The sequence below is a fragment of the Primulina eburnea genome, chromosome 5 (genome assembly GCF_022965805.1).
Source record: "Primulina eburnea isolate SZY01 chromosome 5, ASM2296580v1, whole genome shotgun sequence".
Classification (NCBI taxonomy): domain Eukaryota; kingdom Viridiplantae; phylum Streptophyta; class Magnoliopsida; order Lamiales; family Gesneriaceae; genus Primulina; species Primulina eburnea.
Genome location: NC_133105.1, coordinates 26,465,256 through 26,537,344, shown reverse-complemented (window position 1 = coordinate 26,537,344; position 72,089 = coordinate 26,465,256). Strand labels below are relative to the sequence as shown.

Here is a 72,089-nt window from a genome sequence, read left to right as displayed (position 1 = left end):
CCCTGGCCACGAACCCACGTGCCTAACCCTTACATAGGACCCTGAGGACTCGCCTTGACACCGCCCAGCAAGCCTGGAACGAGCCCCTGCCCTAGTCCGAACGTGCGAAGCCTGCACCTCATGGTGCAGCTCCTCGGGTGGAGTCCTTGCTTGCAAGGACTCCTCCCTGCCCCATCCAGATCGAGTCCTAGCATGGCTAGGACTCTCCCTAGACCATGAACAACCCCTGGCCGAGCCCCGGCCCCAGCCCCGGCCAAGCCTCTACCTCTAACATAGAACCCGAAACCCAAACCCCCCTTGACAACACCACAGCCGATGGTTCCATTGGTTTTCTGTTTTCTGCTGGTTGTGGTGTGTTCGTGTGGCTGTGTCTTGCCAAAAAAACGTTATCTAGACAACATGTAACATCATGGCAGTCCCCTAAAACAAGCAAGACATGAATCGACACATGAACACGTTAGATCGCAACACGAATACGTAAAAACCGTACTAAAATTTCATAATCTTTACACATGCAATCAAACAATCGGTATATGATGTATTGGATGAGAAAAAGGAAGATATTGGCATGCCTTTGCGTAATAAACGCACGATATACCGACGACGACGAAGAACGGGAAGAACCGAGGCTAGAACCGCTAAAAACCTTGAAGAACAAAGTGATTTCCTCACGGCCGAGAGGTTAAGCTGGCCGAGGAAAGAGCTGCGCTTCTTTTTTTTTTTTAAATTCTGTGCGGCGTGTCTGATGTGTGAGGCGTGAGAGTGAGTGTTAGGTTTAGGTTAATCTCACTTTAATATGCTAACTAAATGATAAAAAGGCTTAAGGCTAGATAAATTTAATTAAGCCCACTAGTGCAAGCTAGACTTAAATAAAAGTTAAAAAGTTTTCATAAAAAAAATTAATTAGTGAATTAAATAGCCGGACTTCTAAAAGATCGAGTTTTTGTTAAAAAAATTCCAACACCGATAAAAATTAGTCCCGGCGTATAAAATCACTTTAAAAAAAATTCTTGATTTCAAAAGAATAAGAAAACAACTCCCCTAAATTAAATAATTAAAATTAATTATTTAATTAACACCTTTTTCACATTTTTCAGCCCCCGGTCTCCGTTCCTCGATCGTCACCTGAATAAACTTTTAAAAATGTATTTTCATGCAATAGTGACAATAAAAATCATAATAAGCATGTATGTCACATTATTTAATAGCAATTAGAATAAATTACTCATTTTTCATAATTTCTAGATTTGCATGCAGTTGGATTACGTCGCCTTAAATTTGGACCTTACAGTTAAGACCGTGATCAGTGGCTGAAAACGATATGGAAAATGGCAGAACTTCAGAAATGTCAGAAATTTTGTTTTATGAGTTTACTAAATCAGTGTAATGATTGGTGTTTTGAATCCGATCCGATATTGCTGTTATTCCGTATTTGTTACCGAGTATTATGAATCGTTGAGATTATATACAGTTCAAGCCGACTCAGAGATGATTTTGAAAATTTCAGTAGTTCAGAAGTTTGATCAGACTGTTAAGAACTTGATTTCGACAATCAGAATATTGTGTCAATCAGAATATCAGGTAGGTAATGTTTTATTTTATATAATTAGCTGATTTGTTTGTGCCCGATATTTCGATTTTGAAATGACATGTATTGTCAGATGCACACAGTGGTAGATTTAGTATTATTCTGGTAACAGGAAATGGGTGATAATTCGAACGGACAGTTTCGATGTAAGCAAATGAAATCGGTTGTGTCAGAAGTTGTATCGAAATGTCTAAATCGCTGACAGATGAAGACAGGAAGATAAAAACCAAAAGATTGGTTATACAGATTATCGATTCCTGAATAGGAATAGGAGTACAATTCTATGGATCTGGAGATAGATCTACCAAAATCTTGGCAAGAATGTACCAGGATGTGGTTATGATTGAACGATTGTTCAAATCTGCATAGGTTATATTGTACAGGATGACGTACATAGATGACTAGACGACTGAGAGGTATGTCAGAAAAGGGGTCAGATTACATTAAATAAAAAGGTTGATGATATCAGACTGTGATTTTCGTTTGACTTTGTACTTTTGGCGGTATGTATAGCCTGAATTTTATCTATGGTTTATAGAATGACGGATAGTCGGAGCGAACTATCTAGATACTGGAGGATATCCAGGAACTGTAGTGCTGGATTTTAGCACTAGTTGCTTGATGTTTTGTCACCTTATGTAGTATTGTACAATAATAGCTATTAGATGAGTATCGAGATAGCTCTAGTCGAGGTATTGTACAGTGAGAACTGCGGATTTCATTCGTATGGGGATGATACGACGGTGATGCCTGAGATTGGATTTGATAGGATCAAAGATATGATAAAGAAAATGAAACTGATTCAGAAGCAAATGAAGATAGCTCGGGAATTGATATTAAATATACCAACGTCGGGCCGTGACTGTTGGTATTTGAAGCCAAGATTGAGTTGTTAGGAGTTATTGATTGGCATATACAGATGTTGTATGCCCAGTATTTGCGATTGATTTTATCAGAATGATCTTAAGTAGTATGATGATATTATACGTCTTGAATTCTTCTTCAGATTGAAATCAGGGATGCCTGAAAGAATGAAAATTCAGAATGAAGACTATTCTGCTGTTGGAAATACAGTAAAGTGGGCAAGGCATTGAAAGAAGCTACCTAGGAAACAGAATCTGATTTGAGATTGAGATTTCAGAATGGTTTTATAGAATGAGTTTTCTGAATTAACCTCTATTATACATTTCTTCTTATCTGATTTGCTTACCTGTGATTTCGAGGACGAAATCGTATCTTAGAGGGGGAGAAATGTAATGTCCGAGATTTTATTACCGTAATCCGAGATTAATCTGAAATGATTTATTAATTAATTGATATGATTATAGACAAAAAAGATCGGACCGGAAAAGATAAGATAATACATGAATGTGTGCGAGGAACAGTAGCCCTCGCACATGTGCGCGTCACTGATGCGCGCACATGCGCGAAATGGGCAGAGGGCCTCGCGCATATGCGCAAGGTGTGTTGGGCGTGACCAGTAGGTCTCGCGCATATGCACGACTTGGGTTCGCGCATATGCGTGAGACCTCTTGTCTCGATGCTCGGCTTCGCAACAGCGGGCGCATATGCACGAGCAGTCCAGTAGCCAACGTTTTGGGACAGAAACTTTGGCGCATATGCGCCGGATTGAGGCGCGCATATGCGCCCGCTGTGCGAAGCCGAGCATCGAGACAAGATGTCTCGCGCATATACGCGACGCTGGAGCGCGCATATGCACGAGTCATGCAGAACGGAAAAGTGCCACTTGCCTTACATGCGACGTGTGTATATATATATACATATATATATATATATATACATATACATATATATATATATACTTCGTTGTTATAAATGTAACTAAAAACAAGAAATCGAGAAATTCTCTGAAGAAAATTCCCCAAACTTCTTCGACACTTATTTTGTGATTTGCGTGAAATCCGTCCATCTGAATTTGAATCCGAGTACAGTACCGAGTTCCTAGCGATGACAGTTACAACTGAACTTAAGTTTTGTTACGTTTAGACATGATTTGAAATTATGATATTGTCAGAATCGAATATGAATCATATATAGTGTTTCTGATACAGTAGACAGCGTGTATTTGAAGTCAGATCGAAGAACAGACTGATTAGGTAATTATTATGATTTTCGGAGTTGATTTGATTGAGATTTGATATCAGATTTGTATTATCGATATTGATTATGAGTTCTTGTATCATATCTATGATGTTGGAATTGACGGGGTTACGGAGACTGTACTGTTATGCCGTCGAAAAATCTGTGGGATGATATTGATCAGATTCTGTAGTGACTTCGATTATATCGTGATATCGTCGATATGGATTAGATTATGTCTTGATTCAATATTGATCAGATTATGTTTTGATTTGAGTATTGATCAAAACAGGTTTTGAACTGATATATATACTGATATTGTATCTACTCGATTGTCATTATCAGATTGGATATGGACAGAGTTGAATGTGAGACTTCATCTTCGTCAGATCGGGAAGAGAAAGGTATAAATTAATGTTGAGTTGTGATTGCACAACTCGAGTGAGGTTTGACTCGAGTTTCCCTAAATCACATACTTCTTATGATTATGATCATTGCTTTGACTTGATATGCTTGTTCTATGTATGTATAGAAAGCAGGTATTAGTCGAGTAATCTTGTGACAGAAGTGCCTGATAGTGGCGGGATCGCCACGGGCACATTGCACGATGTCACAAGATAGTATAGGAATCTTGGGACAGATGTGCCTGATAGTGGCGGGATCGCCACGGGCACATTGCACGATGTCACAAGATAGGATATTGGCGATAGGGCCACAGTCCATGACAGTTTGGTCAGGACACTGGATGTTTGGTTATATCGACGTGGATAGAACTGGAGTCTTTTCTATTACTGTTGGTCGATATAGGAATACCCACATCTGGAAACCGGGATCCCTAGACTAGGATTGAGTCTAGTCTGAGTCGTGGAGTCACGAGTACGATTGATAGTTTATATTGAATTATGTGGGTTATGTTCTTGAATATGGTACATGTTGATTTATGTTCCTGATGATGGTACATGTTTAGAATATGATTTATTCTTGATATGGATTTATAATCTGATTTGGATACATGTTATGAAGGTCTGTTATATGCGTTTATATTGATTATATTATTGCATGTATACATGATTTATACTGAGAATGTAATTCTCACCGGAGTTATCCGGCTGTTGTCCTGTTTGTATGTGTGCATGGCAAGATTTGTTGATAACACAAGATTTGTATGTTTATGTTTAATATGTAATTTGAAGTAAATTACATTACGTTTCCGCTTTGTATTTAGAAAAAAAAATTAGACCTTGTTTCTAATAATAGATCGATTAATTCCTAAGAATGATTAAAATTGGAATTAGCGTCCGGGTCCCCACACAACAATACTTCTAAAATTTGTTTTTTTGATGGCACTACAATATATCTATCTTAAGACCCATCATCTGTACCATGAATGTCATGCATAGCCAATTACTTTCCTTTCCAAACCTTTTGGTAACTGAGCTTGACTCCATAATCTATTTGTATGTCTTTCAACATCATACATGGTTGATACAACGGCTCTATCCTCCATCTCTCCACAACAACATTGGAAACCTAGGCAGCATCAGCTTTAGGATTTTCTCTACTATGTAGATTGTCATCTCCACACTTATGTATTAGATTACATTTTTCTAATAACAAAAATATTGTCAGACTTGTGTCTTGAAGCATAAATTCTCCAAGAACAGTTGTTTACACTATAGACAAGAGTAACCTTCTCCTTGTCATTCTTTCTGTATGAAAAAGAACTTATCATAGCAATTGCATAATTTTTAGCATAAACTCGAAATTCAGCAGCATCCTTGAATATTTGACCTCCGTCAAATGTCTACGGAATTTTTTACAAATCAACTTCAAGATTACCGCCATTACTATTCACTATATCATCTTCAGATTCACCCCCATTTTAAGTAATGTAAAGTTTTATACCTTTTACTAAATTATCAATATAAAACACGTGAAATAATACTCATGTTCTAGAAAATAATACAAATGATCAGTTAGTTGAAAAATAAAACTGAGAAATCATCTAGATTCACAAGAATCACACTCCCGATAGATCTCTCATCGGTAGTTTCACTCTAGAAATGCATTACCAAACAAAACAAAAAGAAAACATAAACAAAAACCCAATTCACGTGGAAAGTAAAAATTAAGACATAAGTTTTTTACCTCCAAATATTATGGCCTCCAATTTGGTTTTTTTCACTGCATTCATGTTGATTAATGTCAGTCTCATAGATATGAGAAGATGGGTCATGACATGGACGTCATCATTGAAACGACCTCGATTTTTTTTTCTAATCTTAAATCATAAATTCTAAATTACTAAATAAAATAATTTAACATAATCAACGAGTATAATAATTTAGCATATGAAATCTCAAGTGCATAAAATAAATCCTAAATCATCTCCTAACCAAAATTCCTAAATCGACCTTTGAAAAGATCACTAACAATAGATTAAAGCATAAAAATATCCCTAATAAAAATCAATAACATAAATCTATAAATCATAAATCTTTCTAGCTAGTGCGGAAAAATAAAGGCCATCGGGTGTGTACTGCTGCACTCGATCGACTCAATCGTCACCACCTCTAAAAATCATCAATCCTACATCATACAAACCTAATGAGTCTAAAGACTCAACACGTTCTAAACATGGATAACAAATAATACATATACATCCACAAGCATTTAAAAATCATATTTTTATTTAAAATAATCTTTTGGACCTAAATAAACCATTAAAAAATCATTTAAGCATAATTAAATCATAACTAGTAAAATCATTTTAAAATAACTTTAAGCATAAATAAATCTTTTAAAAATCATTTAAAATAAGCTTTAATCATCATCATGACTCATATATTATAAAATCATTAAAAACGTAAAGCTTTCAATCATATATCATTTTGGGTGAAATTTGATCCTTGAAAGTGACTAGCTTTTATCATTGGTCGACTACAGTCTTATCTCCACATGGCCCATAGGGGTGTGCACTAGGCTCCACCATGGAAATACGATGGTCGAGGTTCCCTCGGGGGCCTTCTCCCATAGACGTGCTCCCTCCGGGGCCTTCTTCCATAACTAGGCTCCCTCTGGGGCTTTTTCCCCTCACGACATCCCCACAAAATTGTAAGTTCACCGTCCTCAACATAAATGGATCCCCCACAAATCATATATCATTTATCATATCTTTTGTCACAGTCAATTCACATCCCTCAAAATATTTTTCCTTTTCTTTAAAAATCATAAAATACGACAACTTCCAAAAATAGCATTTTAGACAGTAAAAATTGCACAGCTTTACCATAAATCGTAAAATAGATATTATCATCAAAATAATCAAAATAAATCATAATATATCATTTTCCAAGCATCATGATCCTTCGAGACGCTGACAAGCGCTTTTCATATTTTCCTAAGTATAAAAAGACCGTTTTGCCTCTAGACGTAAAAATTCTCGATTTTATCTTTTTCTCACTTTTAATGACATGAGAATATTCTAAATAATTATTTAAGCTCACATAAATTTTCTCATATTTTTATTTTGCTTTAATCGATGACTTTTAAATCTATCCTTAAATACGATATATTAACGCGTTTTAATCCCGAATTAACACAAACCTTAATATAAAATTCCCAAGTTAAAGAATTAGATTTTTAATAATTATTTAAGCTTAAACCTAACTTTCCATGATTTTATAGAGCTTAAAACTAGACTTTTCAATTAATTCATTAATTAACGTTTTGCGCGACGATTAAATCCCGGAAAATTCCAAAACTCGTTATTTTGATCCCAAATTTTAAACATAACATTTTTATTATTTATTCTACCCTTCCAAGTCATGAGCCACACCCGTGGACCCATGGATTCAATTTTTGTTATTAAATTCGAAACATTGACACCTAATCGAAACCACCAAGCCATCTCCCAATTTACTCGAGCCGCGCCCAAGCCACCTTGAGCCAAACCCTAGCTAACTCGCCTAGAAACCCTCCTGACCAAGCCCGAGCCCCTGAACCTTGCCCTAGCTCGCTCAAACCACACTGCAACTTGACCCCATAATCTGCACGTGTGTGTGTGTGTATCATAGTGACATTAGGACTCCTAGTTGCTTTAGAGCTCTTCCAGCTGTTAACCCATCGACTCCTCTCGATCCTTACTGACCCTAGACCATGCCAGCCTCGTCCCAGACCAGCCCCAAGCCCTTAACCCATGCATCGAACCATCTGAAGTAGAAGACAGCAGCCTACGCGAGTGATATTTCGCGCATGACTCTCCTACTTCGGCTAGGACTACTTGCTCGAGCCACCACTGAACCCACACGACCCTAACCATCCCTGGACCACGACCAGCCCGTACCTGAAACAAAGACAGGCAGCGCGCTTGCTTCCCTCACAATCCATGTTTCCAAATTTTTTCTCGAGCCACGGCGAACCCAGCCTCTCCAGCCCCTAGCCCGACCCATTCCCATGACCCTAGGACCCTAATGGACCACCTTGGCTCGCCCCCAGGCCAGCCGCACTCCCCCTCTTCTCCCAAACTCCCCTGTCGCGCATGCTTGGAGATGAGTCCTAGTAAACTAGGACTCTTCCTTAGGCACCCTCACGCACCTATCCGCCCTAGGACCCGACCCAAGACCTAACCATGACCTCTAGGACCCAACCTCCAGACCTGGTCGAGCCCCAAGAGCTCATGCAAAGAAACAAGCCCCTTGAATCAATAACATGCACCCAAGACTCCAACAAACTCGCTTCCTATTTCTAAATTTTCCTACGGTTCCAGCGTAATTTTCTTGTTAAAATTGACATGTTTTGCTAATATTTTAATCATATTTTAACATGTTTTGGCAGCGTACTCGTTGGAATCAAAATCGTTTTTCAAATAATTGTAAAATCGTTAAAAGCATATTATGATTTGTATGATGTTAAAAAAGTTTAGAGAACGTGCCTTTGTGTTTATAACGCTCGATTATTCGATCTTCGGCGAGGGTACGACGTTGGACGACCGGACGACGAAGAACACAAGCTTTTCTCTCCTCCTAAATTTCGAAAATTTTGGTGTGTGTTTTACGGCTGATGGGTGAAGAATTGTGGTGTTTTCAAACCCTAGGTAGCTTATTTATAAATAAATTAACAAGTTAAATGGGCTTTGGTTTTGGGCTGGTAAGCTTAAGGATAATTGGGCCTACTTAATTATTTAATTAAATAATAAAAGTTTATAAAATTAGTTTCCATAAAATAATATTTTTGATCTTTTAAAACTCTTTGTTTGCTCAAAATCGTCTTCCCGGGAAAAATCGAGCTTGACTCGTAAAATAATTCGAACTCTAACCATTTTCGAAAAAATAAATCATATTAGGAAGCCTTGTCATTATTTAATAAAAGTACATGTTCTTGTCCTGGTCGTCCCCGGTCTCCCTTTCCCTGCCTATTATCGAATATTCGGATAAAAATCCTTAATTTCATGAAATCATGTCATATTATCATTTAATCATGAAATCATGCATTAATCATATAATAAATATCATGCTAGCATTAAAAGAATTTAAATAAAACAATTAAGTAATTAAAATAATTTTGCATGCATGTGGTTTACGTGGACTGATTTTTCGGACGTTACAATCATCTTTACTCAACATCACATACATTTTTTGATGGAGGGCTAGATATTGCAAGTAATAGTTTGTGGAGAAATCTCCGTACATTTTCTCTCAAAATTAAGAAACAACTCTGTTAGATTGAATCCATTGAATATTGAAATTATATAGAGCTCATTGTTATACTCTTAGCTACCCCAAAAATGAAAATTTTGATAATCCAGATCCAGATTCAATTTCTCCAAGAAATCAAACAAAAACCTCTCAACTAAGTGGTTAAAAATTTTATTTGGAAAATATTATACTAAAAACAGAATTATAAACAAAAATATTCACACTAAACTACAAAAAATTATCTATAAAGTCCAAAATATGATAATGTAATCCAACTGCATGAAAATCTAGGCAAAATGAAAATTGACTAATTAAATTATTTTAATTACATTAATTCAATGTATAGGCATGCTTACATGTTTAAAATATGATTTTCAATTAGAATGCATAAAACAACGTTTTAAAGGTTATTCAAGACGCGATCAAGAAATGGAGACCCGGGATTGTAAAGGGAAAATATTTTTATGAAATAATTATTTTTAATTATTAATATATGCAAATTTTATATGGTATTTTCGAAATTGGTAACTTTTGAGATGTTTTTATGTGTCAAGTCGTATTTTAAATCGATAATCTATTTTCGACGAAAATATACTTTTTGGAAATTCGGCTATTATTTTCGAAAATTTTTATAAACGAAATATTTTGCCTACATTATAATGGGCCTATTATACTTTGGTTATTGGGCATAAACTTGTACCAAATATTTTATATAAAACCAAGGCTCCAAAACTCTAACCTAAACCTCATAACTCACGCACACAAAGCAAATAGGACTCTCGTCTAAAACTCACGACCACACACACATTAGATTCAAAGGCAAATCACGTGAATATTGAAGGAAATTCAATAAGGTATTCTCCCCCGTCTCTCCGTTAACGTCCATCTTGTCAAAGATATTTTTTCGTGTGTTAAATACATAAAAGCACAAATTAATATTCCTTCACTCATTGTTCATATCATTATATTATGGGTGGTTAATTATGTTTGCATGAAAAATATGAAACCCTCCTTTTATTTTCATTTTTGATGTATGTACATGATAAAACTTTGATTTTTATGCTTCTAAATTCACGATTATGATGTACAAAGGGGATACCTTGATAGGACTATTAGGAGGGAAGTTTTTCAACATGTTTAATGGTCTATAGATGAATGTTTATGAGCTGGAAAGTAGGGATGCAAGAGCTGCACGTTTCTTTGAGTTTAAATGGATTATGTGGGGACCCGGACGCTAATCATATTCTTAATCATCATTGGGACTAATTAATCAATTATAAAACAGGGTCTAATTTTTTTTTTTAAATGCGGAACGTAGTGAAATAAAACATATATATACATCTCAGTATATAAAAGTACAAATCCTGTATCACATACATTTATTCAACTAAGGATTAACATCTAATGTCAAGTGTACAACCCTATCTCTAATCCAAGTCCGGAGCCTCCACTCTAACCACGATCTCTCTCTTCATCTTCGTGACCCTGAACATGTCCCATCTGTAGTCATGTACACATACAGACAAGACAACAGCCGGATAATTCCGGTGAGAATATAATCCCAGTATAAATCAACGAAACATGCAATCATATGATAAACATACAAGCATGAATAGATAACAGCAATATATATCAAAAGCTGAAACATAATCAATATCAAACTGTCGACAATGCTCGTGACTCCACGACTCAGACTAGACTCAATCCTAGCCTAGGGATCCCCGTTTCCAGACATTGGCATTCCATATCAACCAACAGTAATAGGAAAGACTCCAGTTCTATCCACGTCGATATGGCATCGATCACCAGTAATAGAAGAAGCTCTGTTTCTATCTACATCGGTATAGTATCGATCACCAGTAATAGAAGAAACTCCGATTCTATCCACATCGATATGACATCGATCAACAGTAATAGAAGAAGTTCTAATTTTATCCACATCGATACAGTACCGATCACCAGTAATAGAAGGAGCTATAATTCTATTCACATCGATAGCCAATTATCCGGTGACAGACTATGGCACTACCGCCCATACACTATCTCATGACATCGTGCAATGTGCCCGTGGCGATCCCACCACTATTAGGCACTTCTGTCATAAGATTACTCGACTAATACCTGCTGTCTATATATCAAGAGAACAAGTAATCGGGTATCTGTTATCTATATATCAAGAAAAACAAGTATATCAATCAAATACATGCAAATATCAATGCAATAAAATAAAGTAGGTGATTTAGAGAAACTAAAGTCTAAACCGACTCAATTCGATCTCCCAATACACATTGACTTATATCTTTATCTTCTCGCTCTGACGAAGACGAAGTCCTGAATTCAACTCTATCCATTCTCAATCTGGTAGTAACAATACCGAACAGACACAATATTAATATATTACTCAATTCAGAACATGTTCTTATCAATACTCAAACCAAAACATAATCTAATCAATACCAATCGACATATGGTACCACAATACAATCTCAACCAATACCGAATCTGATCAATATACATTTACGGATGTTTCGACGGCATAACAATACAGTTACGATAACCCCGTCAGTCCAAACATCACAAATATAATACCAGACTTCATAATCAGTATCAGTACAAGTCATAATCTCAATCACAATACAAATCTGATATCAATCCTAGTCAAATCGACTCCGAAAATCATAACAATTACATACACAGTCTGTTCTTCAATCTGACTTCAAATATACGATGTCTACGGTATCAGAAACACCATATATGATTTCTATTCAATTCTGACAATATCATATTTTAAACGATATCTAAACGTAACAAAACTTCCGTCCAGTTGTAGCTGTCGTCGCTAGGAACACGATACCGTACTCGGATTCAAAATCAGACGGACGGATTTCTCGTAAATCGAATTCTAAAATCAAGAAGTAAAACCTCCCCTCAATTCTCATTTTTCTGCTGATTAACGTTGCTTACATTGCGACGTGTGTATATATATATATATATATTTATAATTATATATATATATATATACACGTCGCCCGGTGAGGCCAAATTGCAACTTTACGTTTTGCATGACTCGCGCATATGCGCGCTCAAAGTCCGCGCATATGCGCCGGAAGCCTTATCCAGCTACTGGACTACTCGCGCATATGCGCGCACATAAGTCGCGCATATGCGCGAGACCTACTGTCTCGTGTCTTCTATCACTCGCGCATATGCACGCCTTCTGCCGCGCATGTGCGCCAACCTTTCTGCCCTGCTCGCGCATGTGCGCCGTTCCCATCGCGCATATACGCCGAGCACTTCCTAGGCTACTGGACATGCCGCGCATATGCGCGCACTCACGCCGCGCATATGCGCGGGGTCTTCTGTCCACTCCGCGCATGGCTCGCGCATCACGTCGCGCATGTGCGCGAGCACACCTCCTTGCACATATATTTTGCGTCTTTTCTCACCTTTCCTGGTCCACTCCGTTCCGTCTATAATTACCTTGATTAATAAATACATCATTTCAGATTAATCTCAGACTACGGTAATTACACTCAAATCATTTCAGATTACGATAATCAAATTCTCGGGCATTACAATTCTCCTCTCCTAAGATACGATTTTGTCCCGAAATCATAAACATTCCACTCGTGGAATACAGATAATCATATCAGATCTCAAATCAGATATAAGAAGGAGATATACAGAAACTATAATAACTCGTATTAAGTTCTGTCTTTCAGATAATATCTTTGATTTCAATCTGAAGAATTCAAGAAGTATAATATCCTCATATTGTTTAAGATCATTCTGATAACATCAATCGCAAATACTGGTTATACAACATCCGTATATACCAATCAACAGTTCATAACAACCAAAACCATCAGCTGTTATTAAATTTGTTTATCTCAGTCAAGAATATATGCATTCTTCAACCTTAAATACCAACAGTCATCGTCCGACGTTGGCTTGTTTAAAGTCAACTTTCAAGCTACCTTCATTTGTTTCTGATTCCGTCGCATTTTCGATATCAGATCTCTGATCCCATCATATTCGATTTCAAATATCATCGAGATATAAATCCTCATACAATGGGAATTGACAGTTTTCACTGTACAACATCTCAAATGATATCATCTCAATACCCATCTGATAGATCTCGTTGTACGATATTTCATAAATGACAATCAATCAAGTCAAATAGTGCTAAAATCCAGCACTACAGTTTCCTGGATATCCTCCAGTATCAGGATAGTTCACTCCGACTATCCGTCAATCTATAAATTATAGATGAAATATCACCCTATACACTCAGCCAAAAGTACAAAATCAAACGAAAATCACAGTCTGACATAATTAACTTAGGCATTCAATACAGTCTGACCCCCGTTTCTGACATACGTCTCAGTCATCTGGTCATATTTGTACGTCATCCTGTACACTATAACATAGGCAGATTTGAACAATCCTTCAATCATAACGACATACCGGTGCAATCTTGGCAAGATTTCAGTAATTCCATCACCAGATCCATAGAAATGTACTCCCATTTCTATTTAGGAATCAATAATTTGTATAACCAATCCCTTGGTTTTAATCTTTCTGTCTTCATCTGTCGGCGATTTAGACATTTCAATACAAATTCTGACATAACTGATTTCATCTGTTTACATCAAAACTGTCTATTCGAATTATCACACATTTCCTGTTACCAGAATAGTACTGAATCTACTACTGTGTGTATTTGACAATACCTGGTATTTTGATTGACACACTGTTCTGACTATCGAAATCAAGTTTTGGACAGTCGGATCAAACTTCTGAACTGCTTTAATCTTCAAAATCAGCTCTGAGTCGGCTTGAACTGTATATATCTCAACGGTTCATAACAATCGGTACCAAATACGGATTCAGAATAACAGCAATATTGAATCAGATTCAAAATATCAATACGCAATATAGATTTAATAAACTTATAAGACACAATTTCTGACATTTCTGAAGTTCTGCCATATTCAATGTCGTTTTCAGTCACTGATCACGGTCTCAACTGTGTTATACTCAATCAGTATATTATCTTCAGAGGTCACAGCTTCTGAATACAATCTGTTGCAATCAAGATTCATATCCGAACAATTCTGTATTTAACAATCTTCGTTCCCAGAATATTCAGTACAAAATTTCAATTGTTCGTTTCAATTCAATCATACGCTGCGAATATATCAAAATATCATAGATAAAACGAGCATAAAGTCATCAGAACACTTCTGAACACATGATTTATCAACCCATACCTAGAACTGAAGTTTTTCCCAGAGAAACACATAATCAGATGTAACTCTAACTCTCAGGCAGTAATTCTTCTAACTGACATTCAGTTCTGTTCAATTCAATCAGTGTCAATACAGAATTTTAAAATGAAACCAGTACCTGATGTTACCTGGTGTCAAATCAAGGCTGAAATCCTCCCTGATATAAGATAAGCCTGAAATATCATCTGAAAGATTATAGCAAACTTCCTGCTACTAATAAATCAATCTCTGATAGGCTCAACTTTAGTAATTAACTGAATACATAAGGAATTACTCCATTCCTTTCGATAAATCATCGATTCATAAATAATATAGATATCAAGGAATTCAAAATCGAGAATTCTTATTGTATATTATTCGTTCTCCAGCCATTTCAAATCTGAATCTTACCATCTCCTGCAAGAAATTATAATCTCTATGTACTTATTAGCATATCGGTAACAATAATGCGGTCAAAATCAGACAACACAAGTACAACATAATTTAATTCAATCTCATTCTCATCTTACTGTAGTATACAATATATCACAGAATTCACTGATATCAACTCCTTTCCCTCAAAGGATAAAGAGATCAATACTATAGTAATACAGACCCAACAGGTACAACGTATATCAATGCAACTCAGTCAAAGATAATCGTAGTGAATGCATTAGTATATATCAATACATATGCAATATAATCATAAAAGAGTAGTACCTGTCGCTATATCATCAAGTGTGTCCTGGGTCTGTTCCTCGATCACCACACCCAGATGATCCTGCTCCCTGAAATCTTCGGGAACCTCTCTGTGGACAAACTCTAGCAAAGTGTCCAGACTGTCGGTAGATGTTGCAACTACCAGTCACTCCCTGGCATTGCTCTGTGGGATGTCTCCCTCCGCAAGTCCTGCAATAAACTCCAGTATAACTCTGGTTGAACCACTGGAGCTAGATGAACCACTCGGTCCACTTTCTACTTTCTTAAACTGTTTCTTTCGAGCTTTCAGCAACTCCTGCTTCCCATTCGTACTGCCACTATCAAATCTGTGAGGGGATTGCTGTGTCTGGGGTTGCATCGCACACAACCTTTTTAGTTGTCTAATCAGACTCGCCTCCGCTCTCTTCGCTCTACTCAAAGCATCATCAAAATGGTACGGTCGCTGCATATTTATCAATGCAACTATCTCCGAATTCAATCCTCTGATGAACTGATTCGCTACAGCTTCATCATTCCCAGCTACATAAGGAGCAAAACGCAGTAGAGTAGAGAATTTAGCAACATACTCTTCAATATTCAGTTGACCTTGCCTCAAATTCTCAAATTTTGCTTTCTTGTCCTCTCGGTACGAAACTGAGAAAAATCTTCGATAAAATTCAGTTCTGAATATTTCCCACGAAATCACTGTACCTCTCTGTTCGAACATTCTTTTACTTGAAATCCACCAACTCCTGGCGGCTTCTCGTAACTAGTTAAGCACCATTTTAACTCTCTGTTCATCTGTACAATCAAGTAAATCGAACAGTATTTCTATATCATCAAACCAGTTCTCACAATCTTCAGACGTCTTGATACCACTCAGAATCGGCGGCTGTAGTAACTGAAACTCTTTCAACTTTATATCCATCTGAGTTTCTGATATATCTATCTGATAAGACGAAGTATTACCTCGTTCTGGAACTCTTCTAAGAGGAATATTTGATAATAACAGATGTTAGTAGTAACATGAGACAAATCTGTCTCAATCCCAATCCTGATCAGCTTACCTCTGATCAAGAATTGGTTCTGATCCAGTTTCAAATAATACATATTACCAAATCAACTCAGATAATTAGGTAACATGTAGCTTAAACAGTAAATCGTACTTAGCATGCTAGCATATACATGTAAAGCAACAATATAAGAAATCACATGCTATCAATCAAAAGCAGGTAAGAAAACTCAATCTACCCCGTTCACTCTCCTCTATCTCAGTCCGAGAACCTATAGTTCTAGAACCTACAGTTCAAGGACCTACAGCTCTGATACCACCTGTTGTGGGTACCCGGACGCTAATCATATTCTTAATCATCATTGGGACTAATTAATCAATTATAAAACAGGGTCTAAATTTTTATTTTTTTTAAATGCGGAACGTAGTGAAATAAAACATATATATACATCTCAGTATATAAAAGTACAAATCCTGTATCACATACATTTATTCAACTAAGGATTAACATCTAATGTCAAGTGTCCAACCCTATCTCTAATCCAAGTCTGGAGCCTCCACTCTAACCACGATCTCTCTCTTCATCTTCGTGACCCTGAACCTGTCCCACCTGTTGTCATGTACACATGCAGACAAGACAACAGCCGGATAATTCCGGTGAGAATATAATCCCAGTATAAATCAATGAAACATGCAATCATATGATAAACATACAAGCATGAATAGATAACAGCAATATATATCAAAAGCTGAAACATAATCAATATCAAACTGTCGACAATGCTCGTGACTCCACGACTCAGACTAGACTCAATCCTAGCCTAGGGATCCCCGTTTCCAGACATTGGCATTCCATATCAACCAACAGTAATAGGAAAGACTCCAGTTCTATCAACGTCGATATGGAATCGATCACCAGTAATAGAAGAAGCTTTGTTTCTATCCACATCGGTATAGTATCGATCACCAGTAATAGAAGAAACTCCGATTCTATCCACATCGATATGACATCGATCAACAGTAATAGAAGAAGTTCTAATTCTATCCACATCGATACAGTACCGATCACCAGTAATAGAAAGAGCTATAATTCTATTCACATCGATAGCCAATTATCCGGTGACAGACTATGGCACTACCGCCCATACACTATCTCATGACATCGTGCAACGTGCCCGTGGCGATCCCACCACTATTAGGCACTTCTGTCATAAGATTACTCGACTAATACCTGCTGTCTATATATCAAGAGAACAAGTAATCGGATACCTGTTATATATATATCAAGAAAAACAAGTATATCAATCGAATACATGCAAATATCAATGCAATAAAATAAAGTAGGTGATTTAGGGAAACTCCAGTCTAAACCGACTCAAGTCGATCTCCCAATACACATTGACTTATACCTTTATCTTCTCGCTCTGACGAAGACGAAGTCCTGAATTCAACTCTGTCCATTCTCAATCTGGTAATAACAATACTGAACAGACACAATATTAATATATTACTCAATTCAGAACATGTTCTTATCAATACTCAAACCAAAACATAATCTAATCAATACCAATCGACATATGGTACCACAATACAATCTCAACCAATACCGAATCTGATCAATATCCATTTACGGATGTTTCGACGGCATAACAATACAGTTACGATAACCCCGTCAGTCCAAACATCACAAATATAATACCAGAATTCATAATCAGTATCAGTACAAGTCATAATCTCAATCACAATACAAATCTGATATCAATCCCAGTCAAATCGACTCCGAAAATCATAACAATTACATACACAGTCTGTTCTTCAATCTGACTTCAAATATACGATGTCTACGGTATCAGAAACACCATATACTCGCGCATATGCGCGCTCAAAGTCTGCGCATATGCGCCGGAAGCCTTATCCAGCTACTGGACTACTCGCGCATATGAGCGCACATAAGTCGCGCATATGCGCGAGACCTACTGTCTCGTGTCTTCTATCACTCGCGCAGATGCGCGCCTTCTGCCACGCATGTGCGCCAACCTTTCTGCCCTGCTCGCGCATGTGCGCCGTTCCCATCGCACATATGCGCCGAGCACTTCCTAGGCTACTTGACATGCCGCGCATATGTGCGCACTCATGCCACGCATATACGCGGGGTCTTCTGTCCACTCCGCGCATGGCTCGCGCATCACGTCGCGCATGTGCGCGAGCACACCTCCTTGCACATATATTTTGCGTCTTTTCTCACCTTTCTCGGTCCACTCCGTTCCGTCTATAATTACCTTGATTAATCAATACATCATTTCATATTAATCTCAGATTACGGTAATTACACTGAAATCATTTCAGATTACGATAATCAAATTCTCGGGCATTACAGATTAGGGTTTTCATTTTTGGTCCTAGGAGGGAGCGGTTGCTAGCTGATGTTTGGGATGTGTTCAGAGGTCCATAGGGGGTCGATTCGTGGTCCTAGATTGGTCAAGGGAATGCCGATGCGAAGGCTAGGGCTGAAGCGTGAGAAGGAGAGTCGCGCAAGCCATGTAGGGCTTGGGTTTGGGGGTTGTGGGTGCTAGGCTCTCTAAGCTCGGTCTAGTAGCTTGTTAAGTGCTCGAGTGTGGTCCCAAGAAGGTTTCATAGGGCTGGTTGGGTCGGACAAGAGCTAGGAACGAAGGGGCATATGGTTTGTTCAAGCTAGGGTTTTCAAAAAAAAAGAGTGAAGAATTTTCAGTAGCTGTTTAAGCTTGTTCAAAGGTTTTAAATGGCTTGAATTGGGTTGCATAGGGTATGGTTGGGGTTAATAAGCTATGGTTCAAGTTTGGTTAAGTTTGGAGTCGATTTGAGTTAAAACCGAGACGTAGGTGCAAGTTTTAAAACGAATTGAAAAATTAGTCGAGAAGCTCAAGTTTTCATCTAAAAAATGTTTATGGGTGTATTCTAAGGTGTTAAGTTAATTTTGGATAGATTCGGGTAATCGTTTTACGGTCTAAGGGTAAATTGGGAAGTTAGAGTTTCATGGCCAAATATTTTACACCTGAAAAATGTTAGACGTCCTGGCAGTGCCCTGAATTCTATAATGAATGTTAAAATGTTTATTTTGAAAGATTATGAAATTTTATGATGGAAAATGATAAAATCTAAAATATGAGTTGTATGCTTGGTTTAAAAGAAATTGATATTATTGCATGTATTTTTATAAAGTGATGGAAACGAGGAAAAATGTTTAGAAGGAAGGGATTTAGTTGTGACGGTAAAGAAATGGGGATTCGTGAGGGACAAAGCTCCAGTGCAACTCGTTTATGGGACAAATCCCCGTGGAAACCCAACAACCGAATTTCCATCGAAAGGATATGATGATATGTAAGGCCAATGCTCATTTGACGGGTGAGAGTGTCGCTGATATCCCCGCTGACTATAAGCCAATGCACATAACGGAAAAGTGATTAATGTTGCCTCGCCACCTGGTACCATGGTTACAGCTGAGATTGTTTGGTACCATGGTTATATCTGAGATTGAACAATAGACCGAAAGATGAAAGGATGGTCACAATTAATGAACGGAATTCACCTTAAAGAAAATGTATATGTATATATTTATGATGAAAGAAAAAATGATATTGATGCGAACATGGACGTCCCAAGGAAAGCATGGGATCCTTTGCAGTTGCCGGAGGGACCAATCACGAGGGGTCGACTAAAGAGATTCAAGGAGGCACTACAAGGAGTCATGAGCAAGCCTGAAGGGGTCGTGATGCATGGGAGTACGTTTGGAGGCCAACGGAATATCATTCAAGCATTGATGGAGCAGACCGAGTCTGGACGGACCTGCACACGGACCTGCACACGGGGTCCGTGTCCTGTACTTCATGATATGAGTTATTCCAGTAGCTCCACGGACCTAAAGACGGACCCAGGCACGGGGTCCGTGCCCTATGTATTTGGCGAAGACAGTGCCTACACGGACCCGTACACGGAGGTGAGCACGGGGTCCGTGTCCCTTGTTTCCGATTGAAGATTATTTACAGTATGTACACGGACCCGGACACGGAGGTCTGCACGGGGTCCGTGTCTAGTGTTTGCTGCGCGATTTTATTTCCTTCTTTAGAGTTTTACTTTGTTAGGAAACTAGATTCTAGTAATCCTTTTTGATATGTAAACATCTTGGACGAAATTTCAACACACAATACACATATTATTTTGAGTTTATCAAACTTGTGAGAATTTTCTCTCAACTTTTCAAGGCGTTAGCTTTGTTAAAACAAATCAAACTTATCAAAGTTTATAACTTTGTGGCGTTTGTCGATCGTGCTTGTGCGGATTGTCGTAGGCGTCGTTCTTCGAAGGTTCGTATCAAATTTTCGATTGTTATCCTCGTGTTTATTTGTTGCTAAACTTTTATAGTTTAGAGGTGAATAACACACCAATTACTTGATTCAAAAGGTCGGGAAAACACACGAGTCTTATTATCGTAATTAAATAGATGGTTCGATTGCGTTTTAATCGTGTTTGCTATTTATTCGTACAAAGATTCACATCATTTGGTATCAGAGCTTTGGGTTTATTGAATTCAAGTAAGTATCTTATTATTAAATTTCAGATCTGTGATATTCTTTAATTCCGCTTTCAGATCTGTTTGTTCTATCGTCTTCGTAAAATTTTCGTGAATCTGTGATTCTCGAAATTTGTTGGTGTTTTTTTTTTGGGATTTTCGAGTAGTACTCAGGCAAAAAACAAAAAAAAAAGGAGTACAAAATAACTCAATGTCTCGTCAAAATAACTTTACCAGCGGAATATTCTTCGTTTTGAGTTGTTTTTCTTTTCGATCGAGAATCTGGATCGGCTTTTCAAAATAACTCAATGTCTCGTCAAGTTCGGCCTCGTCTGGCTGAATAATATGTGAAGCATCATGAAGATATTTCCGTAACAACGATACGTGAAAGACATCATGTATTCCAGATAAAGAAGGCGGTAAGGCGAGTCGAAGTCACGAACTCCTATCTTCTCGAGAATCTCGTATGGCCCAATATAACATGGAGACATTTTCCCTTTCTTGCCAAATCTGACAACTCCTCTGAAAGGTGAAATCTTCAAGAATACTCGGTCTCCTGCCTCAAATTCCAACGATCGACGACGAACATTGGCATATTTGGCATGTATATCTTGAGCTGCCTTCATTCTCTTCTGAATCAGCTTCACTTTTTCAGTCATATCTCTGATCATATCAGGTCCAATCTCAGGAACCTCAGAGATATCATCCCAATATAGAGGGGATCTGCATTTCTTACCGTACAACGCTTAAAACGGTGTCATCTCAATACTCGTCTGATAGCTGTTGTTGTACGAAAACTCATAAAGTGGCAAAGAATTTTGCCAACTAGTGCTAAAATCAAGCACTACTGCTCTCAGCATATCCTCCAGTGTCTGGATAGTCTGGTCTGACTGTCCGTCGGTCTGTGGATGATATGCGGTACTCAGATGTAACTTCGTACCTAGAGTCTGCTGTAAACTTTGCCAGAAGTACGAAGTAAACCGAGGATCACGGTCTGAAACAATCGACTTCGGCACTCCGTGCAATCTGACCACTTCTCTGACATAGATCTCTGCCGTCTGGTCATGTCTGTATGTCATCTTGTAAGGAATAAAGCATGCAGATTTGGTCAATCTGTCAATCACGACCAAAATCGCATCGCAACCTCGGGAGGAACGTGGTAGCTTCGTCACGAAGTCCATGGAAATGTGATCCCATTTCCATTCAGGAGAATGGACAAGCTCTATAACAAACCTTCTGGTTTCTTTCTTTCTGCTTTTACCTGTTGGCAATTCAGACATCTGGACACAAATTCAGCAATATCAACATTCATCTATTTCCACCAGAATTGTCTTTTCAAATCATTGTACATTTTCTGCCACCAGGATGAATACTAAATCAACTGTTATGCGCTTGTGACAATATCTGTCGTTTCAAATCCGAAAGATCTGGCACAACAAGACGATTATTCACGTACAGTACATGTCACGTACGTGATACTCAGATCGATGCCCTGCTCTGACCATCGATATCGAGTTCTGAATGTTCTGATCAACTTTCTAAGCCGTTTTAATTCTCAAAATCAGCTCTGGTTCGACTTGAACAGAATATAATCTCAACGGTCTACAATCTGTCCAAATACTAATCCAGACAAACAACAATCTTCTGTCAAATTTGAAACGCCAATAGTCGATAAGGATAAAGAACATACCTTAGTGCATCAGCTGCCGCATTGGATTTCCCCGGATAGTACTTGATTTCACAATCGAAGTCTTTCAATAAATCAAGCCATCTTCGATGCCTCATATTCAACTCTAACTGTGAAAACAGATATTTCAGGCTTTTATGATCAGAATAGATTTCAAACTTCTCACCGTAAAGGTAGTGTCGCCATATCTTCAATGCAAATATAATGGCTACCAATTCAAGATCATGAATTGGGTAGCGAGTCTCATGCGGCTTTAACTATCTTGAAGCATACGCAATAACATGTCCTCGCTGCATCAGAACACAACCTAATCCTCTGTGAGAAGCATCACAATAAACGACAAAATCACCAGCACCTGACGGAATCGTCAGTATCGGTGCACTGGTCAATCTCTTCTTCAGTTCAAGAAAACTAGACTTACATTCTTCAGACTAAACAAATGGTGTGTTCTTCTGAGTCAACTGCGTAATCTGTTTAGCAATACTCGAGAAATCTTTGATGAATCGTCTGTAATATCCTGCCAAACCCATAAAACTGCGAATCTCTGGCACTGATTTCGGTCTCGGCCAAGAAATCATGGCCTCAACCTTGCTGGGATCAACAGAAATACCATCTCCGGATATAATGTGACCCAGAAATACCACCTGTCTCAACCATAATTCACATTTCGACAGTTTTGCATATAATTTCTCAGCCCTCAGAGTTCTCAATACAGTTCTCAGATGCTCAGCATGCTCAATCATATTCTTCGAATAAATCAAAATATCATCAATGAATATAATCACAAAATCATCGAGATATCTCTGAAATACATGATTCATCAGACCCATAAACACAGCTGGAGCATTGGTCAAACCAAACAGCATGACAATAAACTCATAATGTCCATACCTGGTTCTGAACGCTGTCTTCGAGATATCAGAATCCCTGACTCTCAGCTGATGATATCCAGATCTCAGATTGATCTTGGAATAGACAGAAGAACCCTGCAACTGATTCAATAAATCATCAATACGAGGCAAATGATATTTATTCTTCACCGTTGCCTTGTTCAGTTGTCAGTAGTCAATGCAGAGTCTCATTGAACCGTCCTTCTTCCTCACAAATAATACTGGAGCACCCCAAGGAGAAACACTCGGTCTAATGTAACCTTTGGCCAGTAAATCTTCCAACTGATCTTTCAACTCTTTCAATTCAATTGGTGTCATTCTGTACGGAGCTCTAGAAATCAGAACTGTACCTGGTACCAATTCAATCTTGAAGTCTATCTCTCGAATCGGAGGCAATCCCGGAATCTCATCTGGGAATACGTCAGTAAACTCGCACACCACTGGCAAATCAGCCAATGATGGACTCGATTTCAGTACGTCAACTGAATATACAAGGAACCCCCTCTGCTCCTTTCTGGAATAATCGAGTCATAGATAGCGCAGATATCAAAGTAATTCTAGCTCTAGAACCCTTATTGTAAAATTTCCATTCATCAGCATATTAGGTCTCTCACAATCTTATGGAAACAATCAACGGTAGCTCTGTACTTGGTCAACATATCAATACCGATAATGCAGTCAAAATCAGACAGCCCAAGCACAACACAATCTAAATCACATGTCATACCGTAGCATACAATGTTTAACCGAATTCACGGATATCAAACATGTCCCCAATGGTGAAGAGACAGAAACTACAGCAGATAATGACTCAACAGGTAATGCATGACTCAATGCAAATCATTCAAAAATAAATGTATGAGAAGCACCCATATCAATCAATACATAAGTTGGGTAACCACATAAAGAATAGTTACCTGCCACAACATCATCTGGTACTTCCTGGCCTGCTCCTCTGTCAAAGCAAATACTCTGGCCTGCTGTCTAGGAGACTGCCTAACTGTCTGGATTCCTCCTGGCCTTTGCTGTGACGGAGTAGTAGTCAGTGGAGGCTGGAAATAATGAACAGCTGATGATCGTCTATCAGTCTGAGCCACTGATCCAGCTGATTCTGCTCCCTGGGATCCCTGAAAACTTCTCTGTAGACATACTCTCGCAAAATGTCCATACTGTCTGCAAATACGGCAACTACCAATCACTTCCTAGCATTGCTCAGTCGGATCTCCCTCCGCAAGTTCTGCAATAAGCCCCGGTATAACTCTGGCTCTGTCGGGAACCACTGGAGCTAGAAGAACTGCTGTCAGACTTTTTAAACTGTTTTCCTCTGGCTTTCAGAAAATCTTTCTTTCCACCACTGCTACTGCCACTCTAAAATCTGAGAGGTGGTTGTTGTGTTCTCGGTGCTGGGGCAACATACGAAGCTCTTCTCTGTCTAATCAGACCGGTTTCGGCTCCCTTTGCTCTATTCAAGGCATCAGTAAAGTTATTCGGTCGCCCTGTGTTTACCAATGTAAAGATCTCAGGATTCAGGCCATTGATAAATTGATCAGCAACAGCTTCGTCATTTTCAGTCATGCTTGGAGCAAAACGCAGCAAGGTAGAGAACCTGGCCACATATTCTTCAATGTCCAGCTGCCCCTGTCTTAAATTGGCAAACTCGGCACCCTTGTCCTTCCTGTACGACACTGGGAAAAATCTCTGATAGAATTCAGTCTTAAATACATTCCAAGTGATATTATACCTCGATGCTCCAATGCTCTCTTTGTCGTGATCCACCAGTTCTTTGCAACGTCATGCAACTGGAGTCCAATCAGTCTGGCTCGGTGCTCATCTGTGTATTCCAAGGAATCAAACAGCATCTCAATATCATCTAACCAACACTCGCAGTCAACATAAGTCTTTTTTCCTTTCAGGGTGGGCGGTTTGAACGACTGAAATCTCTTCAGTAGCATTTCCATGGGAGTTGCTGTCACATCCATCGGATTCGCAGAGGTACTACCCTGTTCCGGGACTCTTCGAGGAGGCATATCTGATTATCAAATGGATTAGTACCCAATACAACAAACATGTTTCATTCCTCCTCCGATCATCTTACTGCTGATTGAGAATCGGTTCCGATTCATTCTCAATAATACACATTACCAATCAAATCAGATAATTCAGGTAAACATATATTAAAGCAGTAAATCATGCTAGCATTAAAAAGCAAGGAAGAAAACTCATTCTACCCCGCTCACTTGCTTCTATCTCAGTCTTAAGAACCTACAGTTCTACAACCTACTACTCTTATACCACCTGCTGCGAACCTAATTCATTTCCTTAATCATTATTGAGATCCAATGTAACGAGTAAGTAATGTGGGACATAAATTATTATTTTTTATTACACGAGTGCGTAACAAATGAAATAAATCTTATTTCATTACAAGATCAATATCCAGATCTAAGGTACAAGTCTTGTACAAAAGTGATTCCTAATGAACTACTATTTATTCACTACATGTCAGATGATGAAACAGATGCACTTCTAAGTCTCGATCTCCACGCTAATCTTGATCCTCTCTCATCCTCTTCCTGACCTTAATCATGTCCCACCTGTTGCCATGCACACATACAAACAAGACAATAGCCGAATAACTCCGGTGAGAAATACATCCCAGTATAGACAACGTATACATGCAATCATATAAACAAATATAAAGCATGAAATGCATATCAATAACATGTATCAAAATCTGAAAACATGAAATGATATATAACTGTAAATCAACTCGTGACTCGTCATCTCAGACTCGACTCATCTCTAATCTAGGGATCTCGGTTCCTTGAAATTGGCACATATATCGAATCTCAGCGATAGAAGTCGATCCACTCCTAAGCAACATCGATATAATTCAATCATCCACTGTCTTGGCATATCCGCCAAAGACTTGGCATATTCGCCAATGACTAGGCATCTCCGCCCATGACTCAATACACGCTTTGCTATAAATCAGTAGACTAACCATATCAATCTCATTCAATTGCAAACATCAATGCAATAAAGTAAAGTATGTAGTTTTTGGGAAACTCAAGTCCAATCTGACTCAAGTCGATCTCCCGGTTAACATTGATTTATACCTTTCTTTCTGTCAATCTGACTCTGTCGAAATCTCGAACTCAAAGCCTGTCAATACTCAATCTGGAAATGAAAATATCCAGTAGTATAATATCAATACACCGCTCAAACCAATACTGGATATAATCAGAACTAAATCAAATTCTGTTTCAACGACATAACCGCACAATCTCAATATCCCCAACAATACAATATAAGTCAGATATCAATCCCAACATCTCATAATCAATGAAAACACAAATCAGATATCAAATCTCAATCAAATCTCTTCTGAAAATCATAACAATTTCATACAATAACCGTTCTTCAATCCGGTTTCGTTTATACAATGTGTACTATGTCAAGAACACCATATATGAATCATATCCGATTCTGGCAATATCATAATTTCAAAGCAATCAAAACATAGTAAAACTTACGTCTAATTGAAGCTCTTGTCGCTAGAAACACAGAATTGTAGTCAGATTCAAAATCTAACGGCCGGATTTCGCACAATCGCACAATTCAAGGAATAATTTTTCCGGAGCTTCCTTCGGTTTTCCTTTTGCTGTGCCTTTTTAAATGAAGTGTAACTTATATATATATATATATATATATATATATATATATATATATATATATATATATATATATATATCAAGGCATGGAAGAGACCATGTGGCTCAATATACATACTGCAGGTCTCGTGCATATGTGCGACCTCAACCGACGCATATGCGCGAGACCTATTGGTCTCCGCACATCTCTTCTCAGCAGCTCGCGCGCGCATATGCGCGAGGTTCTCTGGAATTGCATTTGGCTTTCCGAATGACTCGCGCATATGCGCGCACTCACATCGCGCATATGCGCGACGTCTTCTGCCCATTTCGCGCATGATGCGTGCACATGCGCGAGGGGTACTGTCCTTGCACCTCATATCTCACAAGCGACCTTAATTCAAGTCTCGGAGCGATCCTTCATAATCATATCAATTCATAAATCAATAATCGCAGATTAACAGATATAAAATATTGGGCATACATTTTCGCATTAAGATTACTTTAAAAATTTTATGAGTTTAATGCTTTTGAGTGGTTTTGAAAGGATTTAAAAGTGTTTGTTATTTTGAAAAATTCTAGTTTTAAGTTTGGTTTGACGGTTTACGATTTTACGTTATGCACTGCGTTTTTTTTTTGGATTTTCAAATATAGGTTGATTGGTTTATTTTAAATAGAAAATTATATATATGTAAGTATATTCGGCCGAAAGTATTTAAGAAAAAAAAATTTCTAATATATTTTAAAAAAATGAGTAGTAGACGCTTTATTATCTTCATAAAGTTATTCATAAAACATTCACAAAATCTAATAAAAGTATTTATAAATCCAATAATAATATAGAAATATAAACACAAGACTATATAAACAAAATACAATACCGGCAAAGTATATCAAATAGAAACTAGAGAAAATTGAGAAAAACACAAATCAATTATACAACAACATAATAATAATATATACAACAAAAATAAAGTGATAGATTAAAAATACATTAAAACAACAAACCAAAAACACAAATCACTCATAAGCTTGCACAAACGTGCAATAACTAATGAGTGAATCTCAGGTGAGACATTTTCACGTGAGACCGTCTTACGGATCTTAATCTGTGAGACGGGTCAACCCTACCCATATTCACAATAAAAATTAATACTCTTAGCATAAAAAGTAATATTTTTTCATGGATGACCCAAATAAGAGATCCGTCTCACAAATATGACCCGTGAGACCGTCTCACACAAGTTTTTGTCATAACTAATTACAATTACATTTTTTTTTGTTGAAATATATATTACGAAAAACTAATAACATTTTGATGAATTGAACTAACATAAGTTCTACCCTTAAACCAACACAAACTAAAGAAAATCTAAATATGTTGACTGTCAGTGTCTTCTGCATTGAGCTTTCAATTATGTATTTAAAGAAAACTAAAAATCTTATGAGAATCAACAAGTTTGTGTGTATGTCATATATATGTAAAAAAAGGTACATATTGAGAGAAAATATGTTTGTGGTTAACATAAAATTGAATTATCAGACAATCTCTTCAGAAAAATCAATAAGAAAGTTGGTGACAAATATAAAATTACTGGACAAATCGAACAAAGAAAAAAGAAGAAGAAAATCACTTACATTGCTTTAACATTTCTCCAAAAAAATCTACTGCTTAGGTCACTTGTTTGTTTTCCTTTGTTCTACTTTATGTAACCTGATTCGAAATCTTCGTCGTATCGCTCATGGGTTTTGCATGATATTAATGATTTTTTTAAATGATAGACTTTTATGGATTTGATAAATTTTTATTGACTTTTATGGAATCTCACAGATTTATAAACAGATTTATGTGGATTATGTAGATTTTTTTGCAAGATTTTTATAGACTTTTGTGGATTTTTTTATAGAATTTTATAAATTTTGTACTTAACTATAACATATGATTTTTTATTAATTTCTTTGAACCAATAATTAATTGACATATATAACATATTCAGTTTGAAATTATTTTCAATATTTATATTAATAAATAAATTTACTTATTTAAAAGTTAAATTAATCCTTACATGTGTATATATGTGGGTTTATATACATGTTTGTAAATTTTTTAAAATACATCAATTGATTAACATGTAATATTATTTTTAAATTGATAATATACATGTGAAAATAATATTATTTATTATTGTGTGAATATAATTTTGTATACTTACATATTAATTGAAAATACGAAAATGAATTTAAAAAATCATTGTTGTTACGAGACTATTCAATTATTAAGAATTAAAAAACATTTTTTTATCATCTTTTATTATTATTGAATATTACATTAATTTATATAAATTATAAATTAAAAATCACAAAATCAATTCTATAATTTAAAATTTCCCGTGTTATTAAAATAAAAAATTATTAAATGAACAATCAGCCAAAAAATGAAAATTTTGAAAAAAAAAAGATGAAAATATATATAGAGATACACTTCGAAAATTTGAGAGAGTAATAGAAATAGATGAGAGGAGAGAAGATAGGAAGAGATGTGATATGAAGCGACAGAGATAAAAATAAATAGCTTGTGTATGAGTTAGAAATTTTAAAAATCCATTCAAATCTTTGGGGTGAACCAAATATAATTTTTTACAATTTGTAGTTGTACCTTAGGTTTTAATGTTTGTATGTAATGAATTCCATGGAGTTATTGAAAGTCCAGTGAAAAATTTGAATATCTATAGACTTTTATAGAGTTTATAAAAGTCAATGTTGAATACCACTTGACTTTTTAAAACTCCATGAAAGTCTATTTCGAATACCACAAGACTTCTATAGAGTATGCAAAAGTCTTGATTGAATACCTCTAGATTTTTAAAATCTACAAAAGTCATTAAAAGTCAATAAATTTCCCACGTTGAATACACCCTCCGTAGTCTTGCAGGAGGTGATGGAAGGCTATGGTTGTTTTTGGTCTATCGAAAAGAAATCGGGAGAAGTGAGAATGAAGTGGGGTGAGGTGAGAGAAAGAGAAAAAAATTGAGATAATAAAATATTAATGAAGGAAAATGAATAAAAAATTGAGAAGGGAGTTAATTTTTTTTTTTCCCTTCTATCAAGTATTGCATGAAAATTTCAAAGGATATGGGACTAATCACAACGAACTTGCCTGTGATGTGGATTTTCCCTCAATTTAAATATATAATGATTTAAGATAATTTATTGAATATAAAAATTTTAAAAGAAGGGGCCTGACTTTTGTGACCTCGTTCGGCCGCTTTATGAAAAAAGAAAAATATTTAAAATATTAATTTAATTCAATTTAATTAAATTAAAGAAAACCAAGAAAAGAGTTTCGCGGTTGTTACCCCCTTACATTCCATTCCTTCTTCTGTTTATCTGTAATCATCTCCGGCTTCATCAAATCTGAGCTGAAGAGGTCTTTCCAGTGTTTTCAATTGAATTCGCATGAAAGGTAAATGTAAAAAAGAGGTGTTGTCGATTTTAGTTTTGTTTTTAAGCTTGTGGATTCGAGTTTTTACCAAGTTGTGATTTTCAAAGGTTTTCTTCGATCGAAGGCTTTTGGTTCAGGGCTTCTGATTTTTTTGTTTTTTTTCTGTTTTCAAATTCAAATTGCTTCACGTCTGAGTGAATTTGGTCAGTTCTGTGTGATTTCCTTTTTCCCACTTCTGCGTGTGTATGAATAGTCCTGTAAATTTTGGAGCGCTTAGCTTCCAATTGTGATTGATTTTGAGATGTTTTTAGTGGCGGGTTTTTGGATTAACGTGTGCTCCTGTGGATTGCACCCGCACGAACAATTATTGGCGTTGGTTGTAATTGGATCCAACTTCTATTTTTTCAAAATTTCAGTATTTAAATGTGTGGCGGTATTAGCTCAAAACCATTTTCTTATCCTTCTTTGGGCTAGTTATTGGTGTGTCTTTCTTCTCTTGTCTTGTGTTTCTGTGTGCATGCGTGTAAATTAAATGTTTTTTCTGGGGCGATTTTTATATATTTTTTCTATTGGTATTATGTCAGATATTTCTTTAATTTGCTTAATATACATTTTGTTAATCATGTTTCAGATTTATTCGAGAGTGGGAAATGAGTTGTGTTATATTTTTTTGGGTTTTGGTTATGCTATCAAGTGGGTGGAAGAAATGCTTTGTTTCTAATGGTTGCACCTTTATACATGTTCATTATGGGTAATACTTAAATGGTGTGGGCTCAAAGTTCTTTTTTGGTGTAAAAAGAGGATCTATGCTTCTCTTAGATTTTTTGTAGTTGTGTCAAATGAATATGTTTTCCCGCAGTCCATGATTATTTGTATTTTATATCCATTTTTCTAGTCTACTCACTCACTTGTCTATGTATTTTTAGCAGATAATGGGTCCACCAAGAAAATCAAGAAGCGTGAATAAAAATTATTCTTATATTAATGAAATATCACCGAGCAAAGATGGAGATAGTGCTAGAAGAAGCAATGATCGGGTGAGATTAGAGTGTGGTTTATATGTTTTCTGTTGAATTGTTGGAGTTTAAATTTCTTTCCAATGCCAACAATTTTCCTGTGTTTCTATTGTGTGGTAGCTCCGACCTAGGCTAGAAATCTATGCTTTAAAACCTAACGTTATTGGTCAATGCTTCTGCCTGGTTAATGCTGGTGCTGACATCTCTATTTTAATGTATAAAGTTTCATTTTTTGCTGACCTGATAGGGATCCGTGGACTAATTGTCCTCCTTTTACTGCTATCCATGCCAGGTAGACTTGCATTTTAGAGTAAAATATGAAATTCTAAATTAAGCAACCTTAAACCTTTTTAATGGTGATTGAGATTTGTCTTGTGAATGGGCTAGTCAGAAGAACCGCCACTGGTAAAGTTTATTTGTTCAATTATGTTTTCATTTGTGCCTCATAGAACACTGCAATAATATTCTCCGTGGAGCTTGTAAAGCTGAGAAGTTAAAAGGATGGTTGTTGAAATGCAAAATTTTTATTGATGATTGAGACTTTGAGTTGAGATCTCAAGGATAATGGTAGCATTATTTCTTACGACAAGTTCCCACATTATTCCTTGCTATAACCTTTTGTTGTCGCATCTGAATTTTTCCCCTGTAGGCTGTAATTGCTCTTGAGTTAATTTTAGTGCAGCATTTAAATATCTGAACTGTGTTTTTTTCTCTTCTAGTGATAAAATTTGTGGTTCTGCTTAAATGTATAAAGCATCAGACCCTTCCCCTTTTGTATCTTCTGCAGAAAAGGAAACTGTCTGGCATGCTTGGGTCTCAATGGAGCCAGGAAGAGCTCATCCGCTTTTATGAAGCTTATCGCAAGTATGGAAAAGATTGGAAAAAGGTAGGTTGCTCGTATACTTTTGCATTATTAGCATTAATTTGTTACCTCAGAATGCCTTTCTTAAAAAATGAGATCACAGTTATTAATAATTAATAAGTTCCATGATCGATTTTTGAGTTACTACAAAATCACTAGGAAATTTGCGCTGGCATGATCCTTGTGAATTAATTATTGCATGGCATACTGTTTTGGCCACTAATCTGTTCGTTGCTGACAGCTTGTTTTTTCTGTTTTGTGTGTTTATAGGTGTCTGCTGCTGTGCGAAACAGATCTTTTGAAATGGTGGAGGCTCTTTATACTATGAATAGGGTAAATTTTTTATTGCACAATAATTTTCCTAGTAAAAATCGGGGCAGTTTTGCCATCTCACTACTGTCTTTAAATATCCTGCTTCCAGCCTGTTGTCACCTCTCGATGTTCTCATAGCCTCACTGTTTAATCTATAAAAAACTCTTGCTCTTACCCTTCCTATTTATATAACATTTTGGGGCTCGAAAGTACATAATGAAACCGACTATTAGAAAAAAACCGTGAATTTTCTGAAAAACTTTAGCCTTTAAATGCATGTTGTAGCTAAAAGAACTTGAAGGTTTTTATGTCATAATATATCTTATTGTACATGCTTGTGGAATCTTAATTGCACAAACTGAAGCAGTGCCATCTATCTGATGTAATTTAAATTGTGATGGTTTGTAGAGCAGTGAATGGGAAGACAGGATGATATGTCATACAATAGTAGTCAGCGAAAAAAACTGATGGGGTGAAGTAGATTTTTTTTTAATTTTCTTCTGTGATTAGGCAGAGCATCACATATTTATGGAGATTAACATTGCTGGCATGAAAGCTACTGGTCCTTACATGTTCTTTTAAGTAGGGGTTCATAGTTCCAATGTATTTCGTTTCAAGTTCACATCATATGAGGATTAAACAAATTCTTGCAATAAGGTTTAAATTGTTGAATTTTCTTTTCGTAAAAAGCACAAGTGGGAGACACATAGCCATTCTTCACTTCTTCTTTTGAAATGGTTGTTACTTATTTTTAGCTCTCTAATGTCAGGCTTATTTGTCGCTTCCTGAGGGAACTGCTTCTAAAGCTGGGCTTATTGCTATGATGACTGATCACTACAGCAATTTGGTGAGACTTTTATTTCAATAAGCAAACTTATGATATGCGGCCAAATTCTCTGCTTTCAAATTCGTGATGTGAAGTGTTGTAGGTTTCATAGGAGCAAAAATGATGGAATATTATGCAGAAATAATTCATTTGTCTTTTTGTGGGAATACTTTTCTATTCTTCTCTTTAAAGTGGAAGTGATGCTTTACACGAGCGGACATAATTTTGATGAGGATTATGATGAATGATGGTGAAATTTGTCATATATGCATCCTCGTGTTGTATGACATCAAACTTTTATTAGATCGAATACTTTTAGTTGATCTTTATCAGTGTAGTTTGATTATAGTCAAAGAATTAAGTGGGTGGAGAAATTGTGTTACCTGAGTTATCATCAAGTTAATTCAATTGCCGTCTAGATATGCCAAGTATCATTCGTAACTGGCATCTAGTAATGGCTTGTGCATATTGGGTCTTGTTAACTTTGGTTTGACAGGCTGGAAGTGACAGTGAACAAGAAAGCAATGATGGAGCAGGATCATCTCGAAAGACTCAGAAGCGTGCTCGTGGAAAAGTTCAGCCAACTACGTCTAAAGTAACAGATGAGAAATTTGTTTCTCATTCTCAGACTGTTGCATCAAGTTACGGTTGCCTGTCATTGTTGAAGAAAAAACGAACTGGAGGTATGGATAATGATATGAGAAAAGAGTTAGCAATGTTTTTATCTTCTTTAGTTAACCACAAAGGCATGACACAGTTGCATGCTAGTGTGGACGACTGATTTGTACCTAGCTTTATAGGCATAAGAATTCCTACAAATTTTTAAAATTTCATTTCTGAATGTTCTGCTGGCCCATTTTATTACATTTGGAATGGAGCTTAATTTTTCATTCTTTCCGCAATTGCCTCCCCCTCCCTCCCTTTTAAAATCTAATTGAGAAGAGCTCACATATTCGATATTTCCCTTCTTTTTGTGGTCTTTTGAAGCTATAACAGTAAGAACATGGTATTCTAATGATGTAACTATTGCGTTTATTTCAGGAACTCGACCTCGTCCTGTTGGAAAAAGGACACCTAGGTTCCCTGTTTCATTTTCAGGTGAAAATAACTCTTTGGAAAAGTACTTTTCTCCAACAAGGCAAGGCTTGAAAATCAAAGCTAATGCTGATGATGATGAAGTTGCTCATGAAATAGCCGTAGCTCTGGCAGAGGCATCAAAGAGAGGTGGCTCTCCCCAGGTTTCTCGAACACCAAGTAGAAGAACTGAGAGTGTTATGTCGTCACCTATTAGGAGTGCTCAGAGAAAGGTAATAGTTTGACCTTATGCATGGAAGAAATAATTCTTTCGTCAATTTTAAATTCCTACTTTTGGTTACAGCACTCTGTAGCAGAAATACCTGATGCAAAGATTTGGGGTGAGGATATGGATGAAGAAGATTTAGAAGGAAGCACAGAAGGTGACACTGGAGAGCTGTTTAAGCATAAAGCTTCTACGATGGAAACTGGGAGTATTAATACTGCAAGACAGAAGGAGATAAAGCTTGTAGGCAAGAAGTTTGAAGTTGATGACACTAATGAGAATGACTTGGAGGACATCAAGGAAGAATGCAGTGGAACAGAAGAAGGCTTAAGATTAGGTGAAATGAAAGGAAAGTTTGATGTAGAGGTCACTGACGCCAAGATCTTAAGGTCCTCGCTGCCGAGTCAGAGGAAAAAGAGCAAAAAGGTTCTTTTCAAAAGAGGTACTTAACTTTTTGTGAACATGTTGATATGCTATAAATATATCTAATGTGTCTATGTCATATGAATAAGGAATTTGCATGCTTAGATGCTTCAAAGACATCAAGATTCTAGATCAGACTTGCCTTTATGATGTAGTTCTATTGTTTTGTTTATGTTGATTTCCTCTTAGCTTTTAATCTTTTTATTTTGTACCAGCCCTTGAGGTTTACAAACCTAAGATACATCTAACCTGTGCAGAAGACGAAGGTGCTGCCTTTGATGCCCTGAAAGCTCTGGCTGATTTGTCGCTGATGATGCCAACAGAAAACGAAGATGGTGAGGAAGCTATGGTCATTTTCCTGTTAAAAATAATAATTAGGGGAATGGAATTGGCGCTGTAACAACTCACTCCAGTGGATTGCTTCTTCCAGTGGGTTGCATCAACTTGTGTCGTTCTTCAAGTCATAAATAAAGAGTTCTTACTTTGTGGTTTATGCATTATTGTTACTTTTTTAACCCATATTTCCGTCATTCTTCTCTCTAGAGGAGCAGGTGACTCAAGAGTGTCGTTGAGTACATTATATTTTAAGAAGAATATGCTTTTGTACGGTGCCCAGTGGGTTTTTCATATTTTATTTATTTATCCACCTGATAAACTTGTTATAAAGTAGTGAAAACTATCTATTGGTTCAAGTGATGAGGGGTTTGATTCTTGTTAAGCAAGGTTCAGGTCCAACTCTTTGAATGAAAAATGTAGGTTCTGGTAAAGTATTTCTTGTAATGGGCCAATTCTACTCGGCTCTGGATTAATCTGGGCTTGACATGACTTAAAAAAATCGGAGGTCCTGGACAAAATAATGAAAAAGAGGCGGAACTTGTTTTTTCGTATGGTGTGTGTTACTTTGTCCTACTTCTAAGCTAAGTTTAATAATGTGTGGAATTTTCTGATTCTTTTTTGGGAAAAATGTACAGAATCAAGATGTTTCCATAAGATTTAGTGTTCAGTTTGTGAGTAATATCTCTCTTAGTAAAAGCATTACATGAATTCTTAGTCATCTACACTGTCATATTGAATTGCCTCTTTACCTACAATAATTAGTTCAAAATTTTCCATCAGAGTCGATCATGCGGTTTAAAGATGAAGATGGTGACTATGTTGATGAATCTGGTTCGTTGGAAGCTCTGCCGGCAAACCAACAAAAAGAAAAACGTAAATCCTCTGGTGTTAGGATGAAAGTGTACAAACCAAATCTTGGAGTTGCGTCTGGCAAAACAACAAAACCTGGAAAAGTCTCTGTTTATGATGAGAGTTCTGTTCCTGAAGAACACGATATTAGTCGGCTTGTCGCAAAAAGTGTCAGAAAAAAACAAAGGGTGCAGATATCTAAGGTTAGATAGACGCAATTTCACCATTCTTAATAGCTGTAATTTTGATTCTTGTACAGTTGATTTACACGAGTTCATTTTCAGATAGAAAAAACTGATGCTAATTCTGATGTGCGTCTGAGTGAATCGTCAGGAATCGAGGTACTTGTTTTTTGCTATATGATTCCGTTCTTCATGTAATTTTACTTAACATTCTTCTTCTTTTAAGTAGCGTAGGGGTTTTAATTTCCTTTTATTGATTTGCTTAGTTGTTTTTAATGTTCTGTACTTCTGTATGCTGCCCCAACTTGTAACATTGGTTTGAACTTTTCCTTATGGCTTGTTGGCTTAATGCTTTATTTATCTCAAATGGCATCTTCTCTTTGTTTAGGCTCAAGATGCGGGGAAGAAATCGGCGAGCAAGAGTAAGAAAACTTCCCAAAGTGGTTCACCAAATTTGATGAAAATATCTGAAAATTCTTCCGGTGCTGTTCTACGAAAAGAAGGGAGTGATTCAGCTCAATCGGCCATACAGGATCCTCTTGCTAATCAGGTTAACTCGACCACAAAAGTTAGGAGCAGGCGTAAGATGAACCTCAAAAGACCCCAGGCGCAAAAAGATTTGAAATTTTATGATAAAATTCAAAATGACCAAAGTAACCTGCATCTTGCTTCACTTCATGACAAAACAAATCTCAAGGTTTGGTATTTTCCAGTATATAACAGCTGGAAAGTAGATAGCTAGACTATACTTTACTCATGCATTTTCTGATGTAATACAGGGAAAACTATCTAATTGCTTGGTGAACTCACGTCTAAGGAGATGGTGCACATATGAATGGCTTTACAGTGCTATTGATTCTCCTTGGTTTGCGAAAAGGGAGTTTGTTGAATATTTGTATCATGTTGGATTAGGTCATGTTCCAAGATTGACTCGTGCAGAGTGGGGCGTCATTAGAAGGTAATGTTTTGGTCATTGGTTGCGGAAACTTATCTTTTCGATTATCTGGAATTTGGACCTTTATGGACAGCGAGCATGTTTACATTGGATAACCCTATGACTGCTTTGTTCATGCAGTTCTCTTGGTAGACCACGGCGATTTTCAGAGCAGTTCCTGAAGGAAGAGAAACAGAAGCTTAATCAGTATCGCAATTCTGTAAGAAAACACTACACTGAACTTCGTGAAGGTGTTAGGGAAGGACTGCCGACAGATCTTGCGAGGCCTTTGTCAGTTGGGCAACGTGTTATAGCTATCCATCCAAAAACAAGGGAGATTCATGACGGAAGTGTGCTAACTGTTTATCACTCTAAATGTCGGGTTCAATTTGACCGTCATGAGCTGGGGGTTGAATTTCTCACGGTAACCTGCTTTTCTCGCATGACAATGATTTCATTTTATGTCATATCCCGAAGTTGCAATGTCACCAAGAAGTATAAATTCATGTCAATGTATTAGAGAGATCTTGAAGTGATGATGTTGGCCTTGAGTAGAGAACTAGAGATTATCATGACATCTTTGTGTGTGAAATAATTATAGCTAGTGAAATTCATGTTACGTGTTATACTTATACTTTCTCTTGTTGGCAAATGATAAATGGTCACTTTGGCATGCTGCTCATGGGAAATTGATATGCATATGAAAATGTTCAAATTTAAAAACAAGCAGAATTCCAAAAGGTGTTATCTTCAAATCCTTATATCCTTTATCTTATGTCCAACCTTTTGTTTTGGCAGGATATTGACTGCATGCCTTTGTATCCTTTTGAGAATATGCCTATGCTTGGGGGACATACAGTTGCTGCTGATAAGTTTCTTGAAAATTTCAATGAATTACAAATAAATGGGCGATTGAAAGAATACATGAAGCTTTCTTCTACTGACATTCTTGAAAGCAGAGATGGTCTTGGTCTCTCTCAGTTGTCTCCATTTGCTAATCTTTCCAGTTCGCTGAAGCTGACTAAGGCATGAATTTCTCTCTAACTATTCATTAAAATTAGTTGATCATAAGTTCAATTCAGCAGTAACTTGTCACCTCTCACCTACGTTGTACCTTGATTGATAGAAACCCGGACATTTCTTATCTTTCGGGCATTTCCTATAGTGGTTGCATATGGTGAAACTAACTTTTAATTAATAAAATCATAGTGGAAAAGATAATGAACTACATGTAATTGGAGCATCCAATGTATGTCCCTCCAAATTATTTATGCTCTGTTGAATTTTAATTTCACATTTTCATCTAATTACTATGAATGAAGATACAAGTTTCTGGAAGAAACACATAAATGAAATAGACGAACTGGTCATTTCAGTGTGCATGAACAAATTCTGAAGAAATTATTTATGCATAGCTGTTTGGCTCATGTATGAGTTCGTACCTAAATGTGAAATATGTTGTCAGCTATGCATCTTCCAAACCGTGTACTTTTTCAATCTCGCCACAGATAGTGATCTCATTACAAGCCTAAATGTCTGTAATAAAATTTATATTTTCCAGTTAGCTTCTGCAAATGCTAATGCCCAATCAAAGGTTGGGCCTGGTGAAACTGCCTCTCACCAACAAACAGCTCAATATCACCCTAGTACAGTTGCTCCGAACCAGGCAAAGGAAGATGACATTGAAGCTCTTGCTGAACTGACTCGTGCTCTTGATAAGAAGGTCAATATTACCAACTACTAATCTGTGATGTTGTTATTTATGCTCATCAACACATTTTCCTTAAAACGTTCAACAGCTTTACATCTTTTTCGTACATCTCATGAAAAATTTACCACCACAGTTTGCCAAGTTATTGGTGTACTGTTACCTAGTGCTTTATTCTTTGGGCATTGAACTTTAACAGAACTTCAATGGAATCAAATGGGCTTGTGCTTGTTGACTCATCTTTTTTGCCATAACGCGTAGGAAGGAATAGTTCTTGAGTTAAGGAACATGAACGATGATGTGTTAAAACATCAAAAAGACGACGATGTCTCTTTGAAAGACTCAGACTCGTTCAGAAAGCAATATGCGGCAGTGCTTGTACAGTTGAATGAAGCCAATGAACAGGTACATTTTTCCCTTCAGGAAAACGAAAGGTTTGCCTTTTGCTTTAATTTGTGAGCTCGGTGCATTCAATGAAACGTCTACTATTTTAAAAATGCGGAAGAAATTTTTTTTTATAAAGGTCACATTTTGAAAATAAGCATTCGAATAAACTGCATTCATGCAGTCCTACTAAATATCATTTAAAAATAATCGTAAGTAATCACCAATAAAATATCACGGAAAATAAGCGAGTAAAAATCCTAATATAACAGCGTATAAAAATACTCATATACTCTCAATATCATAAAATCGTAAATGTGCGGAAAAACATGAGGTCCTCAGGTCGTGTCGTTCACCGGGTCTGCCTACTCCGAGTTTAGCACCTCCAGTCCCCTCGATATCGAACTCACCTGCATCACACACGTCTAGTGAGTCTAAAAACTCAACATGCCTGTACTGGAAATAACAAGTACATATACATGGCACACATCAGGGAAAAATATCATACTAGACAAACTTTTTCACGAACTTTCAAAAGCGTAACATAAACGTGTCGTGTAAAATCATGACGTGTAAAAACAACTCATCGTTAATCATCATTCATCAGTCGTCATTCATTGTTTATCGTTTCCTTTAGTGAATTCAGTTCATTAGAGGTGAGTATTGTACATCATCATTTACGATGGATCCATCATACATAGAACCGTGGTACCCGACAGCTGTCGGACATCAGTGCAGGATTATCCATCCATTGTGCCTAGGCCTCATCATCGCCATTTACATATACGTCTTAAGCATTTACATATACTTCGATAGCCACAACTAATTCCCATCATTCAAAATATCATTTTCATTACTTATAAAAATCATGCACATATGTAATTTTCCTTAAAACCAAGCATGGAACGTACATTATCATAAATTCTTAAAAATCGTGATCATGATGCATAAACTATGATGAAAAATGTGCTCAGGGCCTTGCCAGGAATAAAATCTCACCCCGGGTGCAAAATGACAATTTTGTCCCTGGAAACCCAAAATGACCATTTTACCCCGGGACTTCTAAAATTTGAGCCCAAGCTTACCAAACTCCTTAAAACATCCCAAAACATGTTACAAATATTTCTTAGACGTAAACTCGAGCTCAAATACAAAACTTAACCGAATCGTTTTAAAACTCGGACCGGAGTCCCGATTTTAATTCGAATCGAACCGAAACTTAACTAAAATTTTCCAACTTTTTACCCTCCCTAATACACATCTAAAAGGTCTTAAAAAACTCAAACCCGATCCTTAGACCATTGAATCATAGGCCAGCGAGCTGCTGAAATTTCCAGCACCAAAGTTTCGAGAACCTACTTCCCCTATCTCGGCTCTAACTTGCTAACCACCCCAACCAGCCTCGAACCAAACCACTAGGGACCAAGACCAGACCCTACTGGACCTACCTTACCCACGGACTCAGCCCCATGCACGCGACAACCTGCTAAGAGACGAGAAAACAATCCAAGCCATCACCCGCTACTTCACCCCTTGCGCTGGTACTCGATCGAACGGCCTTGAGGACAGTCCAGCAGCGGTCAAGCCTCTCTAACCCATGTCTCAAGCATAGTTGTCAAGGCGCTAGGCGACATCAAGGCGACGAGCCACTGCCTAGCGCCCAAACGCCTAGGCGACAAAAGGCGATCGCCTAGCCACGAGGCGATAATATAGAGAGAATGTATTATATATTTATGTTCTACTAAAAATCAACTATTAATAAAAATGAACTATATGAAAAACTAAATAAATAAAGCTTCAAGTAACAAAAAACAATAATATCTCAATATTGTCGATAAATCAACACATTCAAATCTTATGCTAGACAATTTAATTTTTCCAAAACAATCTTAGACTCAGATCAATCACTTTCTAATTCAATCATTTCATCAACATCACCATCCTCCACATTTTCATCAATGTCTAAATAATCATCTTTCAACACATCATCATCAAACTCCCCCTCGTCAGTAGATTCTTCATCTACATCCATTGGTGATTGTAGAGCATGAGTAGTTTGGCTTGTCACCCGACCTCTTCGTCCTCCCCTACCTTTGCCTCTAGAAGTTGAAGCTCCCCTATAAATAGGGTTCGAGGTCCGTTGTTGTCTAGTATGTCTGGTTTCTTCTTCTACTCCAGCAGCCTCTGCTACAACGTTCCATGTCAAAGTATCATCATCATCATCAAAAACAGGTTCCTCTCCAGCTTCCATCATTCCAATCAACCACTCATTATTACAATCATCAATATTCCTCAAAACTATAGGATCTCTTTTATCTTTCTTAGCCGCACGAGCCTTGAGTGTTTGATTGTACTTCACATATACCAAATCTCTTAGTTTCTTGTGATCTAGTCTATTCCTTTTCTTTGAATGTATATGTGACACGAATGACGAAACCATCATAAACTATAAATTGAAAAGAAAAGTGAAAGGAGTCATGTAATATCGTAATAGTATTTACTCACATGCTCAAATATGCTCCAATTCCTTTCACAACCCGAAGCACTACATGTGAGGCTAAGAACTTTGATAGCAAATTCTTTCAAATTTGGAGTACCATTGCCAAACATTTTCCACCAATCCGCTGAAAAAAAAATGTATCTCATCATTTTCATTTGATATTTAAGTATTTAACTATTTAACTTCTTGCAAAAAAAAACACATACCAGGCGCCATTGGTTGGTCTTTATTATTCCTTGCTCTAATGGCAAATTCGTTGCCGAACAATGACTCCGAGTTCTTATATACCGGCAACTCCTCCATAATAATCTTATCCCTCACGTCATGGCTTGGAATCAATCTTTGTATGCATGCAAACAACCCATTTGTGACTTCTGCATCCGTCTCAACTTTCGGATTGTGATAGTAAAAATATGGGTTTAAGTAGTATCCTGCCGCGTGCAAAGGATGATGAAGCTGATTATCCCATCTAGCATCAATAAATTCTAATATTTTTTTACATTTCTCTCTGTTGTTATCAAAGGACTTGAGAATTGTTTCTTTTGCTCTGTCCATAGCTTCATAGATATAACCCATCGCTGGCCTTGTTTCATTATCGGCAATGCGAAGAACCATCACTAGAGGACATATCACTTTAAGGGTGTATGTCACATTATTCCAAAATGAAGGCTTGAAAACAGTATCATTTGCCTTCTTACCCTTTATATCATTTGACCATTTACTTTCTATCCACTGTGTTGATATGAACGTTCTCTTCAAAGCCTTTTGTCGTTTGTGGAGGCTTTGCAAAGTGAGAAATGTAGTTGCAAAACGGGTGAATCCATGTCTTGCCAGCTCTTTGTTTCCAGTAAATTCTCTCATCATGTGCAAAACACCTCCATGATTGTAAATGTAACCAACAAGAGCAATTGCTCTAGAAATAGTCTTCCGAACCACCTCAATTTTGCCAATATCCTCTAGCATCAAATCAATGCAATGAGCAGCACATGGAGTCCAAAACAAATTCGGTCTTTTTGCTTCTAGAAGTTTACCTACAAAAAAAAGAGACAAAACAAAAAAGAATCAATTTATGTTATATGTAAAATAATATCCAAGGAAATAAAATTTCAATACTTCACTTACCAGCTAAAACATAATTGCTGCCATTGTCTGTAATCACTTGCACGACATTTTTCTCTCCCACACGCTCTACAAATCTATCAAGCAACTCATATACATGGTTCCAGTCTTGACATGGGCGGATGCATCCACAGATTCCAAGAACATTGTTCCTTTGGGTGAATTAACCAAAAAGTTGATCAATGTTCTATGCTTCCTATCAGTCCACCCATCAGACATAATTGAGCAACCATATTTCTCACATTCATCTCTGTTTTCTTTCAACAACTCATTTGTGTAGGCAATTTCTTTCTGTAAAAGTGGTACCCTCGATTCATGATAACTTGGTGGTTTCAAATTCGGCCCGTACTGACCTATGGCTTCAATCATTTCCTTGAAGCTATCTAAATGGGCAGCATTGAAAGAAATCGCAGCTTGATACATGAAACGAGCTATCTTTTGAACTGTTCGATCTCTAAGCTCTTTATCACAATCATCGTTTATATTTGTTTGCCTCAATTTCCCCCCTTTGGTTTTCTTCTTCGTGATAAAGAGATCCATGGGCCCTTTAACACTGCCACTGCCACTTCCACTTCCACTTCCAGCCTCGTGTATGGGAGTCAAACTTCTCTTTTTGCTTGGTTGTACATCTTCTTCATCGTCTTCGTCTTCATCTTCATCGATATCAAGAAAGCAAAAATCTTGCTTCATTCCACCGCAAGCTCTCAATGTTTGCTTCTTCTTTTCATTCATATAATTCAGCAGCTCATCACGGACACTTTGAGGACACTCTTTGCATTTTCTGACATTTTTTGAATTCCCAGCAATATGTTGTTTGGCTCGAAAAATTCCTCCATTGGACGTGAAGCCACAAAACCTACACGTCACACTATTAGTATCATTTGGATTTTTCAAATAACAATGCTTCCAACAGGGGTCTTTCTTATTATCCCTATGTGGTTGTGTGTTTTCTGATTGAGGATGAGAAGCCATACTAGGCTATTTTTTTAAAATAAATGCAAAACAAAAGCCTGAAAGAGAAGAATCTGCCCTGAAAACAGAAGCCTGCGGCTGTGGCAGAGAAGAACAGGTCCAGGAGCTTCAATCTTCAATAGGTATGGGAGAATGGTGTGCGCAGAAATGGCAGGGGAGAATGGTGTGCGGCAGAAGCTTCAATCGGCAGGGAGAAATGAGAATACGTATCGACATGCAAAGCAAAACTAGGCTTTTTTAAAAAATAAATTACTTGTGGGATGAAATTAGTTATGGGCTTATTTAGTTGGGCTTTGGGTCATTAAAAAATAAAGGAGAAACCTGCTTATGCGATGCGATCATGGTTCTGCAAAGAGGCGCAACGCCTGGAACGCCTATCGCCCGGAGAAAGGCGGCTTCAAGGCGCTAAAGGCGCTCGCCCACCCATGCATCGTCGCCTGGTTGCCCATAAGACGCTGAAGCTCCGCGCGCCTCAGGCGTGCCTTTGACAACTATGGTCTCAAGCCCACCAGGGCCTGGTCCATGGCTTGGTTTAGCCCTTGCACCGCCGGCTCGGCCTCTCACCCGATCCCTACCAAAAACGAGAACCCCTTCGCCCCTACACCTCTCGGCCCTCTCTCTAACACACCCAAACCTTACACCAGCCTCACGACTCCACCATGCTCCCCTGAACAGCCCCTTAGCATCAACAAAACAGCAGCCCCTTGCACAATTCCAGAAAATGTGAGTAATAAACTACACCATGCAAGATTTATGACAAGTTTTAAACCAAAAACACTATCGCATGCAAGATCTTTAATCTTTCGAACACACAATATTTCCAGCATATAATAGCGTGTATGAAGAGAAAGTGAAAGATACAAACGTGCCTTGAAGAATTCTACGCAAGAATGTCGAAGAACGAGTGCCGGGGAAGCGCCGGAGAGATTTATCTTGCAAGAAAAAGATGTGGCCGAAGCCTTGCTGCTGAAAGGGTGCTGAAACCGAGAGAATATGGCTGAGAGGAGGGGGTGTCGGCTGGTGAAATAGGATATTAGGTTTAGGTTTAGGTGTTAATTAAATAGTAAAATAAACTTTAATGGGCCAACAATTATTATTTAAAAGCTTAAAAAGAGTTTTGAGCCCACCAAGCTTAAAAATAGGCCTATCAAGCCCAAACACATCCCCATAAAATATTTCGTTTTGGTAAGTTTTTGAAAATATTACCCGAACCCTCAAAAAGTCCCCCGTTCGATAAAATTTACGTACCACTGAAAAATATGCTCAGGCGGGTAAAAATACTCAACAAAACCCATTTCTTGAAAAATACGTTTAAAACATCTTATATTAGTTTAATAAAATAATAATGTAATAAAAAGAATTTTCCTGAAAATTCACCGGTCTCCATTACTCGTTCGAGCGTGAAATGCATCTAGAAACTCTAATGCACGAACTTTTAAAATTTCATGAAATAATTTCTATGATGCAATAATTATGCATAAAAATAATTAAACACAATTTAAATGCAATCTTTCAGGTTACGTGAATTAAATTCCTAAACCTTACATTCAAACTATTGTTCAGCCACAAATTTTATGTGGCAGGTATCTTCGGCTTTGCATCGCTTGAGACTACGCAACACATATCAAGGAAGCAGTCCACTTAAATTTAAGCCAGTCCCCAGTTTAGGTGATTCTGTTGACCGTTCTGCATGCCTACATCTTGGAGCAGGATCGCATGTGAATGAAATCATTGATAGCTCCAAGACAAAAGCCCGTATATTGGTAGATGCAGCTATGCAGGTATGCAAGTGCATATGTACTTTGAGTTGTCCCTTTCCCAGTCTAATACTTCTGCATGTTTCATTATGCAATTTTTACAAGCATTTCACCGTGAGACACCATGGGACTCTTGTTTTTGGTGCAGCAACATTTTCAGTTTAAATTTGTTGATTATTGATTACATTTGAGACAGTCCAAAGTTAGTTTTTCTTCAGATGGCTCAATTTGTCGTAAGTCTCATTAAATTGACCGAAGTAGGAGTATTTACATGGTTAGTGTTGAATCATATTTGTCTGCTTGGAATAGAGAGATTAATCTTTTATTGAAAGATATCGTAATAATAGACTAGTGTTTCATCTGGATGAACAGGATAGTAATTTTGTGACCATTTATTTATTATATACTTATCTTTTTCCAGTTATGAGCTTAACAATGACGGTGATGGATAGGTATTTATTTTTCTATATCATATTAGTAACATTCATTTTCTACTGGTGTTGTTTTAATGTCTGCGCATAAACTTTAGGCACTATCATCCCTGAAGGTTAAAGAAGACTCCGTCGAGAAAATAGAGGAAGCTATAGATTATGTAAATGACCATCTTCCATCTGATGAATCTGGCATGCCCTCGGTAAGGTCTTCCATATTACACATTTGTCCGTATGACATATTTGTTCTGTTTTTCCATATAGTGGAGGATCAATTGAATTCTTGAATGTATACTTGGTGCAGACACCTGATTCAAAAGTGTCAAATTCCTCCAACATTGAGATACAAATTCCTTCGGAGTTGATCACTCGATGCATAGCTACTTTACTTATGATACAGGTGAAACACATAAGCGACCCATTTTTCATCGGATGAAATGGCTCTCTCTTTATTTATGCTGACAGATAGCTATTGTTTATTTATTGTTATTGCAGAAGTGTACGGAAAGACAATCCCCTCCAGAAGATGTTGCGAAAATACTAGATTCTGCTGTCACGAGCTTACGGCCCTGCAGTTCGCAAAATCTCCCAATCTATGATGAAATACAGAAGTGCATGGGTATCATCAAGAACCAAATATTGGCACTAATGCCGACTGTGACACAATCCTAGTGATATCAAATTGGTGTCATTTGTGGTAATCTGCCTTGTAGATAAGTTAAATCGATCTCATTTTTGTTCTGAATTGTATGTAGCGCTCGCTGGGTGATCACGTGTTTTTAGAACAACATTATATTGTCACTTTGTATGAACATGAACTTTTTATGGTACGACTAGATGATTTTCTGATTCTTGTAAAATAGTCTCGCATGTACTATTTACTAGCAGAAATATACTGATTAATCTTCCTTTTATGTAGATAATTTGTACATGATAACAGACGGAATTTGGTGGAGGAAACGGATTCCTTGATACGAAGAAATTATCTTCTATTTGAAAGAAAGAATTTAAAATAATTGTAGTATGAAGGATTTAAATAACTCGTGTTGATGTAAAAATGCACCTTACTATTGAAAATGAGAATTTGAGAACTGCTCAATCAGTTTGTACCGAGAATTCCGAATGAAAAATCCATTCGCCGCAGCCTCTTAGTTCCTAAATCGATGCCTAATTAAAAATATGAAACGTAACGTGATCTGTTCAATTATGTTTTAAGATAAATTTAAATTTTAACTCATTAAATTTTGATATGTTGCTACTGACTAATCCTCTGAATCATCTGTGTATGTACATCTTTTGAATTCTAACATCCAAAAACAACTACACGAACTTGGTAAAACCAGAGAAGAAAAGTGACAGTGAGCCGACGATAGCATCATTCAATATCAGAAAGATACAACAGAAGAAGCTATTCCGCCCAATTCTACTTCTCAAAAGTAAAAGAATGGAAAGCTTGTCGACGGACCAGATTCCTTAAGGATCACAGTTTCAACATCTAAAGAATCTATGAGAAGTCGCAGATCCCAGATGCAAAGAACATCATAATTTCACCTTCTTTTTAGGATGTCGAAATTTCTGTTGAAAATAAAGAGTTTAAATTATTGAACGTTGAAAATAAGAGTTGTAAATATTAAAAATTAATGTGCGAAGATGTATGTAATGATGTATTTATTTTTGGATTATTTCCAAATAAATTCTATAAATAGGTTTCTCAATTTGTGAAGAACATAATTGAGTAGACAAAACTTTATAATGTGTGTTGTTTAATATATTTTGTGAGTTTGAGATTTTTATTTTTTTATCGTAAATTTTTACTTCTAACACGTTACCAACACGATACTAGAAGGTTCGGTTATCCATATTTTTCAAAGCTCCAAAACACAAGAAAAATGTATCAATATTCAAAAGTAAGAATAGTTATTTAATGTTTATTTATTTTTATTATATATATATTTAATATATAATATCATATTATTATATAAAAAGAGTATATGACACCTCATTATAATAACGTGATTTGATTATATTATTACACTACTTATATAATTTTATTCTGTTATTGTTTATTTATTGTATATAATATATATGAATAATATCATATTTTATACAAAAGGAGTTTACGACACTTCATTATAATAACATAATAAGATATTATTTCATTGTTTATATATTTTTATTATGTTATATAATAATTAAATATATATTTGTATAATGTCACGGTATTATATAAAATGAGTCTCTGACACCTCAATATCATATTATGATTGTGATCTACATAATTATTTAAACATGATTAACATTATATACATCATATTATTACCATAAATTTTACATATACATACATTTAATTTTTTTAAGTTTTTTAACGATCATAAACGACTAATTTTTGTTCTATAAATATGATTTTACAAACACATTCAATAACTCCAAACTTACTCTTACTCTCTAAAAATTTTCTTCATCAAAATTTTCGAAGAAGAAGAAGGTTTTTTCAAGGTTATTTTGTAGAATTATTTTGGTTATTATACTCCCTAGTCTTGTATTTATCGGAGAATATCCGCCTCGCAATTTTTATTTATTTTAAGAATGTTTATACTTATAATTTATTCGTTACTTTTTTATTGTCATATTAAGAGATTAAGAACTTAACTAATAAAATGCGTTTTTATTTTCTAGTACCACCATGTCAAATTTGGCAAAGCTCGAATTTGTTGCACTCGACATTACAGAAAAAATTATATGTCATGGACTCTCGTTGTAGAAATGCATCTTGAGTCATTGGGTCTAAGTGAGACCATTAAAGAAAATTGTATATCATCATCACAAGAAAAAGCTAAAACTATAATATTTTTGCGTCGACATCTTGATTAAGGATTAAAATATGAATATCTAATTGGAAAAGATCTCATGGCTTTATGGAAAGGATTAAAAGAAAGATTTGAACATATAAAAAAAGTTATACTTCCGACTGCCCGTGATGAACGGAATACGTTAAGATTCCAATAATTTAAGAAACTCGGTGATTACAATTCGGCGAAGTATTCAATAATCTCGCAATTAAAATTTTATGGACATGAGGTTACGGAATCGAAAATAATTGAAAAAACTTTTTCCTCTTTTCATGCATCAAATATAACTCTACAACAACAATATAGAGTGCGTGGATTTACGAGATATTATGTAGGGCCGAGCGCTTGCAGATTTACCAAAAGCTATAGCTAGTGGTAATGGTGCAACTCAAATCTTTTAAACCACACAGCAGCTCAAGCACCATGGTTCGATCGCTCTACCAAGCATGGACAATTATTGCACCCAATAATCTCCCTCCCAATAATTGCACTTCTTGCAATCAATGAGAATCGAACCCATGACCTTAACTATGATACCAATTGTAGGACCGAGCGCTTGTCGCTTTACCAAAGCTATAGCTGGTGGTAATGGTGCAACTCAAATCTTTTAAACCGCATAGCAGCTCAAGCACCACGGTTCGATCGCTCTACCAAGCAGGGACAATTATTGCACCCAACATATTCTAAACTTATCGCATGTCTTCTTGTAGCGGAAAAGAACAACAAGTTGCTAATAAGAAATCATCAGTCCCTACCCACTTGATCAACAGCATTTCCAGAAGTAAATGATGTAAGTAAAAATGAATTTAAACCTGGAAACCAACATCACATTCAGAGACAAGGCCTTGGTCGAGCTCGAGGTCGTGGTCGTGGTCGTGGAAGTGGTCGTGGTCGCGGCCATGGTTTTGAAAACAATCGAGATAGTTACTTCTATAACTCATCTCGAAAGAGCGTCACGAACCATCTACTAAAAATGCATCATGAGAACATAAGTGTTAATGAAAATCACTCAAGACGATTTGTAAGCTCTTATTTTAGATGCGGTACTCTAGGATATTGTCTCGTATTTTTCGAGCCCCCGAGCACCTTTGTAAGCTCTATAAAGAATCTTATAAAGAGGAAAGAAAAATAGACCAACTTCACTAAAAACAGTGGCCGTTTGAGTGATTCAACTCATTTTGATGCTCAGATTTTCTGAACGATTTCTCTGAAAATGATCAATATATTGATGGAATTTAAATGTAAAATTTTTATTTTTCATGCGCTCATATGCCAATTTTTTATTGTATAATTATGATATGCCTTATATTTTTCAATAAATTACATATGTATTGTCAGTAATTTCTTTTTTCATTTCATATTTTTTGAGGTTCAAATATGGAAACTGCTATGAACAAAGTTAAACAAGGAACTAATCCCATGGAAGTTTGTACACCTGATAGTGGTACAACGAACATTATTCTCCGAGATAAAAGATATTTCTTAGAACAAAAACAAACAAAAGCAATGGTGAAGACAATATCAAGTCCTGTAGACTTGATAAAAGGTTGTGGTAAAATACATTTTTGTTATCTAATGGTACAAAATTTATGATAAATGATGCACAATCGAAAAGAAATTTGTTGAGTTTTAATGACATATATTCCCATGGGTATGATACTCAGACAATAAATGAAGAAAATGAGAAATATATGTGTCTTATCACATATAAATCAGGAAAGAAATATGTAGTTGAAAAACTATCAATACTCCCTACTGTGTTACATTATACATATATAAGTCCAATTGAATCAAACATGGTAGTTGATAACTCTTCAATACTGATTAATTGGCATGATCGATTAGGACATCCTGGTTCAACAATGATGCGAAGAATTATAGAAAATATACATGGTCATACACTGAAAGACCTGAAGATCTTTCAAAATAATAAGTTTCAATGCAAAGCATGTTATCTTGGAAAACTTTTTATAAGACCATCACTAGCTAAAATCCAAATTGAATCACCTATGTTTCTTGAATATATTCAGGGTGATATATGTGGCCAATTCATTCACCATGTGGACCATTTAGATATTTTATGGTATTGATCGATGCCTCCAGCAGATGGTCACATGTATGTTTATTATCAATTCGAAATATGGCATTTGCAAGATTACTTGCTCAAATAATAAAACTGTTGAATCAATTTCCGATCATACAATCAAGAAAATTAGACTTGATAATGCTTGTGAATTTACTTCCGAGACTTTCAATGATTATTGTATATCAATGAGAATCACCGTTGAGCATCATGTTGCTCATGTACATACATAAAATGGATTAGCCGAATAATTTATTAAACGTCTACAACTGATTGCTAGACCAATTATTATGAAAACAAAACTCCCTGTTTCTATATGGGGACATGCAATTTTACATTGATACCCCGGGATGTCCCGGGTCATGGATAGGTCTCGGGACGTCCTGGGCCATGGAGCATATCCATGGAGGGTGCCCTGGTCAGGATGGAATGTTCCCGGACCGATAAAGTGACAAGATGTATTAACGACCAAGTCATAGAACCACACGGGATGAGGAGAATGCAACTTAAGGGACTCGTGGAGTGGGCAGTCAGTCAATAGGCTGGGCCATTGGATCACCCGGAACATGACCTCCTCGGGACGTGAAATGCCCGGGTTCCTATATAATTACCGGAGAAGCACTCTACCCTGGCCACCTTGATATGAGTGAAGCATTTAATAGCGCCGACTTGATAGAGTATGCACAGCCGACCTATCTCTGACAGTAACATAAATGGTTGACAAAATCAGGTGGACTGGATGTGACTAGTATAAGATTTGACATGTCAGAACAATAGGGTATAATCAGCCACCCTATTACAATTAATGCTCAAACACAAAAAACGAGGTCATCATTGCATCTTCTACTATAAATACTAGGTTTTTTACTTGCATTTACTCTCTATTCAGATATTAATTCTCGCATTTAATACTCTCATTTACTCCCCACACCAATCACATAGCCATCACTTGGCTACATTGGTTTTCTTGCTTGAGTACCCTGCTAACTTAAGCATCGGAGTGGTCACATCGGACACCCTTCAACGCCCATTCACGTGGTTACTTTCTTGTTCGCAAATCTCTCGAATCGTTCAAGGAGTAAAGAAGTTCAATCCAAGCATCCAACTCATATTTCCTTCAACATTTTGATAGCAAACCCAGCAGAGTTCCTGACCTGACTCATCAGTTTCTCCCGGGTTGCATCATTGGCGCCGTCTGTGGGAAATTGAGTTCTAAGGCGTTGATATGGCACCTACTAGAATAGCCAATCAGGATACTTCTCGAGTTCAGGAAGAGAACAACACCCTTCTTTCTGGTGCAGGTGGCCCCTACCTAATGGCCCTCAGCCCACCATCCATTTGACACCTGCTGAGTTGACCAAAATTGTGACTGATGCTGTCAAGACAACCATGGAAAAGCAAGCCACCACCCATTATTCTATTCACCCCGAACAGCAACGTGAGCAGCCACAGGATGAGGAGAGAAGGGAAGAGGAGAGGGAATCAAGCGCAGGTTCTAAATCTCCCACTGTGGCGGAAGAATTAGAGGAGTTGAGGAAGAAAGTAAGACTGTTGGAGGGGCAGGTTGGTTCTAAGGGCAGTGCCCAAATTGTAAAAGGTTGCCCGTTCTCTGATATCATCGTCCGGGAACCATTACCCGGACATTTCAAGTCAGCCAAAATTAAATATTATGATGGGAGTTTTGACCCCGAGGAGCACCTTGCTCGCTTCGAAAACATGGTCATGTTGCATTGCTATGGGGACCAAATTAAGTGTAAAGTGTTTCTAACTACCCTGGTCGACTCCGCACAAAGATGATTTGAAGGGTTGGTACCACAAAGCATCAACTGCTTTGAAGACTTCCAAAAGGTATTCTTGCATCAATTCAGCAGCAGCAAGAAGCACAAGAAGACTGCTTTAAGCTTGTTTGAGGTGAAGCAGGGACAAGATGCAACCCTAAGGGAATATATCAAAAGATTCAATTGGGTGGTCCTGGATGTGCCGGCCTGTGCACCCGATACAAAAACTACCGCGTTCATGCAAGGACTGTGGGAAGGGGATTTTTTCCGATCCTTAACCAAGAAATTTCCCTGGGAATTTTGAAGATCTCTTGTCCCGGGCAGAGAAATACATTAATATGGAATAAGCACAGAACCAGAAGAGAGAGGCTTTAGAAAGGTCAAGAGGAGACCGGACTGTCAGGCCTGAAGAAAGAGCTCCCAACAAAAGCGGTCCGGGACATTTCTCTCATGTACTTTTGAGAATTGCCCGAGACCGAGAGATTCAAGAATGCAGCTCGGATATGGCCCCGCGTCCCAGTCCAGTGGCGAGAGCACCGAGACCAGAACAGAGAGGGTACTGCACCCTTCATAAAGAGTGTTCTCACAACACTAATGAATGTCGAACCCTGAGGAAGGAATCCGGTAGGCGTTCTATGCCAGCATCCCATCCCCCTCGAGATAAGTCTAGACAGCCACCTTGGTTGTCTAGACGTCCCAGACCAAATATTCCTCAAAAGTCAACAGACATCCCGAGCGGAAGCAGAAGGGAGGAAGCGAGTTTTCGGGAAGAAAGGGGTAGACAAGCAGAAAGGAAGGACCCTTCCCCAAGCCGAGGATTAATAAAAATGATTTTGGGGGGGTCCACAGATGGCGATTCCAATCGTGCCCGGAAAGCAAGGAGCAAGAGGGAGTGTTTGGAGGTTGATGGGAGGAGGAGAGACGAGCCAGTCATAAGCTTTGGACCAGAAGACCTCAGGGGAGTTAGCCTACCCCCACAATGACGCTCTTGTCATTCAGGCCCGAGTGGCTAACTATGATGTGTTGAGGGTATTTGTTGACAATGGCAACTCTGTCAATGTCATCTTTAAGGAGGCACTGGTCCAAATGGATTTGCATGAATATCAATTAGAGGCGGTTGAGACTGCCATGTTGGGCTTTGCTGGACATGCTGTGTACCCTGAGGGGTAAATCACCTTGCCACTGACCCTGGGCACTGGAGATTTGAGGAAGACCGTGATGACTGTTTTTATAGTGGTGAATGCCCCATCCTCGTACAATATCATATTGGGGAGGCCAGCTATGAATGAGATGATAGCTGTGGCCTCCACTTATCACCAGAAAATTAAATTTTCAGTTCGAGGACAAGTTGGGGAAGTCAAGGGAGATCAACCCTCTTCTTGGAGGTGTTATGGTGAGACCGTTCGGGTAGAACAGAAGAAGGCAAGAAGGGAAGGGAAGGAGAAGGAAAGTCAAGAAGAAGTGGCCAAGGAGAGAGAAGTACATTTTGTTGCTGAAGAAGAGCAAGAAGTGGTGGAAATTGAGCCGGGAAAGCACGTCTGGGTGGCCCAAGAAATCAGCGCGTCCACCCGGGTAAATCTCTTACAATGTTTAAAAACTAACATAAGTGTTTTCGCCTGGTCTCAACAGAAATTAGCTGGGATCTCGCCCCAAGTGGCCGAGCATAAATTGAATGTCCTCTCGGGAATCCGGCCTGTGAAGCAAAAGAAGAGGCATCGGCTCTGAAAAATATAAAGTAATTGAAGAGCAAGTGGGAGAGTTGCTGAGGACCGGACACATCAGGGAAGTCCAATTCCCTACCTAGCTATCAAATGTGGTCCTCGTCCCAAAATCCACCGGGAAGTCGAGAATGTGCGTTGATTTCAGAGACCTGGATAAATCATGCCCCAAAGACTGTTATCCACTCCCCCGGATTGATCAGCTGGTATATTCCACCTCTGGATGCAGTTATTAAGCTTTCTGGATGCATATCAGGGGTACCACCAAATCCCCTTGGCCCTGGAAGATCAAGATAAATCCAGTTTTATCACCTTCGGGGGCACCTTCTGCTATGTTGTTATGCCTTTTGGATTGAAGAATGCGGGGGCTACATACCAACATTTAATGAATCTTGTCTTCCAAAACCATATAGGACGGAATATTGAGGTGTACGTGGACGACATTCTAATCAAAACCCGGGAAGTCTCCCACTTTATTGATGATCTAGCTGAAACTTTCACCACTTTGAAACAGTACGAAATAAAGCTCAACCCGGGCAAATGTGTGTTCGGGGTCAGGAGTGGTAAATTTTTGGGATTCTTGGTAACTGACAGGGGAATCGAAGTCAACCCCGAAAAAATCAAAGTAATAATGGACATGCCTTCTCCGCAATCTGTCCGAGATGTGCAAAAATTAACCGGAAGGATTGCTTCCCTGTCACGCTTCATTTCCCGATATGCTCATCGGAGTTATCCATTTTTCCAAGTCCTAAGAAAAGCGCAAAAATTTGGCCGGGACGATAAATGCGAGCAAGCTTTTCAAGAATTGAAGAAACATCTGGCTGAATTGCCTATTCTGGCCAAGCCCGAGCCCGGGGAAAAATTATGGGTCTATCTCTCCACCACCGAGTTCGCTGTTAGTTCTGTGCTTGTCAGAGAAGAAGGAGCCGATCAGAAGCCTATATATTATATCAGTCATGCCCTTCGAGGAGCGGAATTAAAATACAGTGAGGTGGAAAAAATAGTGTTGGCCCTGGTGATGACTGCTCGGAAGCTGAGACCTTATTTTCTCTCACATCTCATTGTGGTCTTCACCAATTCTCCACTCGGGAGGATCATGACCCACGCCGAAATCTCCGGAAGAATGGTTAAATGGACTGTGGAGCTCGGGGAGTATGACATTGAATACAAACCCCCAGCTGCTATCGAATCCCAAGCATTGACAGATTTCTTGATAGAAATGATTCAACCGGTAGAAAAAGAGGTATGGAGAGTGTTTGCTGATGGTGCCTCAAATTTATCGGGATGTTGAGTCGGTGTGGTCCTGACTGCCCCATCAAAAGAGAAAATCAAGCTAGCTTTGAGGATTGATTCCAGGGTCACCAATAACGAAGCAGAGAATGAGACTGTTTTGGCAGGGTTGCAGGCTGCCCGAGAAGTCGGTGCTTCCCGGGTAATTATTTATTCTGACTCCTAGTTGATCACACAACAGATCAAAGGAACGTATGAGGGCAAGAACGAAAAAATGCTCAAATATCTGGGGCTCATCACTGCCCGGGCAACGTCTCTGACCGACTGGAGTATCGAGCAAATCTCCCGAGAGGAAAATGCAGAAGCTGATACCTTAGCCAAATTGGCTGCTTCCATATCATATATAAGCACCCGGGAATTTCTCTGTTTTACCTGGTTGGTGCTCTCTATTGATGAAGAAGTACCCTCAGTCCAGAGAAGCTCGTGGATGACCCCTCTCATTGAGCATATAGTCCATGGCAAGCTCTCAGAAGATCGGGCCAAAGCTGCAAAAATCAAAAAACAAGTACCCAGGTATGTCTTTTTTAATAATGTTTTGTACAGGCGATCATATCAAGGCCCATTACTCAAGTGTTTATCAGAAGATGAGATAGAGTATGTCCTCCTGGAAATACACGAGGGATGTTGTGGGGAACACCTCGGTGGGACTGATCTGTCTCGAAAAGCTATATTGGCCGGGTTCTGGTGGCCCCAAATGAACCAAGATGCTGCTCGACTTGTTCAAAAATGACAGGGTTGTCAACACCATTCTAATTTTCATCATCGCCCAGCTACTAGTATGCAACCAATCTCGGCATCATGCCCGTTTGACCAATGGGTTTTGGATATTGTGGGTCCCTTCCCCATAGCCCGAGCACAGAAAAAATTCCTTCTTGTGGGTGTGGATTATTTCTCCAAGTGGGTAGAAGCCGAGCCATTAGCCAAGATTACTGAGGATGAAGTCATGAAATTTCTTTGGAAGAATATTGTTTGTAGATATGGCATCCCGAGAAAATTGATTTCAGATAATGGAAGGTAATTCCAGGGAAATAAAATCACCTCCTAGTGTCAAGAAATGAAGATTATTTAATCCTTCACCTCATTAGCTTACCCTCAAGCTAATGGCCAGACTGAAGTAACTAATAGGATCATTGTGCAAGCATTGAAAGCTCGGCTCTATGGAAAGGGAAAAAATTGGGTGGAGGAACTACCGAGTGTATTATATGCATATTGGACTACACCACGATCATGTACTCGGGAAACACCCTACAGCCTTGTCTATGGTTCAGAAGCAGTCCTACCTGTAGAAATTGGGCAATCTTCTACTCGGATAGAATCTTATCCGAGCAACAATGATCAGGCCCGGGTCATTGAACTTGATTTAGTTGAAGAAAGGAGAGACCAAGCAGCCATTCGAATGGAAGCTTATCGCAGCCGGTTGATGAAGTCCTACAACAAGCATGTTTGATCACGAGATTTTCAGGTTGGGGACTTGGTTATGAAAAAGTTCAAGCCAGTAGGTGATGTGGGAAAATTAGAAGCCCAGTGGGAAGGACCCTTCAAAATAGTTCAAAGAGTCAGCTCGGGTGCAGCTTATTATCTCGAAGATTCTCAAGGACACGTTCTTAAGCGGCCATGGAATGATTTTCATTTAAAGAATTATTATGTTTAAAAACACTTGTACCTACTGTTTCTAAATCAAATAAAGAAATTGTTCAAGGAAATGTCTACAAAGACCAGGGACCCGTACCCTGGCCCAGGGACCAGCACCCTCGTTATCTACTAGGTCCAAGGATCCGTACCCTGGCCCGGAGGACTCGTACCCCGGTTATATCCTAAGTCCAGGGACCCGTACCCTGGCCCAGGGACCCGCACCCTGTTTATCTACTAAGTCCAAGGATCCGTACCCTAGCCCAGAGGATCCGTACCCCGGTTATATCCTAAGTTCAGGGACCCGTACCCTTGCCCGGGGACCCGCACCCTGGTTATCTACTAAGTCCAAGGATCCGTACCCTTGCCCGGAGGACCCGTACCCCGGTTATATCCTAAGTTCAGGGACCCGTACCCTGGCCCAGGGACCCACACCCTGGTTATCTACTAAGGCCACGGATCCGTACCCTGGCCCGGAGGACCCGTAACCCGGTTATATCCTAAGTCTATGGACCCGTATCTTGGCCCAAGGACCCGCACACTGGTTATCTACTAAGTCCAGGGATCCGTACCCTGGCCTGTAGGACCCGTACCCCGGTTATATCCTAAGTCCAGGGACCCACACCCTGGTTATCTACTAAGTCCAGGGATCCGTACCCTAGCCCGGAGGACCCGTACCCCGGTTATATCCTAAGTCCAGGGACCCGTACCACTAGTAATCTACCAAGCCCAGGGAACCATTCCAGTGACTTGCACCCTGATTACTTATCAAGACTAATTTCATATTGAACCCCCAGTTCTATGCTTTGTGAAAGTACATTGGTTGATGATTGATAAAATTCACAGAGTTATTACAGAATTCAAGTCAATTTGCAGTTTTGGAAATATTTTGAAGCAATTGTCAAATGCGAGAAAAGGAAATATTTCATTAAAAGGGAAAATATTTACAAATTGCCCGAAAGCCCGGGAATAAAAAACAACAACAGGGAACCTAATCTATGGGGGGTCCTTCTCTTTATCTTCCTCTTCATCATCCGGGAGGGATGCGGCAGCTTTTTCTAAATCCGGGAAGTCCTCCCGATCGGCCGGAACCAGACCTGCCTCGTCGAACTGCTCCAGGCACTTGTTGAAGCCTTGTTCGAAGTAGGGGAAAGCTTTGTCAGCCACCATCTTCTTGAACTCAGGGGACTTCAAGAAGTTTGTCATTTGCTCCTCCTGGGCAGTCTTTATGAGGCGTATGGCAGCCTGGAATTCTTCAGCCCGGACTCGGGAGGACTCTGCCTCTGCCCTGGATGCCTTCACCTCTGCCCGGCCTAAGCAAGCTCTGCCCGGACCAGATCCATTTGTTTCTCCCAGACTGCCCTTTCTCGGGCCAGAACAAGCTCATGAAGCTCATTCAGCCGACCTACCTCCTCTTGGAGTTTGGCATGCGTCTCTCGGGCAGTCTGGGCCTGGGAATTGGCCCCCTTTGCAGCATGAGCCACTCGCTCAAAGGCAGCCACGAGCATATGCAAACCCTGTAAAAGTATGAGAAAGGTTAGATCTGATAAAAAAAAAATTAAAGCACAGATGAAAGTAATTTACCGGCCTGCGACCCCGCTTGGTCAAATTCATCTATTATCCGGTCCACCGGGTCCTCAGGCCGGGATCCGATCCCATAGTGAACAAGATCCCCCCCCCCCCCCGGATCAGCACTGAGGACATGTAAGATTGTTTTCCCAAAACATCCCAGGCGTGGGTAAAGGGGGGGAGAAGTTTAAAGTCTCGAGGATGCTCGGGCTGAGTGGGCATGGAAGATAGAAAACCCAAAGCACAGGTTCGAAGAGTCGGGAATTGTAAAAAGAAAAATTTTGTCTTCCACCCCTTCAAAGAGGAAGGGATGTTAGTTAGAAACCGATAATGCATCCGGGCCATGAAAGAAAAGACCCCGTCATTGAATCGGCAAGAATAAAAATAATGAAAGATGGAAGAGTTGATAGGAATGAGTTTCGTGCGAAACAAAACAAAGGTAGCCGCCATAATTCGAAAAGCATTAGGATGGATATGGTTAAGGGAAAATCGAAGAATCAGGGCCACCCCTTCAAAGAAGTTATGGACCGGGAAGTGAAGACCGCTCTTAAGTTGTTCTAAAAAGAATGTTTGAAAGCCGGGAGGAGGGGTGTCTGGGTGATTGTTCGGCCCGGGAATTTTGATTTTGTAGTTGGAGGGGATGGAGCCTAAAGATCTTATCTCCTGTAAATTACCAGGGCAAAGGGTAGAAGTTACAGTAGAGAACCACAAGGGCCCTGCTACCTTGTCTTTCCCCTTGCCCTAGGTGCCAGAGGGCCAGGAAGAAGAAGCTTTAGATTTTTGGAGGGGTCGGGAAGAAATTATAGGGATGCCTATGGGGATTTGAACAGAGTGTTCGGAAGGGGTCAGGGGAGTTATCTTCTGACCGACCCTTGGCATTTTTGCTAGAAGTGGAAGAGGTGGAATTTGACATGACTTGATAAAAGGAGTAAAAATGGTAAGGGAGAAGTAACTTATGGTGAAAGAGAAGCGGAGATGGTGATTGATGACCGGAAATTCGCCGGAGTAGAAGTTTGTGCGTCGGAAAAGCTTGAGAGGAAAATTTGGCAGAGCTTCGCTACAAGTTTGAATTTGCAAGTGATTTTTGAAAAATCGGTCATCTACTATATATAGGGGGAATGATTCATCTACACCGTTGATCCAGAACGAATCGGACAGATCAGATTGACCTGAGAAATTGGGCGGCATGATTAGGCGAGACGTTTGAAAAGATAGGCATGGAGATCGAGGCGTTGTGACGGCTTATCTTCTCGGAATTCGAAGAGTTTCTGACAACTTCAATTTTAGAGCTTACGTCAGCAATGCCCACGTGGCATCCACTTTGACTAGCCCGGGAGAGACTAAATGGAACATTGACTTTCCTGACCGGGCACACGGAACCAATCGGGACAGCGAGTGGACTCTAGCCCGACTATTTAAGGAGGGAGTGATGATACCCCGGGATGTCTCGGGTCATGGATAGGTCCCGGGACGTCCCAGGGCCATGGAGCATATCCATGGAGGGGTGCCCGGGTCAAGATGGAATGTTCCTGGACCGATAAAGTGACAAGATGGATTAACGCCCGAGTCATAGAACCACCCGGGATGAGGAGAATGCAACTTAAGGGACTCGTGGAGTCGGCAGTCAGTCAATAGGCCGGGACATTGGATCACCCGGAACAGGACCTCCCTGGGTTGTGAAATGCCCGGGTTCCTATATAATTCCCCGAGAAGCACTCTACCCTGGCCACCTCGATATGAGTGAAGCATTTAATAGCGCCGACTTGATAGAGTATGCACAGCCGACCTATCTCTGACAGTAACATAAATGGTTGACAAAATCAGGTGGGCTTGATGTGACTAGTATAAGATTTGACATGTCAGAACAATAGGGTATAATCAGCCATCCTATTACAATTAATGCTCAAACACAAAAAACGAGGTCATCATTGCATCCTCTACTATAAATACCAGGTTTTTTAATTTCATTTACTCTCTTTTCAGATATTAATTCTCGCATTTAACACTCTCATTTACTCCCACACAAATCAGATATCCATCACTTGTCTACATTAGTTTTCTTGCTTGAGTACCCTGCTGACTTAAGCATCGGAGTGGTCACACCGGACACCCCTCCGGCGCCCATCACGTGGTTACTTTCTTGTTCGCAGATCTCTCAAACAAGGAGTCAAGAAGTTCAATCCAAGCATCCAACTCATATTTCCTTCAACATTTTGATAGCAAACCCGGCAAAGTTCCCGACCCGACTCATCAATTTTGCCCGGGTTGCATCATACATGCTGCTACATTAATTCACATCAGACCAAGTGCATATCATAAATACTCCCCATTGCAGCTTGCCTTTGGTAAAAAAAAATCAGAAATTTCTCATCTGAGAATTTTTGGATACATGATATATGTGCCTATTGCACCGCCTCAACGAACAAAAATGGGATCTCAAAGAAAGATCGGAATTTATGTTGGTTATGATAGCCCATCAATAATTCGATATCTTGAACCTCAAACAGGCGATGTGTTTACAACACGTTTTGCTGATTTTCATTTTAATGGGGAAATATTCCCAATGTTAGGGGGAGAAAATAAACATATCGAAAAGGAAATTACATGGTATATATCATTATTGTTACATCTGGATCCAAGAACTAAACAATGTGAAAAAGATATACAGCGAATTGTGCACTTGCAAAGAATAGCAAATCAAATACCAGATGCATTTGCAGACACTAAAGAGGTAACTAAGTCCTATATACATGCTGTAAATGCCTCTGCTCGAATTGAAATTCCAAATAAACAAATTGAAGAAACACATGATGTCATTAAACGCCTGAAGCGTGGAAATCCAATCGGTTCCGAGGATAAAAATCCTCGAAAAAGAAAAATCATAGAGAAACACGATGATCACAAAATACAGAATGATATTCCGGCAGAAATACATGACGATGAAAATGTTCCATCAGAATCACAAACTTATGAGAATCGTAAAATTTCTATCAATTATATTAATACTGGAAAAATATAGAACCGAAAAGATATAAAAGAAATTGATGAGATATTTTCTTACAATATGACATTTGATATCATAGATGACAATGAAAATCATGAACCAAAATATTTTGGTGAATGCAAAAATCAACAGGGTTGGATAAAATGGAAAGATGTCATCCAGGTTGAATTGGATTTGCTAAATAAACGTAACGTTTTTGGGCCTATAATCCTTACACCCGAAGGTGTAAAACCTGTTGGGTACAAACGTGTTTTTGTTCGAAAGCGAAATGAGAAAAATGAAATAGCAAGATATAAAATCCGACTTGTTGCACAAGGTTTTTGAAGAAACGTATTCTCCTGTTATGGATGCAATTACGTTTCTGACTAGTTTGGCGTAATTATTGATATATATGTTGATGATTTAAACATAATTGGAACGAATAAGGAAATTCAAGAAGTTGTTTCGTACTTGAAGGAAGAATTGGAAATGAATGACCTTGGAAAAACAAAGTATTGTCTGTGTTTGCAAATTGAAGAAAAAGAATGTGGAATATTTTTTCACCAGTCAAATTATACAGAAAAGATCCTTAAACGTTTTAATATGGATAAATCAAATCATTTAAGTTCTCCAATAATTGTTAGATCATTAAACATAGAAAATGATACATTCCTTCTATGTGAAGATGATGAAATTATTTTTGGTCCAGAAGTACCATATCTAAGTGCTATTGGCGTCCTTATGTATCTTGCAAATTGCACAAGAGCTGAAATATATTTTGCTGTAAATTTATTGGCAAGATTTAGCTCATATCCAACGAAAGGACACTAGAACGGAATTAAACATATATTTTGTTTTCTACGACGAATGACAGATTTGGGAATTTTGTATTCAAAAAATACCAATCAAATCATAATTGGTTATGCTGATGTTGTGTATTTATCTTATCCACACAAGGCACGTATGTATTTACTCGTGGAGGCACTGCAATTTCTCGGCGTTCACAGAAACAAATACTCGTAACAAATTCATCAAACCACTCTGAATGAGTGTGGCTAAAATCAATGACCGAACATATCCAAATCACATGCGGATTATCATTCGACAAGAAGCATATGATACTATAAGAAGATAATGATGTATGTAAAACTCAAATGAAGAGAGATACATAAAAAGTGACATAACTAAACATATTCCCCCCAAGTTCTTCACATTCACCCAAGCTTGAGAAGAATAAAGATATTGATATTCGTTACATTCAATCAAGTAAAAACTCATAAGATCTCTTCACAAAGGCACTTCCTACGACAATATTCAGAAAGTATATATATATATAACATTGGGATGCGCAATCTATGAAATTTGTAAAGAATCGTTTGTGTTAACATGAGGGGGAGTTTACGTAACTGTACTTTTTTTCCCTTACTATGGTTTTTATCCCAATAGGTTTTTCCTAGTAAGGTTTTTAACGAGGCAGTATAAAAATATATAATGAAGACAATCATTGTATTATGATCATCATCACAAAGGAGAGTATTGAAAATAAAGAGTTGAAATTACTGAATGTTGAAAATAAGAGTTGTAAATATTGAAAATTAATGTGTGATGATGAATGTCATGATGTATTTATTTTTGGATTATTTCCAAATAAATTCTATAATTATGTATCTCAATTTGTGAAGAAAAATATAATTGGTAGACAAAATTTTATAAAGTGTGTAGTTTAATATATTTTGTGAGTTTGAGATTTTTACATTTTTACCGTAAAATTTTACTTTTAACAATTTCCACTTTGACCTCTTATATATCTTCCCCTATTTTTCAAAATTTTATTTGCGTTTTACCTCGTCGGGTGCAGGGTTCTTACTTGTTATTCTGCAGCCTCAAATCCGCTAATCTGAAAATATTTCATGTACTTTTTTTTTTCAAAGTTTAGAATGTTAAACAAATAAAGCCAACAAATTTGAATTCAAGGCACATCTTTCTTGACAAATAATTAACACATGTTTTGCATTAGTAAAAAATAGTGGTTTGATTATATAAGCAATGATGTTTTATTTTTCATTTTTCCCCTAAACTTCACTTGTAAATACCCATCCATTCTTCATTTCAAAATCACATCAAAACACAAAATCCCCTCATCTACAATAATAAGTATAGAAGTGAGATAAATAATTTAGTGTGAGATTTCTTAAGGAGTGTTTATGCCAACATAAAGTGTTATCGCTGTGGAGAAAAAGACATATTAAAAAATAATGTCAGCAAATGAAAAACAAACATGAAACCGACGATGAGCAAACAAACGCCATTGATAAATTCAATGTTGTTCACGAGCTAGAGCAAGAGTTCGTAAATTTGGCAACTCAAGTAACTAGTTGGGTGATCGATAGTGGAGCAACATTCCATGTCACATCTTGAAGATAATACTTTACATCCTACATACAAGGGGACTTTGGTGTGGTGAAGATGGTGAATAACGACTTATCAAAGTCGTGGGAAAGGGAGATGTGAGTTTGACTACCGTGGATAGATCTACATTGATCCTGAAAGACATCAGACATGTGCCAGATATGTGCCCGAGTCTGATATTGGTCGAAAGACTCGATAAAGAAGGTTTCTGAACAAATTTCTGAAATGGGTATTTAAGATTTCAAGAGGATCACTTGTGGTGGCAAAAGGGATTAAAGATATCAAAGCTGTATGTAGTTCAGTAAAATTATTCTGAATATGTGAACTACGCATGGGAAAAAAACCCAACAGAGTTGTGCCACCAACATCTTGGCCACATAAGTGAAAAGAAACTTACACGCCTTGTGAGCAAGCAAGTTCTGCTCGGTATAAAGCAGGTTCATATGAAATAATGCACAAACTGCTTAACCGGAAAACAAAATAGGATATCATTCAAAAGTTCACCTCCTAGCAGAGCCGATAAAACTCTAGATCAGGTGCACTCAGATCTATGTGGTCTGATGCCATTGATGATCATTCTCGAAAAATTTGGATGTGGACACTCAAAACCAAGGACCAATATGTGAAAACATTCAAAAATTTCTAAACTTGGTTGAACGACAAACATGTATAAAACTCAAATATATTCGAACAGATAACAGAGGATAATACATTAGAACCTTTGATGAGATATCCAAAAAGAATGGAATCAGACATCAAACGACACCACCAAAGACACCAAAACTCAACGGATTAACTGGGAAAATGAATAGAACTTTGGATGAAAGAATCAGAAGCATGCTCTCACATGAAAAGCTGAGTAAGGAATTTGGGGTGAGGTCGTGGTTGCTGCTGCATATATGTTGAATGGCTCACCTTGTGTTCCTCTCAATTACGATGCCTTGGAGCAGGTGTGGTAAGGCAAAGAAGTCTTCTTTAATCATTTGCGGCTGTTTGGTTGTGTTGCTTATGTTCATTACCAAAATATGAAAGACGGAAGTTGAATCTCAAAACAAGAAGATTTTTATTTATAGGTTATGGCGAGGATCAACTTGGTTACAAGTTTTACAATATGATCGAGCAAAACTTGCACTATGGAATCCATAATAAAATTATGGTTTTGTATGCTCAAAAATTAATCGCAAGTGCACGATGTCAAGTAATAGTATAATGTACGTGAGTATGAGTATCGTTCCACTGGAGACTGTATTTGACAATTATTATTTTTAGTTATTAAATCTTTAGTAACGAAATTTGGATGGTTGTTACTACTATGCTCAAATAAACATGCAAATAAAAAGATTCAAGAATTGAATAATGAAATATAGTATCTAAAATGGTTGATTGAAATTCAATGAAAAATGAATTTGTTGGGAATATTGGTTCACCTACCCCTCGTTAATTAATTAATTCTTTCGACAGTGATTTTATGCTTCCGACAGGGTTTCCTATTCAATTAAACATACTCTTTCGAGCTATGCCAAACTAATTCTACTCAGTGAAGTAATTAAATGTCTTTAATTATTTATCAAGAGTGAATCGCATATAGGTCTATGAAATCCCCTAATTTTCGCCCTACCAGACTATGACTATCAGCGTGATCGAGCAAAACTTGCACAGTGAATGGTCCCAAAATTTGTTTTATATATGAAAGCTCGATTTAAATATCGCAAGTGCACGATAGTCAAGTTATAATAAACGTACGTGAATACGAGTATCGATCCACAGGGACTGCGTTACAATAATTTTTTATTCTCAATTAAAATTTCTTTAGCAACGATAAAGTGGTTTGGTAATTAAACTAATGTAAATCAAATAACTAAAAGAATTAAAGCACAAAGAGAATGTATGCAATAATGCAATGATTAAGTTGGATTAAATCAAATGAAAGATGACTTTGTTGGGAATTATCAGTTCACCTACCACTCGTGTTTTAATAATTACCCTCGACTCTTACTCGTGCATTCGACGGAATTCCCTAGACTAATCAATATACTCTGTCGAGCTATATTAATACTAATCATAAACATGCAGTAATCAAGTGTCCTCAATTATTTAACAGTTTAAGATCGCCTTACGTTCTATGGAATCCTCTAGCTTTTATCCGGGTGAACTATCACTATCGACACGTACCCAATTCCGTATGTCTACTAAAATTGTAAGTCCGAGGTTTATACTATGCGATCCTATTGTTAATTAGTCTGTCGACATCGTTAACAACATGCAATAATCAAAGGAAGATAGCTAGGCTTCGCTTGAAACAAGAAATAACAATAGCATAAACAAATCACTTGTAAAAACGTCAAGAAATAATGTTAAACAACGAGTACGGGTAGGATCCCCTCAAATCCCAACAAATTTAGAGTTTAGCCAACCAAATTCATACTAGAAATCAACAATCTATGCAAGAGAATAAAATACTGAATAATAAAATACTAAATATGACGATGGAAGATGGCTGCGATGCTTGGAATTCTCGAGTTCTTCGAAAGTCTTCCTTACTCCTTGCCTTCTCTCCCAGAAAAAATGATGAAAATATGATGAATAATCCTCCCAGAGGCGCCCAATCTCGTGTATTAGGTTAGTGGTCTTGGATAGAGTCCATGAAAATAGAAACAAATCTCGCAGAATCTTGCTGGATCGCGTGACTCGCTAGGGCGGTAGGTTTTGACCGCTGGGGCGAGTGACTCTCGAATAAAAACTTTGAGCCTTCTCTCTAGTCTCGCTGGGACGGTCAGTTTTAACCGCCCTAGCGAGAGGTCTTCTGTTCGATATCCTCGGTAAGGCTAGAATGCTCGCTTGGGGCGGTCAGTTTTGACCGCCCTAGCGAGGCTTCTTCGTTGTTGTGCCCATTTTCTGCCATATTTGGTTCCATTCCTTCAAAATACCACAAAACACACGAGATCAGTCATATGCTAAATACTGCAAACAAAATGCAAGAATAAACTAAAACAAACTAATATGATGTATGAATACGATTCGAAACCAACACTAAAAACACGTAAAAACGAGTCCTATCAACCCCCTCATACTAACCTTTTGCTCGCCCTCGAGTAAAATAGGTTAAAGCACGAGATTCTAAACAGACAAAATAAACACGAAATAACCAACACAAGAAAAAGTTAATGGTGAGTTAACAACTTTATGTTCATGCCTCAGTAAATTTTTTTCACATCATAATCAAGTCATTTCACAAATAAATACTCTTTCTCATCTACAAATAAGTCTTGGCACTAATTCGAACGTGTGTGTGTGTCATGGTGGGTCTAGTCATTCGTACGTCAAATAGATCAATCGTCAAGTTATGCAAGTCACTCAATCAACACTTCAATACAAATCTCACGAGCATGCATCCCCGTGTCCATTCATCACTAACCATCATTTTGAACTTTAGTTAATTTTTTAAGTGCATAGAAGGGTGTCGAAAGGAAAGAAAATAAGCTCAAGTGACGAAAAGTTGGGAGTACATCGATCATTTTCATTGTGCAATTGTCAAGACTGTGCGTCTGACTTCCTCGACTCCTTACATCTCCAACTTTTAGCCTAGGAATAGAATTTCATTCCTTTTATTTTCGGCTCCCCCTCACCTTACATCTCCTTTTTTCCCAAAGTTCTTTTTACAAGAACTCTGTTATTTCAACATTTTGATGCACAATTTTCACACATGTACTCCCTAGGCTAAGAATATATCTTTTTGGATTATAGCTGGTTAGGAGTACTGTATTTGAATTCAGGGTATTGACAAGGGGGCATATGTACAGTTCAAGGTCAGTCAAATGCTATCATGCACGACCTCAATCAGTGACTTATTTCCATGGGTTTTCATGCTAAATCAATTCATACGTGATGTCTTTCAAGTTAACCAACAAGAATTTCAAATTTCACCATTATTCCTACAAAATTCTAGGCCCCACACATATGTGCTCAAAAAGTTCAAAATTTGCACCAAAACTCATGTTTCAACAATCCAGAGTATCATTCATGCATTGACCCAATCAATATTTCTCAAAGCAACATCATCATCGGCTCATAAATCATGTCAACTCACCATAAACGACTCACAATCTAACAACGAAAATACAACGACTTAAAAACCCAAATAACAAACTAAATAACTGAACAAACAAACAAAACAAACTACCCGACCCCCTCATACTAGAGTTGTGCAATGCCCTCATCGCACAAAACGAAACAGACACGAAAAACAATAACAACTTATGAATTCAAATTCAACAATAGAAAATGCACAAGAAAAAGAAAGGGGAAACAGTGAACTCCCCTGATCAAAACTCCTCCTCCTCATCATGCTCAGGTGGTGGATTGCCCTCGTCAGCTGCAGGCGGCATAGGATACGTGTACTGGAAGTGGAAAGGTGGCGGGTATGCTGGAACAGGCGGCCGGCCGGAAGTGTCTAAGCCCAAGTGAGTCGAGATGCCCTGCACCAAGTACTCGATGTTCAGAGTGTGGGCTTGGTCGATGGCCTGATAATGAGTCTGGTAGGTGGCCCAAGCGCCCAACTCGTCGACTCGGTCTCGAATGGCACGGCGGCGTGGCTGCGGTGGTGGTGGATGTCCGAAGACCGGAGGTGGTGGAGCGGCTTGCACGTGACCGTAAAATACATCAGCGGGCAGCTCATCCCGTCTCTTCGCGTACTTGGAGGTATGAAGAGCCTCATCGATGGCTCTCAGTGGCGGTAGCCACTCATCATCGTGCGCGAAAATCACACCCGCGCGGGCACATAGCTCAGTCACGATAGTGGGGAAATAAAAGGCTAAATTGTTGCAATTGATACAGATAGTCAGCTGCCCGAATATGAGTTTGCCCACATCAATCGGCATCCCGGTATAGATCGCATAAAGAACCACCGCCCTATCCCGCTGTACATCACTCGTATGCCCTACCGGCATCAATCTCTTCGATAGAAAGGCATACCAAAGTGCCGCCTCCACCTTCAAAAATTTCTCAAGAAACACCGTATACGTTCCCGGCTGCTTCCACGTACTACCCGGATAACACAATGTGTGAATGATCAGATCGTAATCCGGATTCAGCACCCAAGCCTGGAATACCGAATCATCCACTGCCGGTAAACCCAACAAATCGTTTATCGTTTTAGGATCATATGGGACTTGACGTCCCCTCACCCTAGCCTTATTTTCAGTCCTTGCCGGGGCGTTAGCATAAAACTCACGTACAACCGGCACCACAGCCGCATTCGGTTGAGCTAAAAAATTTGTCCACCCTCGTCCTGCAACTTCTAACTCCTCAAAAACATTATCTAAAATCCACGAAGTACATCCCCTCTCAGGGATTGGTTTTCTATGGAGTTTAGCGTGCTCCCATCGCTCCCTAGCCCTGTCATTCACAAATATAGAGGGGGTGGGATCGAGAACTAGAGGCACCGCGGGTTACCTTCGAGCGTTTGGAAGCCATGGTCTGAGATGAGTGCACAAGGGAGGAGCCCGAAGTAGTAGATGTTGCCGGAGCTTGAAAAGAACGGAAGAGATGGCGGCGGCGGCGTAGAGGCGGCGGTGGCGGCGTAGGTGGTAGGAGAGTGTAGATTTGCCCGGAAAAATCGTGTCTTGAGCTTTGAAACAAAGGAGATTCACAAATATACCTGTAAATTGGCAAGAAACCACGTTAATCGCTTCAGATCTGGCGTGGGGGGGGCGGAATTTTGAGAGAAAAGTGTAGGGTTTCGAGTGGGAGAGGAGAGAAGTGAGGCGCAGTTTTTAAGTGAATCGCGACTCGCTAGGGCGGTCAAAAGTGTCCGCCCTAGCGAGCGTCTTTCTGTCCGAAAAACTCGAGTGCTCGCTGGGGCGGATACAAGTGTCCGCCCTCGCGAGGGGTTTTCTGTTTTAAAATTTTTTTGAAAAATTGCGCGTGTTCGCGAGGGCGTTCAGTTTTGACCGCCCGAGCGAGAATCTCTCTGCCCGAAATTCATGAAAAATTTGAACCTCTCGCTGGGGCGGTCAATACTACCCGCCCTAGCGAGGTATTTTCTGAAGAGAATGCAACTACCTAAATGCAAATGATGCGAATGCTAAAAAAAATCTAATTAAAATCAGAATAAGGAGTAGAAGTAGTTCTCAGTTTATAGTCTAGAGCTCGACTTTTCACCCATGTCCTCAACGACTGTCTTGGAGCCGAGTGACTCCAATTTGTGGCTCAATTGTGCCACCAATATAGTGCTTTAACCTTTGGGCGTTCACAGTAAACGTCCCTTCCTTCCCATCATGCAACACCACTGCACCTGATGGGAACACCTCGGCTATAACGAATGGTCCTGACCATCTTGACTTCAGCTTGCCCGGAAAGAGTCGTAAGCGAGAGTTGTATAACAACACCGCTTCACCCACTTTGAATTCTCTTCTTACAATGTGTTTATCATGGGCTCTTTTGGTGCGTTCCTTGTAAGATAGGGCAAGATCATACGCTGTACCTCGGAACTCATCCAACTGACTCAACTGCAACAGTCGTTTTTCACCTGCAAGAGCAAAATCAAAGTTCAGTGCCTTGGTCGCCCAATATGCTCTATGCTCTAATTCTACGGGTAGATGACATGCTTTACCAAAAAGTAACCTATATGGTGTAGTGCCTATAGGTGTTTTGAACGCAGTACGATAAGCCCACAAAGCATCATCTAACCGAATGGACCAGTCCTTTCGATTCACATTAACCGTCTTTTCTAAAATCCTCTTAATCTCTCGATTGGACACTTCAACTTGTCCACTAGTCTGAGGGTGGTATGGAGTGGAAACTTTGTGGGTGACACCATATTTGCCCATCAGTTTATCAAAAATTTTGTTGCAAAAATGGGTGCCACCATCACTTATGATTGCACGTGGTGTACCGAATCGATTAAAAATGTGTTTTTTCAAAAATTTTAACACCACTTGTGCATCATTCGTGGCACAAGCCTCCGCCTCCACCCATTTAGATACATACTCCACTGCCACCAAAATAAATTTCTTTGTAAAAGACGCAGGAAAAGGACCCATAAAATCAATCCCCCACACATCAAATATTTCACACTCAATAATGTTATTCAAAGGCATCTCATGACGGTTAGAAATATTACCTGTGCGTTGGCATCTATCACAATTGAGAACATACAAACGAGCATCCTTAAAAAGAGTTGGCCAATAGAAGCCACATTCGAGTACCTTAGATGCCGTCCGTATGGGTCCAAAGTGACCACCTACCTCACGGTCATGGCAGTGGTTCAGAATTTGACTGGTTTCC

At 38.3% G+C, this 72,089-nt stretch overlaps 3 protein-coding genes across 6 annotated transcripts; 2 read left to right on the top strand and 1 right to left on the bottom strand.

Annotated features, from left to right (window-relative positions):
* The first annotated feature begins 30,461 nt into the window (after nt 1–30,461).
* On the top strand, nt 30,462–47,479 carry LOC140833141 (protein ALWAYS EARLY 3-like). Of its 3 annotated transcripts, none has more exons than XM_073197596.1 (21): nt 30,462–30,607; nt 31,516–31,623; nt 32,390–32,488; nt 32,735–32,797; nt 33,546–33,623; nt 34,099–34,285; nt 34,644–34,909; nt 34,981–35,344; nt 35,583–35,660; nt 36,442–36,713; nt 36,795–36,851; nt 37,081–37,389; nt 37,472–37,650; nt 37,768–38,050; nt 38,425–38,652; nt 39,188–39,349; nt 39,596–39,739; nt 45,893–46,090; nt 46,596–46,700; nt 46,802–46,897; nt 46,993–47,479. In XM_073197596.1, exons 2-21 carry the CDS (start codon nt 31,519–31,521, stop codon nt 47,167–47,169), a joined length of 3,450 nt encoding a protein of 1,149 aa, XP_073053697.1. In that variant the 5' UTR covers nt 30,462–30,607; nt 31,516–31,518; the 3' UTR covers nt 47,170–47,479. The 3 variants fall into 3 exon arrangements, with proteins under 3 accessions (XP_073053697.1, XP_073053694.1, XP_073053695.1); XM_073197593.1 differs by having other exon boundaries at nt 36,424–36,713; XM_073197594.1 differs by having other exon boundaries at nt 30,473–30,607; nt 31,513–31,623; nt 36,424–36,713.
* On the bottom strand, nt 41,319–44,726 carry LOC140833142 (uncharacterized). 2 transcript variants are annotated; one of them, XM_073197598.1, is made up of 3 exons: nt 43,341–44,726; nt 42,425–43,249; nt 41,319–42,342 (listed from the first exon to the last, which is right to left on the bottom strand). In XM_073197598.1, the coding sequence occupies exon 1, from the start codon at nt 44,307–44,309 to the stop codon at nt 43,407–43,409; it is 903 nt and encodes a 300-aa protein (XP_073053699.1). In that variant the 5' UTR covers nt 44,310–44,726; the 3' UTR covers nt 41,319–42,342; nt 42,425–43,249; nt 43,341–43,406. The 2 variants fall into 2 exon arrangements, with proteins under 2 accessions (XP_073053699.1, XP_073053698.1); XM_073197597.1 differs by having other exon boundaries at nt 43,341–44,711.
* Nucleotides 47,480–57,222: 9,743 nt separating the features above from the next.
* LOC140831464 (uncharacterized) lies at nt 57,223–57,662 on the top strand. The gene is made up of 2 exons (XM_073195217.1): nt 57,223–57,229; nt 57,301–57,662. Exons 1-2 carry the CDS (start codon nt 57,223–57,225, stop codon nt 57,660–57,662), a joined length of 369 nt encoding a protein of 122 aa, XP_073051318.1.
* The last annotated feature ends 14,427 nt before the right edge of the window (nt 57,663–72,089 follow it).

Bases quoted from the DNA above. Each gene is read 5' to 3' on its own strand.
- LOC140833141 (XM_073197593.1), top strand. From the start codon at position 31,519: ATGGGTCCACCAAGAAAATCAAGAAGCGTGAATAAAAATTATTCTTAT. The intron at 32,798-33,545 runs GTAAATTTTTTA...CTCTAATGTCAG, and splicing joins CTCTTTATACTATGAATAGG to GCTTATTTGTCGCTTCCTGA. The intron at 46,091-46,595 runs GTATGCAAGTGC...CATAAACTTTAG, and splicing joins TGGTAGATGCAGCTATGCAG to GCACTATCATCCCTGAAGGT.
- LOC140833142 (XM_073197597.1), bottom strand. From the start codon at position 43,181: ATGCTAGAGGATATTGGCAAAATTGAGGTGGTTCGGAAGACTATTTCT. The intron at 42,343-42,424 runs GTATGTGTTTTT...TTTTTTTTTCAG, and splicing joins AGACCAACCAATGGCGCCTG to CGGATTGGTGGAAAATGTTT.